At 38.1% G+C, this 71,402-nt stretch overlaps 5 protein-coding genes and 4 non-coding genes across 9 annotated transcripts in view; 3 read left to right on the forward strand and 6 right to left on the reverse strand.

Moving 5' to 3' along the window:
• LOC132117351 (beta-galactoside alpha-2,6-sialyltransferase 1-like) overlaps positions 1–13,901 on the forward strand; it is a 32,991-nt gene extending 19,090 nt beyond the window's left edge. The window contains exons 7-8 of the mRNA XM_059526595.1: positions 13,215–13,389; positions 13,467–13,901. Coding sequence (XP_059382578.1) covers positions 13,215–13,389; positions 13,467–13,744 — 453 coding nt within the window. The 3' untranslated portion in view covers positions 13,745–13,901. The remainder of the gene's footprint in view (positions 1–13,214; positions 13,390–13,466) is intronic.
• A 1,894-nt stretch (positions 13,902–15,795) lies between these two features.
• Positions 15,796–15,867, reverse strand: trnad-guc (transfer RNA aspartic acid (anticodon GUC)). The gene has a single exon. It is a non-coding gene; the product is annotated as a tRNA-Asp (tRNA).
• Positions 15,868–16,683: 816 nt separating this feature from the next.
• trnad-guc (transfer RNA aspartic acid (anticodon GUC)) lies at positions 16,684–16,755 on the reverse strand. Its single transcript has one exon. It is a non-coding gene; the product is annotated as a tRNA-Asp (tRNA).
• A 9,015-nt stretch (positions 16,756–25,770) lies between these two features.
• Positions 25,771–36,659, reverse strand: LOC132117352 (polyunsaturated fatty acid lipoxygenase ALOX15B-like). Its single transcript, XM_059526596.1, has 15 exons — positions 36,538–36,659; positions 35,506–35,681; positions 34,259–34,472; positions 34,068–34,149; positions 29,425–29,514; positions 29,211–29,326; positions 28,885–29,057; positions 28,647–28,790; positions 28,303–28,506; positions 27,598–27,684; positions 27,308–27,477; positions 27,109–27,230; positions 26,687–26,787; positions 26,406–26,576; positions 25,771–26,300 (listed from the first exon to the last, which is right to left on the reverse strand). Exons 2-15 carry the CDS (start codon positions 35,641–35,643, stop codon positions 26,121–26,123), a joined length of 1,992 nt encoding a protein of 663 aa, XP_059382579.1. The 5' UTR covers positions 35,644–35,681; positions 36,538–36,659; the 3' UTR covers positions 25,771–26,120.
• A 289-nt stretch (positions 36,660–36,948) lies between these two features.
• Positions 36,949–37,020, reverse strand: trnae-cuc (transfer RNA glutamic acid (anticodon CUC)). Its single transcript has one exon. It is a non-coding gene; the product is annotated as a tRNA-Glu (tRNA).
• Positions 37,021–37,430: 410 nt separating this feature from the next.
• Positions 37,431–37,502, forward strand: trnaw-cca (transfer RNA tryptophan (anticodon CCA)). Its single transcript has one exon. It is a non-coding gene; the product is annotated as a tRNA-Trp (tRNA).
• Positions 37,503–38,150: 648 nt separating this feature from the next.
• On the reverse strand, positions 38,151–47,747 carry LOC132117353 (protein-tyrosine sulfotransferase 1-like). Its single transcript, XM_059526597.1, has 3 exons — positions 47,468–47,747; positions 43,401–44,536; positions 38,151–38,584 (listed from the first exon to the last, which is right to left on the reverse strand). Exons 2-3 carry the CDS (start codon positions 44,234–44,236, stop codon positions 38,386–38,388), a joined length of 1,035 nt encoding a protein of 344 aa, XP_059382580.1. The 5' UTR covers positions 44,237–44,536; positions 47,468–47,747; the 3' UTR covers positions 38,151–38,385.
• An 848-nt stretch (positions 47,748–48,595) lies between these two features.
• On the reverse strand, positions 48,596–53,101 carry LOC132116750 (DNA-directed RNA polymerase III subunit RPC9-like). The gene is made up of 6 exons (XM_059525622.1): positions 53,023–53,101; positions 51,713–51,749; positions 51,480–51,578; positions 51,253–51,347; positions 50,887–50,944; positions 48,596–48,804 (listed from the first exon to the last, which is right to left on the reverse strand). Exons 1-6 carry the CDS (start codon positions 53,028–53,030, stop codon positions 48,667–48,669), a joined length of 435 nt encoding a protein of 144 aa, XP_059381605.1. The 5' UTR covers positions 53,031–53,101; the 3' UTR covers positions 48,596–48,666.
• Positions 53,102–64,884: 11,783 nt separating this feature from the next.
• LOC132117354 (argininosuccinate lyase-like) overlaps positions 64,885–71,402 on the forward strand; it is a 7,229-nt gene continuing 711 nt past the window's right edge. Inside the window, exons 1-13 of the mRNA XM_059526598.1 lie at positions 64,885–65,119; positions 65,256–65,450; positions 66,626–66,709; positions 66,867–66,923; positions 67,002–67,099; positions 67,190–67,267; positions 67,384–67,461; positions 68,015–68,067; positions 68,204–68,266; positions 68,728–68,842; positions 69,920–70,004; positions 70,963–71,022; positions 71,095–71,178. Coding sequence (XP_059382581.1) covers positions 65,105–65,119; positions 65,256–65,450; positions 66,626–66,709; positions 66,867–66,923; positions 67,002–67,099; positions 67,190–67,267; positions 67,384–67,461; positions 68,015–68,067; positions 68,204–68,266; positions 68,728–68,842; positions 69,920–70,004; positions 70,963–71,022; positions 71,095–71,178 — 1,065 coding nt within the window. The 5' untranslated portion in view covers positions 64,885–65,104. The remainder of the gene's footprint in view (positions 65,120–65,255; positions 65,451–66,625; positions 66,710–66,866; positions 66,924–67,001; positions 67,100–67,189; positions 67,268–67,383; positions 67,462–68,014; positions 68,068–68,203; positions 68,267–68,727; positions 68,843–69,919; positions 70,005–70,962; positions 71,023–71,094; positions 71,179–71,402) is intronic.

Consider the following 71,402-nt stretch of genomic DNA (forward strand, 5'->3'; position numbering starts at 1 on the left):
GTTAGTTCCTGTTGGCCTTCCAGAATCGAGTCAGGTTCCAGTGAACTCTCCAGAGTCGAGTCAGGTTCCAGTGAACTCTCCAGAGTCGAGTCAGGTTCCAGTGAACTCTCCAGAGTCGAGTCAGGTTCCAGTGAACTCTCCAGAGTCGAGTCAGGTTCCAGTGAACTCTCCAGAGTCGAGTCAGGTTCCAGTGAACTCTCCAGAGTCGAGTCAGGTTCCAGTGAACTCTCCAGAGCCGAGTCAGGTTCCAGTGAACTCTCCAGAGCCGAGTCAGGTTCCAGTGAACTCTCCAGAGCCGAGTCAGGTTCCAGTGAACTCACCAGAGCCAGGGCAAGTCACCGTTGATCTTCATGAGCCAGGGCAAGTCACCGTTGATCTTCATGAGCCAGGGCAAGTCACCGTTGATCTTCATGAGCAAAGTCAAGTCACAGTTGATCCTCAGGAACCAAGTCAAGTCACCAACGATCTTCATGAGCAAAGTCAAGTCATCAACGATCCTCATGAGCAAAGTCAAGTCACCATTAACCTCCGTGAACTAAGTCAAGTCACAGTTGATCCTCAGGAACCAAGTCAAGTCACCAACGATCTTAATGGGCACAGTCAAGTCACCAACGATCTTCATGAGCAAAGTCAAGTCACAGTTGATCTTCATGAGCAAAGTCAAGTCACAGTTGATCCTCAGGAACCAAGTCAAGTCACCAACGATCTTCATGAGCAAAGTCAAGTCACCAACGATCTTCATGAGCAAAGTCAAGTCACAGTTGATCCTCAAGAACCAAGTCAAGTCACCAACGATCTTCATGAGCAAAGTCAAGTCACCAACGATCTTCATGAGCAAAGTCAAGTCACCAACGATCTTCATGAGCAAAGTCAAGTCATCAACGATCTTCATGAGCAAAGTCAAGTCACCATTAACCTCCGTGAACTAAGTCAAGTCACAGTTGATCCTCAGGAACCAAGTCAAGTCACCAACGATCTTCATGAGCAAAGTCAAGTCACCAACGATCTTCATGAGCAAAGTCAAGTCACCAACGATCTTCATGAACTAACTCAAATCACCAACGATCTTCATGAGCAAAGTCAAGTCACCAACGATCTTCATGAGCAAAGTCAAGTCACAGTTGATCCTCAGGAACCAAGTCAAGTCACCAACGATCTTCATGAGCAAAGTCAAGTCACCAACGATCTTCATGAGCAAAGTCAAGTCATCAACGATCTTCATGAGCAAAGTCAAGTCATCAACGATCTTCATGAGCAAAGTCAAGTCACAGTTGATCCTCAGGAACCAAGTCAAGTCACCAACGATCTTCATGGGCACAGTCAAGTCACAGCTGATCTTCATGAACCCAATCAAATCACCACAGATCTACCAGAGCCTCGTCACATCTCAGCCGAACTCCCAGAGCCTCGTCACATCTCAGAGCTCTCGTCCTATCCTGTCACGGCCAGGGAGGCCGTCAATGAGCTCTCATTCATTCCGGTCTGGGCTATGGAGACCATCCACCAACTCTCTGTCTGTCCTGTCATGGTCACGGAGGTCCTCCATGAACTAACCGCCTGCCCTGTAATGGCCAAGGAGGCCAGCTACCATCTCATCACGGCCACGGAGGCCGCTATTAACCTGTCAATGTTCTCTGTTTCAGTCCCACCTGAGCAGACTTGCGGTCCGGTGTCATCGACTCCACCGTGGTGGTCCTCTGCTTCGCCCTGGTGGGCTTCTGTCCCGTCTGCTCGGCTGTGGTGGTCCTCTGCTCCGCCCTGGTGGGCTTCTGTCCTGTCTGCTCGGCTGTGGTGGTCCTCTGCTCCGCCCTGGTGGGCTTCTATCCCGTCTGCTCGGCTGTGGTGGTCCTCTGCACCGCCCTGGTGGGCTTCTGTCCCGTCTGCTCTGCTGTGGTGGTCCTCTGCACCGCCCTGGTGGGCTTCTGTCCCGTCTTCTCAGCTCTGGTGGTCCTCTACTCTTCCCTGGTGGGCTCCAGCTCCACCTGCTCCACTCTGGTGGGCTGCCACGCCACCTGCTCTGCCTTGGTGGACCCTTGTTCCAGATTTAGGCCCAAGGCGGGCTCCCGTTCCCGAGTTAAGCCCATGGCGGGCCCCTGTTTCCTATGCCAGGCCCAGGAGGGGCTCCTGTTTTCCTGAGTTAGGCCCAGGAAGGGCTCCAGTTCCACCTGCTCTGCCCCAGTCCACTGCACTTCCTCATGGACCTGGCCCTCCATCCCTCCCCCTGTTCCGCCTCCGCTCCACCGCCCTCCTAGATTGTTTTGAGCGTCTGGAAGCCGCTCCTTTGGGGGTGGGCTATGTCACGATTATTAGATGGAGTGCCCATGAACTTCATTAGAGGGCACTCCACTCAGGACCATTCCTGAGTCATTCATACTGTTGCACCACACCCAAACTACATTACCCATGAGTCACTGCATCACAATCACCCTGCCACACCTGCACCTCATTCATCAGCCAATTTCCTTGCCACACCTGCACCTCATTTACACACACACATAAAAGCAGCACATTCACTCTCACTCACTGCGAAGTCTTGTTTAGCCAGTCTGACATTTCCGAGCGTTTTCCCTGTGTTTATTATTCCTGTGTTTTGACCTTTGGACTGTTTATTCCGACTCTGATTCTCCGCTGCCTGTCTCGATCCCTGCTTGTTTCTGATTACGATTCTGGTTATCCCTAACACACCTGACGCCATTCCTGATCTCTGCCTGTATGACCATTCTGTTTAATAAATGCTGCATATGGATCCGAACGCCTCCGACTCCTTGTTACAACCACACAGTGACATCATTTATACGGTATAATAATAAATTTATAAAAAATATTGTACTTGTTTTTTGTTTAAATGAATTTATAAATTAATTAAAAAAGGGAAGAAAAATTTAAATACACATCTAAATTAAATGATTGAACAAAAAAAAATCATAAAATGAGTAATGTGGGAAATATGCTTAAAAGACTGGGCAAAATAGGGATGAAACTAGCTATTTATTGGGCATTTCTTGTCCTTCCAGATGTTTTGTTTTTCCTTATTTCTATGGTGTCTTTTACATCTATTAAAAATAACATCTTTATTTGCCTCTATATTTTTGAAAGGTTTCTTTTCTTGTGTTTTTGTTCAGCCATTTTGTCAGTGCTTTATTATAGACTTCTAGGATTTCTAATTCACAACAGAAGACGATTATTAGGTTGAACGTTCAGAATACGATTCCATAGGTTATATTTCAGCACGAATTTCGCGAATGGACAGCGACTCTTAAGTAGCACGTAGAATCGCGTTCATGTCAAGTAAAGTTTTTGGGAAAAGCGCGTGGAATTGCGGCGAGCGTTTATAACCTTGCACGTTGAGAGCGCTCTTCAGAGATACATTGTTATCGGGAAACTCGACCCAGATCAGATTTAAGCATTCATTAAAGTGAATCGGTTCAAAGGAGTCATTAGTTCGCAAATCGGACGAGTCATTAGTGGACAGATATGCTCATAAACTCCGCGCATATAACGTTACTCCCAAAAATATTTTTAGGTCGCACAGATTAAATTTCAGGAGCATATGCAACAAAAATGTTGGCAATTTCGAGCCTTGTAGAAGCTGCTAAACTTTCTAGCTAGAAGTAAGCAATAACCAACATGGCGTTACTTTGCTAAGTTAGCCCAGAATCGTTTAACATTAATGTTATGGAATCATGACAAAAGTGATCAATTGATTGGTCAAATTTTACTAGACCTGCATATAAAAATGAAAGACAATATATTGGATTTGCTTACATGAATCACCCGTGTTCATGGTCTTCGTCAGTCAACTGAAGCTGTTCACGTGAGTGGATGGTTGGGTGTGTGCGCATTCAGAACGGTGCGCGTACACTTTGAACTTCAATCATGACAAATTATTGGAATACTTGCGGAGTGACATGATGACATGATTCAAAGGCACAAAAAACGTTGACAGCGGTGAGTGATCATTATGTTTACCAATACCCGACCCATCGCAACCGTCTACTTTTTTTTTTTTGCTTGATTTACGAGAGCATCATTTTCAGGTCGGAAAAGCCGGATTTCCGGATTTTTCCGGAAGAATCACACCCCTGTGCATTGCTAACAAGTCTTCACTAGCATTCATGCTTGTGGTTGCCAGATGTGTAAGCTCCAAAACAGAGGTTTTTAAGGATACACTTTCTGCCCGGAGTTTTATTCAATTTGTGCAATCTGGCAACGCTTTGCATGCTCACTGATGCCGGAACAAGCGCTGATGATGATATGAAAACATACTTAGTTTAGTGTTTATTTTGAGCGCATAGTTTAGCGATCTCTCCACAGCGATATTCTGCTTACATGAAAGTGTCATATAGACAATGTGTGTTTTTTTCACAAGACATTTGTACTGTTTGTGTTACCAAATGTGCCATGATCAAACTTTCACTGAGTTTCAATAATTGTATCTATTATGTTTGAGGAATAAATGCGCTTTTCCTACCTGTGACAATCAGAGCATGTGAGTGGAGGGGAGCGGGGAGCAGAGTTCCTTAAGAGCGCAGAGCACCTTTTTGAAGATTCCGCTCTGCTCGCTCAATACGCTCAGCGCGCTCAACCCAGAAAGCCCTTTGATGATTTGCTTGTTAGAGAGCGAGAATCTGTAGAGGTTGAGAATAGAAGAGCAGTTATGGAGTTCAGATATTGTTTCAACTAAGTTGCAAGCCTTATGCATATATGTAAAGTAAAAATCAAAGTTAAGAATGAGCAGGGAGAAGAAACTGAGAGGGAATGCGGGAAGACTGTTAAAGTTAGTAAAGATTCATATTGGAATCTGAAGTGGCACACTGCCAGAAAGCACGAGGATGTGCTACGCAAACATGGTGCAGCAAAACGTGAGCTAGTTACATACCATAAAAAAACGAATAAACAGGTAGGCTAAGATTAGCTATATTCGGTTGTACGGAGCCCCGATCATAACACGCAGACAAAATCACGGTCACGAATTTAGAATAGGCTATTCTGTTTTATGCTAGGACTAGCCTACATTAAAGCAACAAATTAAGAATTTTTTTTGTTTAGTCTTAATTGTGGCCACGAATTAAGTATTTATTTTATTTTATTTTTATTTATTTGTTCTGCACGGATATCACATGGATACAGTACAAGGAGGGGAACGAAACCCAATTGGGTTTATACAGAGTTCCACTCCACTTGCATGAATAAACAAAAAAAAAGCACGCAGACAAATAAGTTGAATAATAAAAAGAGGGGGAAAACATATTTTCAGAAGCATGATTATCCTAATGGAAGTAACTTAAAGTTATAGATGTTAAAGGGTAATAGTAAAGGAAGATCAAAAGTAAAGAGCAGCATATGAGGGTCAGTAAGACTATAGTATACTGCAGGGTACTATAACTAAAGCTGTCATTGTAAAATCAAAAGATCTTTCAACTGTTTTAAAGACAAGCAAAGAAGACATGGATCTTTAGGGACAAACTTAATTTACTCCATAGTTGAGGACCCCTAAAGCTGAGGTCAGTTTTATGACCTGAAGTTCTAGAGAACGGTAAGACAAGATTTATTTCTCTATGCCTTGTTTGATGGATATGAGTATCTGAAATAAAAGTAAAGAGTTTCGCTGTTTCGCTGATGAAGTTTTCAATGGTCACACAGTGTTGCTGTCCTGTGAACATCTTAAAGGACACCACACAGCTGAGAGTATTTTTCAGAAATATGAAGATGTTTTACAACGCTGGAATTTACAAAGACGCGTTGTCAGGGTGGTCACCGACAGTGCCAGTAACATGATAAAGGCTTTCAACCTCCCAGGGTTTGAGGAAAGTGCAGTAAAAGAGGAGGGAGAGGAAGAGGACCCAGAAGAAGGTGACACAGTGGATAATCATCCTTCCCCATTCCAGCCAAACATTTTGCAGATCATCGAGAACGTGACCGCTACATATACCACCGAAAACAATCTCCATATGCAATGCCCTACCCATTTACTGCAGCTCGCCCTAAAGGATGCAATAAACAGCCATGCCGATGTGGGCAATCTCATCACATGTACAGCAAAACTTGTAAAAGCTGTCAGGAAGAGCACCCTAAACACAGAGGAAGCTGATAAACTGGATGTGTGTCCCACTCAAGCATACCACCAGATTGAGCAATCAGCTGCGCATGATTGAATCTGTAATTAAAATATTTGAAAGAGACTTACAATTTCAAAATAAGCTGATTATTCCTGAGAACAGTAAGCTGACCATAAATTACGTACTTCAGCTCCAAGCCCTCACTGAGGTGCTATCACCTCTGTCAGAACTTACTAATGCTATGCAAAAAGAGCTTGGAAACCTTGGCATGATTCTTCCAGCTGTTATGGAAATTAAACCGCTTTTGTCCAGTATGCCTGAGACCATCCCTACATATATACAATTAATAAAATTAAGAAGAATGTAAGAATTTCGTTTTGCAACATGATAATTGCTATTTATCAGCAACTCAGCATGAATAATTTTATACAATTATCCAAGAATTTCGGTACAAACACTAAACAATTATATCTTCTAGAGCAATTTTATGTCAGAGCGGGATCTGAGCGAGAATTGGTTTGCGGTGAGCGTGAGCGGAATATTAACGGAGCGCTTGCTTGGGCGATTAAGCGACTGAGTGGAGTGCACGTCCATAGAGCGGAAAACGTACAACGCTTCGCTCACATGCTCTGGTGAAAATACAAAGGGGAAAAATTAACATAAATTGCAATTGTTGGAATTTATATTAAGAATTTAAGTTTTTATCAGTTTTCGTGTTGAAAATGGCATGGCAATGTTAGTTTTCAGTGTGTATTTACGTTCTTTGAGCAAATTTACTGTGCGACCTGAGTGGCTTTTTCCCATTTGCGAACAAACGGTCACTTAGAAAATGTAATGTAAATACAAATGACAAAACACTAACCAAAACCATGAGTTTTGTATTATCATAGTTGGTTTAATGAAGTAAGTGTATAGTCAGTGGAGGCTGGTTAAAGGACACATGAAATGTTATTGCATTTCCCTTCTGAATAAAAAAAATAAAAAATAAATAAAAAATGCTAAAACCAGCCTAAGCTGGTTGACTGATTTTAGTTGCCATCTAGCCCTGTCTTTGCTGGTCAAAGCTTGTCAGAAGGCTGGTTTTAGAGGGGTTTTGACCACTTCCTTGGCTGGTCAGGCTGGGAGACCAGCTGGAACAACCAGCTAAAACCAGCTTGACCAAGGTGGGAGATCAGCTTAAACCAGCTAAGTTTAGGCTGGTTTTAGCAGTTTTTTTCCCAGCAGGACAGAATAACATTATTAATAATCGTGATTATAATTTTAATCAAAATAATCGTGATTATCAGTTTAACCATTATCATGCAGCCCTAGATGAAGCTATCCTTCAGTCTTCTGGTCTTGGCCTGGAGACTCTGCAGTCTCCTCCTTGATGGCAGCATATAGAAAAAGCTGTGTGTCAAGTGGGATCACCTGCAATGCAGAGAGCTTTGCGGGTGGGACGGGTCCTGGAGGGGAAAGGGAGGGGAGAGAGACACCAACGATCTTCTCAGCTGCTCTCACTATGCATTGAAGAGACTTGCAGCAGGACTCATTGCAGGCACCATACCACACAGTCATGCAGCTCGTCAGAATGCTCTCAATGGTGCCTCTGCAGAAGGTGCACATGATGGGGGCCGGGGCTCTGGCTCTTCTCAGTTTGCGGAGATTGTAGAGATGCTGCTGTGCTTTCTTGGCTAGTGCTGCGGTGTTGTCAGTCCAGGCGAGGTCCTCTTTGATGTGCACACCCAGGAACTTGGTGCTGCTCACTCTCTCCACAGTCGCCCCTTGATGGTCAGAGGAGCATGCTCAGTGTGCACTCTCCTGAAGTCTACCACAATCTCCTTCATCTTCTCCACAGAGAGAGATTGTTGTCACTGCACCACCCGGCTAGGCAGCTCACCTTGATCCTGTAGTTTGTCTCATCTCTGTTGCTAATGAGACTCATGTTCCTAATGAGTTGTGTCATCCACAAACTTAATGAAGAGGTTGGAGTTGTAGATAGATTTACATTTAGCAGACAATTTTATCCAAAGCGACTTACAGTACATTCATGCTATAAATTGTTTTTATTTAACCAACTATGTATGTTAGCTGGGAATTGAACCCATGATCTTTTGCGCTGCTAAAACAATGCTCTACCACTGAGCTATTGGAACACTTTGTTCCTGTGGGACGGTGAGTTGTATGACGGTGTGCATTCGTGGGTCATTAGAGTGAAGAGGTGGGGGCTCAGTACACATCCTTGGGGGCCCCAGTGTTCAGTGTGATCGTGCTGAATATGTTGCTGCCGACCCGTACTGCCTAAGGTCTTCCAGGCAGAAAGTCTATTGACCAATTGCCAAGCGAAGTGTTGAGCTGGGCCAGTTTGTAAATGAGCTGTTGAGGGATTATCGTGTTGAATGCTGAACTGAAATTTATGAACAGCATTCTGACATATGAGTCCTTTTTGTCCAGATGTGTGAGTGCCGAGTGGACGGCAGTGGCGATGGCATCATTGGTCGACCGGTTGGACTGATATGCAAACTGGAAGGGGTTCAGGGAGGGCAGACTTGATGTGGTGCATGACTAGCCGTTCAAAGCACTTCATGAGGATGGGGGTAAGTGCAACAGAACAGTAGTGATTGAGGCAGGATGGAGACGGGCTTCTTCGGAACTGGAATGATGGTGGTAGTTTTGAAACATGTGGGAACAACTGCCTGACTTAGTGAGATGTTGAAAATGTCTGTGAAGACATCAGTGAGTTCTGCTGCACAGTCTCTCAGTACACACCCAGGGATGTTGTCAGGACCCAAAACTTTGCATGCATTGTCTGTGGTCAGCGACATCACCTGGTCGCCGGGAGGAGGTGGAGTCTTCTGTGCAGTGGTGCTGTTTTGTTGCTCAAAGCGAGCGAAGAAGGTGTTCAGCTCGTGAGATGCTGTTGTCACAGGTCCGTGGTGGGGGCTTGTAGTCCGTAATGGTCTGTATCCCCTGCCACAGGTTCCTAGTGTCTCTGCTGTCGCTGAATTGATGAGCTGTCCTCCTGGAGTGCTGTCTCTTAGCCTCTCTGATGCCGCGGGACAGGTTGGCCCTGGCTGTTCTCAGGCCCACCTCATCTCCAGCTCTGAAGGCAGCGTTCCGTGTCTTCAGGAGTCTGTAGACCTCCCCTGTCATCCATGGCTTCTGGTTTGCCCGGACAGTGATGGTTTTTGTGACCGTTACATCATCAATACACTTGTTGATGTAGGCAGTGACAGTTTCTGAGTACTCCTGGAGGTCAGTGGTGTTATTGCATGTGGCAATTACTTTGTGCGCATGACTTTAAACCATTTAAGCACAAGACTGTTTTCTGTACTGCACACAGAGGCATAGCCATCATTTCAGAAATGAGAAAAAAGACAATTTTGTCTAATTGACAGGCTTTATTTTTTTTATGTATTTTAATACACTGCAGGATGATAAGCAATAATTTGTATTACATAATATTTCTCTGTATTTTTCTTATGACAATTTTAGGATTGGTTTATACAAACACAAAGGCAGAATAGATTCTATACCGTATTAAAATGTTATGTCAATAAGCACTGCATTATTCATATACTATATTACCTCGAAAATTACCCTTTTTAGCTCCTTTGCCTCCGGAACAAGTGGAGGCAAAGGAGACCCAGGAGATTATGGGGAGCTGGACAGGACCAGCAGAGACAAAGGAGACTCAGGAGAGCTTTTGAGAACATATTTTGGGGTGAGGATTGGACCGTGAACTTCATGGGCAGCACCATATCTAGAAGCGTTGAGTCAGAGGTGGTCGGCGGGCCCGAAGTCAGAAGCGACTGCCGGTTGGCTTGACGGTGAGCTGCTTCTGGATTGGGGCTGGGCTGGGCACTCTCCAGACACCAGAGATTCTTTCCCTCCAGCCCAATCCTGTGGTGTCTGGGAGGTCCACGGGGCGACAGTAATTGGATAGAATTTTTAATCCAGAACAGAGAGTTGAGCGTCGCATCATCTAGCACCGTAAACAAACCCCACAGAACTCCCGTGCACACTCCACAAACGGGAGGTTTCTGCAGGCTAGGGACGAAAACAATGCAATTTCATTGTTGAAGGGAGAAAAACAACAACAACAACAAAAAAATATAATAATAAATGGAAAAAAAAATGGAAAAGAAACTCAAGGAGGACCCTGGATTCTGTCAGGCAGACGTGGTTTTTGTAAAACCGCACAAAGGAGTGGAGATAAAGGAATCTTTTAATAAACATAAACCACTAAAACCACTCAAAAATAACATCAAACAAAGACGATAAAGAAACTGAGGTATTATAAAGTGCAGGCAACTAAGGAGCAAACAAGATGATTAATACAACACAGGTGGAAAACTAATGAATGATAATTAACTAAATGAGCAGGAAATTAACCACAACGAGGACAGATGGGAACAAACAGAACAAACACGTGACAGTTACCATAGTTTTTTTTAAGTAAATAGCTCGTTCCTTTTTTTACAGTGTTGTATTAACTTCAGAGTTTGAAAATACAACTTCCAACAGATATTCATCATTTTTTTTATTAATTTGACAAAAAACACTTAAACCCTCTGCTCTCAGACACTAGAATATGGAAAGACAGTATATTTTACTGTACGTTCAGATCATTCTGCAACAAAGTTATGTTCTTCCTCCGTATTTTTGTCTTGTTTTTTTCAGTGCAAATGCCTAAAGATTCTTAAATAAAGATACATTTATACAAAATGACATGAAATAAGAAGTATTGTTTGAAGTGATTTTGTGATTAAAACAAGAACTAATATCTGCCATTTGGTAAAAGAATCACCTTAATGTAATTAACAAATTAATAAAAGGGAAGTTTTGATAACTCTTTGACAAATACTTGTTATTGTTTTAAGTATAAACTCATTTAAAGGGTTAGTTCATCGAAAAATCATAATTATGTAATAAATAACTTACCCTCATGTCGTTCCAAACCCGTGAGACCTCTGTTTATCTTTGGAACGCAGTTTAAGATATTTTAGATTTAGTCCAAGAGCTCTCAGTCCCTCCATTGAAGCTGTGTGTACGGTATACTGTCCATGTCCAGAAAAGTAATAAAAACATCATCAAAGTAGTCCATGTGACATCAGAGGGTCAGTTAGAATTTTTTGAAGCATCGAAAATACATTTTGGTCCAAAAATAGCAACAACTACGACTTTATTCAGCATTGTCTTCTCTTCCGTGTCTGTTGTGAGAGAGTTCAAAACAAAGCAGTTTGTGTTCCAAAGATAAACGGAGGTCTCACGGGTTTGGAACGGCATGAGGGTGAGTTATTAATAACATAATTATGATTTTTCAATGAACTAACCCTTTAATATTATTACATTTTACAAGACTTCATTTTACATTTGCATCATAAATAAACATATCTTGATTGAAAGATGTTTGATATTTGTATTGGAAAATGACAAAACAGAGGAAGATATTAATTTACTTTTTTTGCTATGCATCCAACATTTAAAGCTTTGTGCTCTAATTTAAAACTTAAGGCATCAATTTGTATAAAAGTAAATGAAGAAATTTGTAAGACTTTAAAACCTGCAGAAACCCTTTTGTGTATGGTGTTGTTAATGTGTCAAATATTTACCTGTATCTGACTGAGGATCTGCTTGGGTACCAGGACAAGATGATAGCAAGGGCACAGACAGTGTAGAAACAGTGGTCTCTACAAGAACAACAAAATAGCAAATATTACATAAAACAATAATTCTATTACACAAGTCAACACACATGCATATATATAACAACTATGATGTTCCTATTGTAAAACTGTAGTAATCTTGCTGTTCTTGGCAGATTGATATTAATTTATATAATGATATTCGTTCCCAATACTGTAACAATGGTTATTTAATTTTTGTGACTCTACAACTAACATACAGTGGCTAAATTATGTTACTATACACAGTAAATTACAGCTATGTTCATTCACAATTTGGCATGCAAACAAATCAGTCTACGATGAATTACAGCAAATAAAACCTGACAGAGTATAGCTTGGAAACTATCAACGTTTACTGATGTGCTGGGAATGAGTTGAATTTAACAACCGAGGCAGATCGCAGCTGTGTTTTCTTTTTTAATTATTAATAAAAATTAAAAGGGGGGGGAATAAAAATAGTGAATTCAAACGTGCCGAAACACAGAAGAGTGCCACGAGGGCATTAGTGGCCAAAATAATATTGCATCCATAGTGGTTTAGCGCTAACATTGAGAATGAATGGGAAACGGTTTAGGGCCGTTTAACTGGGGTTTGATTTCCCGGAGATGCAATGTTTTTTTCAATGTGTTTTTCTTTGTTTTACCAGCATCTCATTCCAGTACACAGCCATTTATTTAGAAAGTACAAATGTTGTAGCTGGACAAAATAAATATTAAAACATCACTTTGAAACAGTTAATTTCATAAAAATATATTTAAAGAAATAATTATAATAAATACCTATAATTTATAAGACTGTATAAAACTTTTTAATATCGACTCTAAATTAGAATTCAAATGTAAAATTATAAAATACACACTTTTATAATTTATTTTTATATTCTAAAATACTGTTAAAAATGTTGGCTTAAAGAAATACATTTATTTAAATAAAATTGATTATCGAACTATTGTGTACATGTGATTGATCACTGAGATACTATTATAGTTTTTGTTTTTTTAATAGATTTGGTTTAGATTTATTTTTTTCTGCTTTATGTCAATTTTAATTAAAGTTTTTTGTAATTTTATGACTTTTTGTTGTTTTTAAATATAATTTATATGACTTTTTTTTTACTAAAGTTTTAGTTATTTTACTACATCAATGTAAACTAAATTAAAATTAAATGTTGTCTCATTAAGCAGCTAAAATAAAATACGTTTTATATTTTATTTACTTCAAGTAATAAAAATGTTTTAAATGGTTTTAGTTTTAGTTGAACATGATAACCCTGATTGTAATATACAATAACCATAATTTAATTTCTTCAACTTTATTCAAAACTATTTCATGTTGACCCTAATATAACATTTTAAATTGTGAAATGTGAAAAAAAGAAATTATATTTAAAAGAATAATTACATTATACACAATAACTGAAGTTTTGTAAACATTCCAGATTTGATCATTTTGATTTATGTATTTGTCCTTTTATTTTTCCTTTCAGTGGTTCAACAAAACAGATTACCCTATATTTAAACAGTATCAGCGATATCGACGCTTACACCCTCAACAGCCATTTTATATTCTGCACCCACGAATGGAATGGCAGCTGTGGCAGCGAATACAAGACAATATGGTAGAGACGATACAAAAAAACCCACCCTCATCAGGCTTGTTGGGTAAGTTATACTGAGTTAGAAAAAACAAACACGGAAAATTTAACAACAACAAAAAGTTTAAAATCCTATCTCTGTAGGCACAGTTTTAATGATGTCCCTGTGTGAAGTGGTACATGTGTACGAGTTTCTGCCTTCGCGAAGGAAAACCGAGCTGTGCCACTACTACCAGCGCTTCAGTGATGCAGCCTGCACCCTAGGTGCCTACCACCCTTTACTCTACGAGAAGAATCTGGTAAAGAGGATGAACAAGGGGTCTGACCATGACATTTACACTCATGGCAAGGTCACTCTCCCTGGGTTCATGACCTTTGACTGCACCAACAGTTCCAATTCCAGCTCTCTGTCAAAGAAATAACCTGAGGGTAAACTGTTTTACTTGGTACACTTTCAGAACGTAACAGTGAAGTGCATAACTTAGTCTACAACTGTAACAAGTACAGTCTGGTTTTTGAGTGAGATCAAGAGTTGGTTCACTGGTGGAAAATAACAACCTAACAGACTAATGATTGCTTCTGAAAATAGTGGCAAGTTCTGTATATGTGTAAACTACTGTCCATTATTCGTTAACTTATCCCATAGTGGTAAATTCACACTGTTTGCTGTTAACTTACAGAAAAAGATCTCAATGCCACTTATCTGCCTCTCATTTGAGATGCAACCACTGAAAATGACTTTCAAGCACTGGCTGACACATTACAGCACTGATGTCAAAAGAACTGGAATTTACAATCTAACAAACATACAGATTATTAGACAAGAACGTAGCCAATATTCTGTCCATAAACGTGTAGCGTGCAAAACTCTTATGTCCAAAGCTGGCCTGCTGCTTCCATAATGTGCAGGTTTTCAATTTATGCAACGCAATCGTAACACATCATTCATGCAATATTGTTAATGATTTGCCAGCAGACACATGCCATTAGCAAAATAATGCTTTAAATGTATCTATTTTATGAAAGCTGTATTTCAAGGCCTGGAGATCTGTATGCATTCAGTATTTACACTGTGACGCCTTTCCTCTCACAGCACTCTGTAACCAGTTGTAGGGCCGTGGAGAATGTCCTCGCATGCTTTACTGAAATTGCACTATATCATACCTTTGGTAAACCTGTATTTAGTTGTATTTATGAACTTGCCGAGAAGAAAACACAGAATGTGCATGTTTTATACAGATCTGAATTCAGTTTAGGTTCTTAAAACATGAAAGCTAACACCCTTATGCATTTCGAAGAGAAAAAGGTGTTTATTTTTCATAGTATTATTTGATTATTTGATTCTGTTCAGATGAATCCTGAATGATGCGAAACAGGGTCTTTTAAAATTCATATATTAATTCGTCTAAAGGTTAACATGAAATTGCTTGTAAAATCATACCTTTGTACACTTCTAAAACAACTTTTTGGTCAACACAAATGGTTTGATGTTGGCTTTACAGTAGAATTGTGAATCTTAAATGTGAATTGAGTAAAAACGTATTATTTTACATTTCAACATTTTAAAGCTTATATTCTCTTTCATGTAAATGGGTAATTTGTAGCATACAGCAGATTAATATTATGAATAAATATATATATATATATATATATAAAGAGTTAGCAACTTAGCATAGAATGTATTTTTGCTCTGACTACAAATAACTGTTTGTAATTTATAAAACTATGCTATTGTCTGCAAACTGGACTGCTTCAAGTATAATTCATCATGTAAATGAACTTTTGTCATGTCTTACATGGGTAAACCAATTCAGACTGATCAAACTAATCTGGGCTATGCACATGTAAACAAATGTCATATGTATAGATGTTTTAAATGTTTCTCTGATGCAATGGTTTTTCCCTTTAAGCATTCTGATTTACTCTCTGTTGAAATTTAAATGCCAAAGTTATTGTGTACACATACTAATGATTCAAATGAACTTTTGGACTCGATAGACTGTGATAAGATTGTAAAATGAAGCATAACTTCATGAAGCATATCTACGCAGTTCTGCACAGTAGCATCTTCAAGGTGTAATGTGATCAATTCTATAAGCTGGCAAAGACAAATTTGTTTCCCAAAACAATAATTAATTTATAAAATAGGCACTTCTGCAACTGGTATCATGAATATACAATGTCAATTATTGTACTGCTTTAACCTTAATTATATTAAATTTGTAAATTAATTTGAAGTATTATTACAATTCAACATGTACATATTCTTAAGCAACATTATATGGCTCTTGGCAAACTTACTCTAATAACCCTGCTTGTCATATTGGCACTTCACTGATACAATTAAAAGACTTGTAAACCAACTACTGCTTACACTGTAGATTTTTCTCTTTCTTCCAAGGGTTTCAATATGGTGTAATATGACAAAATTCATGGCTACTTTACAGATAGAAAATGAAAAAAACTATTTGGTCTCCCCGTCGGGGAATCGAACCCCGGTCTCCCGCGTGACAGGCGGGGATACTTACCACTATACTAACGAGGAGCACCATAACACTTCACAGCTGATAAAGTCTGAAATACATAGTAATAACATAGTAATAAGCATTGTAACATGTTTTTGTTTATAAAATACAATACATGCATTGATTCTAACTTTAGTTGTTAAACTTTAATATTTGATCTATGTTATTTTACTTAATCTTACGGACCTGGAACTCGCAAAAGGTCAAGAAAGACTTGTTCATCTGGCATTGTTCAGGAGTTCGCTGTGTAACAGAAACAACAGCTAAATTATTTTTCTAACAGCCAGTAGGTTTTATAAAACCAACACACGCACACAGACACATGCAGACTCCTCCCCCACACACATTGATTGTCTTAACTTAAATGGGGAAAAAAAATCCAAGAATAATGGGAATATTATAATTATAATATAATAATCCTTGATTACTTTTTTTTTTACTGTTTGATAGATTTAACAAAGAATATACAAATTTGTATAGAAACATTACATATAAATACTTGGTATATCATTGTGCCATGTATTGTAACCTACTGCTTTATAATCACTGTGTTTTTTTTCTGTATGCATTTACATATACATTTTTGTGTTGGGTTTGAATTTCCACTTATTATTGTACATTTTATGCATACATATTTAAGTAGATCTCTGAGGCAACTCATGGAGTCAATTTTCTTGTAAATGAATGTGTATTTGGCCATAATATTTGGATGATAATTAAAAAAGTAAGAAAACAAAGAAGTGTATTGATAGTCTATGCTGTAATACTATTATTACAGTGTTATTACATGTTAATAACATAATATTAAGAAGGACAAACTGGCAAAAGCTATGCTTCTCCCCGTCGGGGAATTGAACCCCGGTCTCCCGCGTGACAGGCGGGGATACTTACCACTATACTAACGAGGAGTGGCTTAGTGGTCACATGGTCCAGGTCCTACAAGACCCATAGGTAAGACAACTGTATTATATTTGTGAATGTATAATGTTTCCGTAGTGAACTATAAGAAGGATGATAATTACCTTTCCTACACCATACAAAGAACTGAAGAGGAAATGGTGGCCTTCTGATGTCATTTCCTGTAAAATAATCATGACATTTTGTTACTGCTTGTCATTACTAGCAATTCTTCCAGTCAAAATATTTCATTTGGTTTACTAACGGCACAAAAATAGGGCTGAACAAACTATTCATGATCACTTATTAATGTAATACTGTAAATTGTTGCAAGTTTTAATTTACTAATTTAAAGTGCAGTCAGTTTAGCAATATTTCAGCATAATTTTACAGGGGATAAGGGTCCAATGTCAACAGTTTCTTGATGTAAGAAGCAAAGCTCACACAGAAGTCCCTTTCAAAGCAAGCAGCTTTCTACAACTAGAAGATGAGGGAAATCTATCTGTTTGAGGTAGGGTTGCCACCTGTCCCGGTTTTACCGGGATTGTCCTTCTTTTTAATAACCTGTCCCGGGAAATTTATCCACTCTCCCGGGACACTGAATGTCCCGGTTTTCGAAAGGCAACGTGAATATGTATGTTCTATTTACTATTTTCTCACTTTAAAAAGCCTGTGCATTGTGCACAGAGTGGTCGGTGTCTCTCATAGGGTGTCTCTTGTGTGTAGAATGCGCTATCATTGGCTCTGGGACGGGCGTTTCGTGTGACTTGACGTAAACTACGTCATCTAGCGCGTCTGTCATGGCAGCTAGGCAGTTACAGGCGGCAGTGAAGAAGATTGTACGTGGCTGGCTAAGATGGCGGCCGAGACAGTTGGCAATATTCAAGGCTAAAGAAAAATAAATGATTTTCTCACCTTAAAAGTTAAATTCGATCAGTGCAAACAATTGGAAATATATATTTATATTGCTGTCTTAACAAGAGGACGATTTGGACACTTTTTCAGCGTGAGTTTGATTTAAGCAGACTATTTAGCACAGTTGCTAAGGGGTAAAAAGGAAACAAACTCAAAGATGACAGACAAAAGAGCAAGAGATCAAGGTAAAAAAACAAACAAGACGCTTTCATTCACCAATGAGAACAGAGATGTGACGGAGGATGTTATGGAAGTTGTTAAAGCAGGTGATATACATTCCTACACTAACTCTGACGGAGGAGTTGTCTCTCTTCCCGAGTCAGCTCCCTGCACTCCGGTAGCAAAGAGAGGGAAAGTTGAACCTACACTCTCTGAGCTGCAAGATAACATCGTGAGGCTTGTGGCTGAAAAAATAAAAGAGAACGCGGACAATCTTTCAGGCCAGATAAAGAAAAATGCGGACTCCATCGAAGCCTTAAAGGAGTCTTGGGAGTTTCTCTTCAAAGAAGTTCAAGACATGAAAACAGAAATAACAACGGTTAAAAGTGCAAGTGATGACCATCAGAAGTAAATAACAGGCCTGGATGACAGATTGAATGAAATGGAACGCTATCACAGAAGATGGAACCTGAGGCTGTACGGCTTACCAGAGCGGGAAGGTGAAGACGTAAAACAGCGTGTGATTGACATCTGTAAGGCAGTCATTCAAGACCCCGAAGAAGATCTTCGCACCCAAATTGATGTAAGCCATAGGATCGGGAGGAGAGAGGATGGTAAAACTCGACCGGTGATAACAAGATTTACATCTAGATCGACCAAAGAAAAAGTATGGAAATGCGCAAAGAATTCGGAATTCCTCAAGATAAAGAAGTTAAAATTCGGAGAAGACTTAACTACAAATGACAAAGAGACACGCACTAAACTGTGGCCACAGATTGAAGAGGCACGGAAGCAAGGGAGAAAAGCCTTCTTCGTCGGAGCCAAAGCCATCATTGAGGGTAAAGAAATAAAAATGTAATGAATGATAGTTCTGACGTGATCTAAAAGTGAAGTTTCCTATTTATTTTTGTTGAGAAGTTCAGTTAGCCTATCCTTAATAGGCTACGTTTAGAGATATGCTGTTATAGCATATTTGTTTGACAGTTAAAAAGTCAGATTTATAAACCCAAGTTTGCTTGTTCTAATTAGGAAAAAAAGGTGAAGAAAATCATTTTCTTTCTTTGTTATATTTAAAGCTCAGGCTTTTTCTTTTTCTTTTGGAGTTAACTTGTTCTACTTTTCAAGTTGTCTTTGTCATTTTATTCACTTAACGTGAGAGGTATACGAGAACAGATTAAGAGGAAAGCTGTATTTTTATTTTGTAAATCTTTCAAGGCAGATTTTTACTTTCTACAAGAAACGCATGCCTTAGCTTCAGATTTTAATTTCTGGAAAAATCAGTGGGGTGACAATATCTGGATGGCTTATGGAAACAGCAAATCTGCTGGCGTTGCCATATTAAAGGGCTCCTTTCAGGGGAAAATCCTTAAAAATGTTGTTCATGATTCAGGAAGATGGGTCATTTTAGTTATTGAATATATGGAGAATATTTTCATTATGGGCAATATATATGGTCATAATAATAGTAATAGAAACACACACCTTTTTGCGAAATTGGATGAACTAATAAACGAGTTATTGAATTCTTTCATCAACGCTAAACTAATTTTGGGGGGCGATTGGAACTGCATAAGTGACCCCATAAAAGACTGTCAACCTCAAAGATCCTTAAGAGGCACTTATGGAGAGTTTAATAATCTATGCATGCATCTAAACTGTTGTGACATATGGAGACTTAAAAATCCACAGCAAATCCAGTTCACTTGGAACAATAAAGATTTATCTAAGAGATCCAGGATTGACTTTTGGCTTATTTCAAATGAGTTACTAGACAATGTGGAAGAAACCAAAATAGAACCCTCAGTGTACTAGATTTTTTTGGTTTTGGTCAATATTTTAAAAGGGCAATACAAACTTTATATAGTGACTGCAATAGCTCAGTTAAACTTCCTTGGGGAACTACTCGTAGATTTAGCATCTCCCGGGGCATAAAACAAGGAGATCCAGCGGCTCCGTTCCTATTTCTTCTGGTCATGCAAACAATGGCTCTATATATACATAATGATTCTTTTCAAGGCATCAAAATTATGGAAAAAGTAATTAAATGCTGTCAGCTTGCTGATGATACAGCTATTTTTTTAAAAGATATATCACAGGTAAAAAAGGTTATATATTGTCTCAATATCTTTTCCAAAGCTTCAGGTTTATCTTTAAATGTAAAAAAATGTACTCTTTTTCCACTTAAAGAGAATGATACTCATTTAACCGAATTTGAAGGTATTCCAATTAGGGAGCAAGTTACATATCTTGGTATCAATATATGTAAAAATCCATCGGACAGAGTGCAATCCAATTTCCAACCCCTTATGGGAAAAATTAATAAGAAATTTGATATGTGGCTCATGAGGGATTTGTCACTCAAAGGTAGAGTTCTTTTGTCCAAAACTGAGGGGTTGTCTCGTTTAGTCTATCCTGCAAAAGTATTAGATGTACCAAAATCTTAAAAAAAAATTGATTCCACTTTATTTAACTTCATATGGAAAAACAAGTCACACTATTTAAATAAAAATATTTTATGTAATTCTTATAATCAAGGAGGTTTGAATGTGCTTGATTTTGGTACTTCTAATACAATTTTCAAGTTGAATTGGATAAAAAATTATATTAAGAATACAGACAAACTATGGTACATAATTCCTAATCTTATTTTTGAAAAAGTTGGTGGTATAGAGTTCCTTTTAAAATGTGACTTTGAGGTTAACAAGCTCCCAATACAGCTATCCAATTTTCATAGACAGGCTCTTTTATGTTGGCTTCTTATATACAAACACAACATTTCCCCCCACAAACAGTTAATTTGGAATAATAAAACAGTTAAATATAAGAATAAATCAATCTTCTATGACAATTGGGTTAAAAATGATATTCTAATGGTCTCACAACTGATAAATAAAGAGGGCTACTTATTTACATATACTGAATTTTTAAAGACATTTGGGATTCCAATATCTCCACGAGAATATAGCATTGTTTTTGATGCAATACCAGCAGGTTTTTTAAGACTTTTGCGAGGTAGTAGTGAACCTTTTAGGCAATCAATGTTTAAAAAACAGGTTTTGCTAAATGGTGTTGATATTAAAGATAGGAAATGTAATAATACATTTTTCAGATGCCTAATTCATTGCCCTGCAATGAATTTCTTTGAATGTATCTATGTTAAATTCTTTTGGATTGATGTGGAATTTTTATTTAATAGGTTAAGTGGATTTAAAATTCCCATAGAGAAAAGAGATGTTATTTTTTATTATGACAAAAAGGATATAGAAAAGAGTTACATTTTTATGTTAAATCTTATTATATTACTTGGTAAGTTCTATATACACAAATGTAAATGGTCTGAAAGGATACCCAACATCTTCCATTTTAAGGCTGACATGAAGATTTACTTTGAAACACTGCAAGGACTTTCCAACCGAAAAGCAACCAGAACTATGGACATCTACAAAGATTTAAACTCCTCCTCTGTATTTTGATTATACAAGTAGGCTATACCTCTTTCTGTTTCTATTTTGTTTTATTTTTTTCCCTTTCTTTTAAGTAATACATAATGAGTATTATATGTGAGTGTGAAATATTTGTTTATATTGTATTATTACATGTACAATGTTGGAAATAATAATAATAATAATAAAAAAAAAAAAGAACTAGGCTACTTTCAGGAGTCTTTTTTTTATTATTATTATTATTTTTATATATATAAATATATATATATATATATATATATATATATATATATATATATATAGGCCTATTCCATAGAGAAAATTAGTTGTTTCTAATACTGAAATAATGAACAATTTTGTAATTCTTTTTTTTTTAGTTTTTAAAAGTTTTAATAATTAAATTTTGGTCAAGAGTGGGTTACAACAAATTGTTAAATAATTTTTTTCTGTATGTCAATAAACCGTACACATGAGTAAAAAAAAAAAAAAAAAAAAAAAAAAAGAAGTTTGTACGTCATCAACATCGTTTGTTAGTTTAAACATGGGTGGCGAGACGGAGGACGAAGATGACAGTGTGTCAACAAAGACTGAAAGGCCAGTAAAAAAAGAAAATGAAACGTTCGACCTACCTTACTAATGCCTGGATGAAAAATTACAATTACTCCACATGGCTAAAGCAAACACCAGGTGATCCACTATATGCTATTTGCTCTGTATGCTCAGTTAAAAGTTTAGCAGGGCAACTGAATCCACCGAGCTGTTGAAAGTACGTTAGTTTAGGGGCGCTGGACTGGGGGTAAAACCAGTACTGATTACCAGGGCCCGAAAGGAAGAAAGGGCCCTTGAAAAGTCTGGAAGTCTGGCATAGGGCCCTATGCATAGGGCCCGGGATCTTGTGCAGCGCCTCTGGTTGCTTTTGTTTTTTCCATACCAGTCAGTGATGCCTATGCATAGAGTGTTCAGTCATATAGAGGATGTTTGGTCCGATAAAAGAAACAGACTGTCAGTTGCAATGGTAAAGTCTGAGCTTCAGGTCAGTTTCAATTTCAAATTGTCATGCACTGAATTCAAGACATTCATTGAAAAACAGAAACCACTGATAGCTGCAGCAAAGGAAAACGCCAAGTATAGATAGAAGACTAGGTAAACTAAGGCCTATTTATGTATGATTTTGTTATTCCAATGTCTGATTGAGACATACTAAATAAAAGTGGCTAAAGATGTGGTTTAGGTATAGTAAATGCAAATCTAATCATGCCATCACTCTATTTCTTTAGCAAAGAGGAAGCAAAAGCAAGCACAAGCACCAGTTTCTAAGCAATCAGGCAAACTACAATTTAAGGAAGATAAGTGAGAATACTTGAGACGTTTAAAATATTCACGAGTCTCGACTATGCACAATCTTACTGCACAAAGGCCAATTTTGTCTTGTGGGTCTAACGTTTAATATCTAATGTACATTTTCACTTGTGAGCAAAGCAGTCAGGTCATCGATACAGTATGTCCAGGTTTTTTATCAGACATAGGTGGCAACCCTAGTTTGAGGACATTTTTGCCCTCACGCTACACCCCCTAAACACATGGATTCGTATTTCATTTCAAGAAAAGAAAATGAAAGCACGTACAGTCAATGTTATTAAAATTATTTTTAAACAAACATTTTACAATTGTTTATTATATTTCAATGTAACTTAATCTAAAAGGCATTATCTCCAAGAAGATATTCTGTTGAATGATCATGTTCATGCCACACACACTTTATAAATGTTGTTCATCGACCTTTCACGAGTCTTATTGTTATTATTATTATCATTATAGATTACATATTTCTCACTAGAATGGTAATGAGTTTTGTTACATGGACTAGTGCGCCACCCAATGGTCAAACAGTGCTTTAAAAAAGCAGTAGTTTTTAACTTTTAAACTGGTCTGGAGATGACAAAATAATATTTTAATTTATGAAATAGCCTCCCTGCCACCTAATTGTGTGCTACATGTTTAAAATGTAATTTGAAAGCTTACCCTTTCGTTAAAAAAATTAAAAATAAACAAAACTACTAACGTTACCCACTGCAGATGCAACCGAGTCAATCTGTCGATGTTACATGCTACAATATAACTTGCACACGGTAAAAACCGACTTATATTGTAAATTCTAACAATATTAGCACTAAATTGGAATTTATTTACAACACGCGTAACAATATTTCAACATAAACTAGCTTGAGTGTCGAGACATTACTATAAATATGAATTATTCATAGAAATACTTTCTCCTGTCATAAACGTTATTAAGTGGTTAGATTAACTCATGCAATTAATATGTTTTTTTACACAAACTGACCTTAAAATGGTTTTAGATATACGAACAGGTGTCAACAGTTGGGTTGGATGACGGTTGGAAACAGGAGGACTGCATGATACTAAAGTACGCCACTAGCGCCTGCGCCACCAAGGCCCTGTCCCAAATCGCGCACTTCATGTGGACTTTCGGTCTCGTCAGTGTTGCCAGATTGGAAATGTCCAAGTATCGTACCAGAAGTTCAAAATTATCGTATTTGGAAGAAAATTATCGTACACGAGTCAAAAGTGTTATTTATCTATTCTAAACCAAGAACATTTTGACACGACCTGCAAATTACCAGAATAGATAACAAGGCGTATTGTTGGACAGAAGCAGTGAGAAAAAATACATACCATTATTTGCAGTGACTGTCTGCGTCGCATATTAAAACATATTAAAATGATTTTTAACCCTTGCTTTGTCGCGTCCAGTGAAGAAAGAATTTAGCTGTTGCTGCGTGGTGCAGTTAACTCCACATCTGAGCCGCTGTCATCGGAATCCTGCGTGTTGCCAGATGTTGATGTTCATGGACCGCAACTAGTTCTCATTGGCTTTAAAGCAGGGCACTCTCCTACATTCTTAACACACCCTCAGGTGCACATGAACGCATTTATAGTGTCTGTAATGAGCCGATTTCTTGTATGAGTAAAGAAGCCCTATGACTGCAACTACTATCATTACAATTTTCACAAAATTCTAAAATTATCGTACATTACGGGATTTAAGCAGGGCACTCTCCTACATTCTTAACACACCCTCAGGTGCACATGAACGCATTTATAGTGTCTGTAATGAGCCGATTTCTTGTATGAGTAAAGAAGCCCTATGACTGCAACTACTATCATTACAATTTTCACAAAATTCTAAAATTATCCGTCCCATTCAGTATTTTAACGCTCCGAAGTGTGCTCAGCAGCGCCCCCTTTGTACCCTTGAAGCGGTCTTCCGCGAAGCCCGCATAGAAGCAGGCTCCACGCACTTCAACTACCCAGGAATCCTTGCGAAAGACCAATCAGATAACAGATGGGAGGATATTTCGCTCACGGACTGTAAACATGGCTGAGAAGAGAATATTTAAGTGTAAAAGTATCAATGTTTTTTATGACATAGGCGTACATTTTACCAGTTGTTACTTACAGTTATACAAACATTATCGACCAGTTGATATCTCAAACATAATAATAGCGCGTTAAATAATACGATCGCATTATGATTCATTACATAAATAGAACCGAATGTCATGGCTTTATGAGTCATATAAACGTAGTATGAATATTGAAACCTATACATTTTTTTCAAACTCATTTTAATTTTGTGTTAAAATTTAACATTATGTATTATTATGTACAAATGTATTTATCATTTAAATAACCATGACATCTATTCTAATGCCCAGGTGGCATTTACAATTATAGAACTGTAAAAGCAGGCTGTGTATTTCACATGGACATATTATTTGGGAAATTAAAATTAATCCTGTTCTCTATGCTAAAGACTGTAATTTGTTTAATGATATTTGTGATATTTTTCTAATAAAGGGACTGATGAGATGACCTTTAAGTTTATTCAGCTCCGTATGGAGAGGGATAAGTCAACCAGACCTTCTTCCTGTTTCCGGCGTGACGATCGAGTCTGTCCCAAAATACCTCTCAATGCACCCTCGCGGACTCGCGCTAAGGGCCCTATAGGTCTGCACTACATGACGTCACCGAAGTGTGGACTCTGAGGAAGTCCACAAGTCCGGAGTGTGCCATTTGGGGAAGGGCCTTGGGCATGCTGCATGGCATGCTGACTGTTTCCACACAGGTCTCCTGAACACTACCGCCCCTTGTGGCCTGGACGACTTTCAGACAGTTGTATATATAGAATTTGTTTTTATTATTATTCAAATAGAATTCTTTATTTTTTTGACGGTCTAATAAAACGATTTGAACATAACTTCATTAATAATTTATTTAGTTATATATAAAAAAGAAGGATTTTATACACTGATTTTTCCCCCCACACTTGTCCCATCCCCTAGTTTCAACCTATGGTTTCGACAAAGAACTGGCTTGAGATGAAATGTGATGAAAACAAAGAAAAATCAAGGTAAATCTCTCTTGTGAACAGAATATTTTTTATTGTGCCTCATTTCCAAAAACATTTGGTAAATTCAGGATAAACAGGTTAAAACCTTCTTTTGCCATTGTCATTTTGAGTTAAACTGAGTGATGCAGTTATTCATTATATGAACCTGTAAAAAAGAAAAAAAAAGTCAAGCTGATTCTTAATCAACAGTATAGCCTGCTGTAAAATCAAGCAATGAATATCAAACTTGAAACGCTTAAAGATGTAAATGTATTTATAGTTAAAACTGAGACAAAAGAACTAACTAACTTAAGATGCATACATGTTTAATGCAGGCTCAAGTGTAATGCAAGTTATACAAAATAAAAGCAAATTAACACCAAGTTGTAGTTCTGCAAATAAGTGGCTTTACAGATACAATAAATGACTTAATTTGACACTGAACTCAAATAGTCACACTGTTCTCAATACGGTCTGGAGACAGGTAAGGATAGGGCAACTCAAGCTGGCTGTTCCTGTCTGCGATGTCTTTTGCTATCATTTTCAGCTCTCTCTGGACCTCCTCCACAAGCTTGGCAATTGCACCACTGCTGAAGTACCACTCATTATAATGGCACAAGGGCACCTACAGAGAAATGAATGGCTTGATGAACATCATGTCTGCATCCTATAGTAAATATTCAGTGTAAATTCCATGCAGCGTTACTCTGGAAATTGTGTTATCACTTACAAAGTCAATGGCAGGTTGTGACAGTAGAGACAGGATACTAAGGACATTGCAAGAGGAGTTCACTTCAGGCAGGAAGGACAAAATATCCTCCTCAGACACTGAGCCTTTGGTCTGAGAAGGTGGACGTGACATGGCCGATGGACTGTTTGGTATCCAAATGTTATAATCCAGCTAAATGTGTAGATGAGGGTTGAGATGAGTTTAGTGAATTTGAATGAGCTAAGGAGACATAATAAGCTGTTCCTGAGCACCTCCGTCATATTAATAATAACTGAACATACCTGAGAGAAGTTCACAGCTGCATGAAGTGCTGAGCAGGAAAAGATCACCATGGTAACAAACTTGCACATCTCAGCCGCAGTCTGAAATGACTGTGGAGCTCCTGGAGAACATGTGAAGGGAAAGCAAAGATCAATTTAAGCATTTTTGTTTCTCTATGAAGAAGAAAGTAAGTAGATGAGACAAAAATTGTATGGGTCAATGACATGTTATTATGTTATTGATTCATAATGTTTATTCACCACATGGCATTTATAACCTGAACTAACCTTTCCTTGTCATAAAAAAAAATTCACAATTATTTTAATTCAGAAATTTTAAAACAGGTGTGTTTTTTAATTAATTAAAAGACATGACAAAATTGTGTACATGTGGTTGACCCTTATGCATGAGAACAAAATTCGTAACAGTTCTCTTCTTGAACCTATGTGACTGAGGCCGAGGAATCCCTCTGTGAAAATCTCCCAAATCCAGTTCTGTAGTTCACAGTCATTCTGGATGTCCTCATCATTGCAGTAATACAAACGAGTCCAACCTGCAACAAACCTGCATGGAAAATGCAAATCATGTGCTTACTTCAAACCTAAAGAAGACTCTGATTCAGATAATGCTGAAGTACATACCTATGTAGAGCTTCCCAGACCCTGAGTGCATCTTGTGCATAATAGCAGATAGGTAGGGCATCCAGTCCTCGTGCTTTTATGTCTTCTGGCACACACATTGAGCTGTAGCGGAGACGTTGAGTTTCTCGTGCAATCAGCATTGATATTGCCTCCAGACCACAGGCAATTGACTATAGAGAACAGAAATAAAAAACATAAAAAATGAGGTTAGATAACAATGAAAAATAAAACAGATTCTGTCTTTCACTTCCTTTATTACAGAGTATACAGACAAGAATAAACAAACCAACCTTGTCAAAAACCCCTTTAGTGGTCAGAAGAGTGAATCTAGCCTGAATGTTAATCTGAAGAGTGCTCCGTAAATGAGGCATCAGAAGCTGAAAAACAGAAGCACAATTCATAAGTTTAGCAGCTAAAGCATTTAACCATCTAATAAATGAGACTCAACTCCTTAAAAATATCAAAATGATCAAAATCATGGAAGCCCTTAAAGCAAACTAAATAAAAATGACTGTGACATTTTTTTTAAACTGTAGTGCCTTTCTAATATTTTATGTTGCACGTCTAGAACGACAAAAAAAAAGAAAATGTAATTGTTTTATTAACATTATTAACATATACTACACTGTTTATTATTACTTATAAAGCACCTATTCTGAGCGACCATATTCTACATCTCTAATCATACCCAATACCTAAACTTAACGACTACCTTAATATTATTAATCCACAGCAAATTAGGAGTTATTGAAGCAAAATTCATAGTTAATAGTTTGTTAATGGTGAGAGTCAGATCTTAAAATAAAGTGTGACCATAATTACTATTTACCAAAGCAAGATATTTTGGGGGGCTTCCATATTTTCATTCTCAAATAATTAAGAAATCACCCTTGTCCTTCAGGACCGCTTGCACAGGAAAAACAACAACAAGTAAATGGTGTCCCCTAATGGTCAAAGTCATGACTGCTTGGTTCTGTGTCTGAGCTGCTTTGTACCTGGTGAAGAGGATGAATCTCGGGAAGCTGTCTGAACGTTGCAGTACAGCACACCTCACCAAAAAGATGAGTGCGCAAGAAATGGGTAAGTAGCTGATGGACCTGGAAATCTGAATTACGAACCCACATCTTCGCTAACAACCAATCCGGTGCAGAATCAGAGGGCAAGAAAACAGGATTCTGTGGACCAGGAGCCTGTTGAAGCTAAAATATTAAGATCAGGGTCTTGAATTCAGCATTCAGTTGGTCAATAAAATTCAGACAAAAGATATTTTTGAGAAGACATCACATAACTACTCAGAGATTGGTGACAATTATAATTACAAAGTGGTTAAAATTTTTACTTGTATGGCAATGGGCTTTAGTTCTCCTTGTCGGGTGTAATGCAGCAGGCATAAAGGAGCAGCCAAGAAGGTCTGTTTGTCATTGACAGTATTAGCAGGCAGCTGATCCAGTACTTCATAATCCAAAAGAAACACATGTCCTCTCTGTGCAAAATGCATCATGTAGTTACATAACTATAATGTTCTGTTAAAAATGTCAAAATGCTCTGTAATCTTACACTTGGACTCTTGTTCGCACCTCCATCTCCTGTCCCAGTGATGAGTCCTCTGGTAAAAAAGGTCTGACCATCTCTGAAGTAACAGACAGGTTAGGTGGCAGGTTATGGATCTGTCTGATCAACAGAGGATTGCAACCATTGAGGAACTGATATCCGAAGAATGCATCGTCTTTCCAATGAGCCTGAACATATTCTATGGTATAAAAAAAAATTCAATTTAAATATTACAAATAATAATCAAATATTCCTACTACTACTACTACTACTACAATGTCATCATCATCATCATCATCATCATTTATTTATTTTAATTCATTGTAAAATAAATTCTATTTGTTTAGCATACTGGCAATTGTGTTCTCCCTTCCATTGAAAAGGAAGAATGTCTCAAGTTCCTGTAGGCTGCTCCAAGATGTTCTTCTTTCAGTTAAACTCTTTAAGTAGTGCACATTGTTAACTGGGCTAAAAGACAAGCAGAACATTTCATTGTCAAATTCAGTTCATATTACATAAGAATAAATGAATATCAGTCTAGCTTGTAATGAGAGCTAAAGCCCTACCGTTGACGGACGTAACTCAAGTTTGGTCCTAGAGCTGTAACACTGGTCATATCTACACAGTGAGGACCACCTTCAACAAATGTGCCCCACCTACAGAAAAAAAAATTACATCTTTGTTAACTGTGAAAAAAGATGGGAGGACAAAAACAATAAACTACACTGGACAAAATTATAAACGCAACACTTTTGGTTTTGACCCAATTCTTAATGAGCTAAACTAAGATCTAAGACTTTTTCTATGTACATAAAAAGCCAATTTCTCTCATTGTTTACAAATCTGTCTAAATCTATGTTAGTGAGCACTTCTCCTTTGCCGAGATAATCCATCCACCTCACAAGTGTGGCATATCAAGATGCTGATTAGACAGCATGATTATTGCACAGGTGTGTCTTAGGCTGGCCACAATAAAAGGCCTCTCTAAAATGTGCAGTTTTATCCCACAGCACAATGCCACAGATATCAATTAACAAGATAGTGAATTGTTGGGGTTTTGTTAAATGTGAGCTAAAATCATCAAATGATGATTGGATGACAGGGGAGGTCGGCAGACTCCTGAAGACATGGAATGCTGCCTTCAGAGCTGGAGATGAGGTGGGCCTGAGAACAGCCAGGGTCAACCTGTCCCGCGGCATCAGAGAGGCTAAGAGACAGCCCTCCAGGAGGATAGCTCATCAATTCAGTGACAGCAGAGACACTAGGAGCCTGTGCCAGGGTTACAGACCATTATGGACTACAGGCCCCCACCTGTGACAACAACATCTCTCTGCAGAACGAGCTGAACACCTTCTTCGCTCGCTTTGAGCAACAAAACAGCACCACTGCACAGAAGACTCCACCTCCTCCCGGCGACCAGGTGATGACGCTGACCCCAGACAGCGTGAGGAGATCCTTCAGCAGGATCAATGGACGCAAAGCTCCAGGTCCTGACAACATTCCTGGGCTTGTACTGAGAGACTGTGCAGCAGAACTCACTGATGTCTTCACAGACATTTTCAACATCTCACTTAGTCAGGCAGTTGTTCCCACATGTTTCAAAACTAACACCATCATTCCAGTTCCGAAGAAGCCATCTCCATCCTGCTTCAATGACTACCGTCCTGTTGCACTTACCCCCATCCTCATGAAGTGCTTTAAACGGCTAGTCATGCACCACATCAAGTCTGCCCTCCCCCCCTCCCTGGACCCTTTCCAGTTTGCATATCAGTCCAACCGTTCGACCAATGATGCCATCGCCACTGCTGTCCACTCAGCACTCACACATCTGGACAAAAAGGACTTATACGTCAGAATGCTGTTCATAGACTTCAGTTCAGCATTCAACACAATCATCCCTCAACAGCTCATTAACAAACTGGCCCAGCTGGGGCTCAACACTTCGCTGTGCAACTGGCTATTGGACTTTCTGACTGGAAGACCTCAGGTAGTACGGGTCGGCAGCAACACATCCAGCACCATCACACTGAACACTGGGGCCCCTCAAGGATGTGTGCTGAGCCCCCTCCTCTTCACTCTGCTGACGCACGACTGCACACCGTCACACATCTCCAACCTCTTCATTAAGTTTGCGGATGACACGACTGTGGTGGGTCTCATTAGCAACAGAGATGAGACAAACTACAGGAGCGAGGTGAGCCACCTGGCCGGGTGGTGCAGTGACAACAATCTCTCTCTGAACGTGGAGAAGACGAAGGAGATTGTTGTTGACTTCAGGAGAGTGCACACTGAGCATGCTCCTCTGACCATCAACGGTGCAACTGTGGAGAGAGTGAGCAGCACCAAGTTCCTAGGTGTGGACATCACAGAGTACCTCTCCTGGACTGAAAACACAGCAGCACTGGCCAAGAAAGCACAGCAGCGTCTTTACTTCCTCCGCAAACTGAGGAGAGCCAGAGCCCCACCCCCCATCATGTGCACCTTCTGCAGAGGCACCATCGAGAGCATTCTGACGAGCTGCATGACTGTGTGGTATGGTGCCTGCAATGAGTCCTGCCGGAAGACTTTGCAAAGCATAGTGAGAGCTGCTGAGAAGATCACTGGTGTCTCTCTCCCCTCCATCCAGGACATTTATGGAACCCGTCTCACCCGCAAAGCCCTCTGCATCGCAGGTAATCCCACCCACCTGTTACACAGCTACTTCAGTCTGCTGCCATCAGGGAGGAGACTGCGGAGTCTCCAGGCCAGGACCAGCAGATTGAAGGACAGCTTGATCCCTCAGGATGTTCTGTTAGGAAGCTGAACTCGCTCCCGAACTTGCCCCCCGTCCCTCCTCTGCCCCAGGCACCACTGAACTATGACCCCCCCCCCCCCCCCCCCCAGGATCCCACATCCCCAGGTCCATCCACCCCCCCCCCACTTATATATGATGGCATGCACCAGTCACTTTGTGCAGCATTGGTCTGCTCACTACCTCATTCAGCACGGAACTGACATCATTCTACTACCTCTTCAGTCAGTTAAATAAAATAACTGCTCTTTAGCCCTTTGTCAATTTATCAGACTGAATAAGCTTCCTTTTTGCACTAAAGACCTTTTATCTGCACTGTTTGTTCACTTCACAGATTTGCACTCTATCTGCCATGTGCCTTGCACTGCTTTATTTAACTTTATTTGTAATTTTATTATGTCTTTTTTACATTCCCTTATTGTATAGTTGTTTCTTATATTTTATATTTGATCTAGATTTTAGGCTCTACTGTTAGTGTTATCTGTATGCACCGGGGGTCTGAGAGTAAAGCAGTTTCGATTCTCTGTATGTATGTACTGTTCATGTGGAAGAATTGACAATAAAGCAGACTTGATTTGATTTGACAAGTTTCACAATTTGAGTTGAATTACTGAAATAAATGAACTTTTCCATGACATTCTAATTTATTGAGATGCACATGTATTTATAATTTTATTTTTTTGATAATAAAAATATATATAATTCACTTTCAAGTACTAAGATTTGTGTATATAAAATTTTCCCAGCTAACAAGGAGGTCATCTATGGTATTGTGTGTTCGGGGAAAGACATTATGGATCACATATAAGTGTTATCTTGCATTATTTCCTGAACACTTCTCGTTTAGTTGTTAAAAGTAGTCTGTGGTCCAGCCAGAGTCGTCACCAATTCTTCCTATTGTAAATTCTTGCAGTGTGAAACCTCCTGTCACTGATTCATCATACAATGTGAACACAGCAGCAACCGAATGCTACCCCAGATAGTCGTGCAGTGTGAAAACAATGGTGATCAGATGACTTTAAAAACATGCAGTGTGAACTTAGCCAGCATGTTAAAACTGTGTCATAAGAACTAGTTTGACAAACCAGCAGTTGCCAAGGGGTAATCAGTCTTACTTTTCCAATACAAATAAGAACAATCTACCTTTTCATAACTGAATTAAAAAAGTTATGACCAGTCTTGAAGAAAACAAAATTAGGAAACTAAATTTAGCCTAAACTTGTCTAAAGTTTATGTTAAAGTTAAAGTTTAATATCCTTTGACTAGAAGGTGGCTCTGTGCCGAAACTACTCATGTGTCCTCAGGTCATGCTTGTTACAACACATAGCAAGTTTGGTCAGAATCCACTTAGTCTTTGCAGAGATACAGCCTCATATCCAATTTTTGCACTAACTTTAAACTTGTTAACATGCTTTACAAAAGCAATTTGACATATCAAACAGCCTTTCATTACTTTTTTGCCCAAATGCGCTTTAGATGATCTGACCCAATTTTAGTGAAAACTGGACAAACTGTCTATGACAAGTTCGAATAAGTTTTTTTTGGAAAATTCAAAATTGCTAAAAATATTTTACTACAAAATTCTAAATGGTCCACGCTCAAAATGGCTGACATAAGAAATTCGGTATACCGCTCCAAATCTAACAAGATCAATCTCATGATTTTTGGTCAAACTGTTAAAAAAATTATAAACAAAAATGTCAATTATTTATATCTTTTGAACAGTAGGTGGCAGTGTGCCAAAACTACTCATGTGCCATCAACACTGATACTCTTGTGGGCAGTGTGCCGACATATTGTGCGGTTGTGCTTCAGGTGTCCTGACATCAAATCCCGCCTCGTGGACCTTTCCTGTTCCCACCCCCCATCTCTTTCTCCCACACACTTCCTGTCATATCTCTACTGTCCTGTAAAGGAAAAAATAAAAAATACGTATGTTCCTTCAGATCAGGTTTTTTAAAACTTGTACCAAGTTTGGACAGAATCCACTAAAAAAGTGCGAAGATATAGCCTCATGTCCATTTTTGTGCAAATTTCGTTAACGCGCTTTACAAGAACAGTTTGGTCTAACGGAAATCTTTTGATAATTTTTGCCAGCATTGCCTGAAGATTGCGTGAACCATTTTTGATGTAAATCAGACAAACTGTATATGATGATTTCGAATTTTTTTATTTTTTGCATAATTCAAAATCGAGATACCTCTTGACCCATGGGCAGTTTGAATAAGAGACTCTAAATTTGCTATGGTTAATATTGAGACTGTCCTCTTTATGTGAGCCAAATTTATAACATTGCCACACGCGGTTCTATGGGCTGCCATAGACTTCCAGAGTAAAAGAAAAAGAAGAACTAAGGGATTCAATAGGAGTAAAAATGAGTAAATAATTATTTTTAATAAGTAAAAAGTCAGGTTTTACCTCAGAAACTGTTGTTTTTGTTGGAGATCCTTCTCCCTGTGATTGATTAGGATATCTAATGTTTCCTTCTTTTTCAGACATGCTAGAGAAGGTAAACATCACAAAATTTGGATATGAAGTCAAGGAAATAAAAAGGATATTATTACCTAATTAACAAGTGTGAAAGAATTATGAATACAGAAGCAGCTCACCTTTCTCGTTCCGAAGCTCGATGTAACCATCTGCTGTCCGGATCCATTTATAACAAGGGAAAACCTCCACCTCGGGATCCTCAGGACTCCGTCTTACCTGCACATCATGACAGTGCCAATCCAGGTCCGGAAAGCCAGGCTGAGCCTCAAGACGGAGTCTTAACAGAACCACTATGCCAACTTCCTCTTTAGGATTGATAACAACTGTGTAGGCCTGTCCCAAAAAGAAAAACACCACATTTGCATGTGTACCTGTGAGATGGTGTCCCGGTCAATGCTGCCATGGTGAATGACTCTGTTTTTTCTCTTATCTAACAGTTATTTGCAATGTTATATCCTAGGCAGGTTTAGAATGGGTTAAAGTGCCTCAGCAGACACTGTAGTGTACTGTAGCTGTTAGAGTATGCTATATGCTGTTCTGATTATAGAAAGCAAAGTAGACAGGAAGTGAAATGCAGTGAATAAAATTAAGTTGTTTTCTCATCTCTTTAACTCTCTCTGTGTGCGTATAAGTGCATTGGTTGAAGGGTGTGATGTTGTTAAGTGCTTGCTGAACATTGTCACACATTGTCTTTGTAAAGTACACTACTGTTTTGGTAAATATGGTAAAACGCTTTTTTAAGGACTCGTTAAATTGGTCAAAAGTGATGGTGACATTTATAATGTTACAAAAAATTCTATTTCGAATAAATGCTGTTCTACTGAACTTTCTTTACACCAAAACAATTACAAAAAGAAACTAATGTATCATGATTACCACAAAAATATTAAGCAGCACAACTGTTTTGACTATTAATGATAATTAAAAATGTTTCTTGAGCGGCAGATTGGCTTCACGTGACACCGAAAACGGGAGTAATGATACTGAAAAATAAGCTTTTCCATCACAGGAATAAATAATTATTTTAAAATAAACATAAAATAAAAGATCTGTTTTTCTTATAAAACTACTGTGTTATGATATATTGTGCGCTATTTACAACTGCTTTTGTATTTATTATTTATGATTTATTCGTTTTTGACACAAAAAGGCACAACATTGCTTTTTTTTGATGTGGTGCAAAAAATATACCTTTATAAATTTAAAGTCAAATATCGTGCCTTAATAAAAAGTTAATTTTTACAACTGTATGGGCTTCTGTTCTTACAATTGCATTTTATTTGGAAACTTTAAAACATTTAATGAAACTAATTTCATCTGTGCACAGAGTCATGTGATGTCTTCTCAAAATAGGTGATTGTCTTACTGAGTCTGGCAAGAGAACGTGTTCCACTCTGACCGGAGGACTCTCACACAGAGTACCAATCAAAGAGATCCAAACCCTGCTATACGTTCCTGACAGCGGAGATGCCGAGGTTCGAATGGTCACATGAAAGCCATCCATTTCTCAAGCCAGAGTTCCCAAGCATTAAAAGAAGTGACCTATAAATGAAAATTGTATTGTGAACTGGAAACAGCCAGACCTTTACAATATACACACTCACAAAACTGCTGAAAAGAATACATGGCATGGCAGCCCATTTCAGCTAAAAACAGGGAAGGGACATGGAAAACAATTTGCAAATGAAGACACAAAAAACCCCCAAAATAAATGGAAAGCAAAGGCAGAGGCGTGAATATAAAACAACAGAAAAATTATTTTTTGTGGAGGTACTAGGAATATTCAAATGTTATCAACTGATAGCATGTAAACAGCAGGTTCAAATTTGCTCCATTGCTGTTCATGCAAGTGCATGAATCAAAAACCCAGAGTGTAGCATATTTACTATTTATTTGTGTAGGCCTATATGCTACATTAAATGAATGCATTAAATTTTCTCGTTTCTCTAAATGCTATATTTTTTGGAATGTTCTCCTTTCTTTTTAATCCCTAATTGTGTTCTTTAGAAACTGTTAACACTCTTATGTCGTAATTTGCAAATGTTTGCATATTGAAGTGACAAAAACGACATTCCATATTTGAATTGTAAATGCTATAGCCTATCATTTGCCAAAATACAAACTACTTTACATCTAAAAACTAAAGGAACATTTACACAACGAAATAATTCACACATTTTCTGTGTTTAAATGTTTAAACTTATTTGAAATGCTCTTAATATCTACGCGTAAGTTACTCACCAAAACAAGATCTCATTGGATTATTACAAATGTTTGTGCTTTTCTTCTCACCAGTGCATTATTTTTTCAAAATATATATGGAAGCGGTAAAATGATACGTTCGGTAAAAACAACAACGCAAAAGACAATTAAAGTGCAAGTACAAGTGCTTACTTACCTTCCCAGTTTTCACTGAAGACTTGAGTCTAGCGTACTTATGGCACGCGGTTTATCACTTTATCTCACTCGCCAATCGCGTGTGTGAGTGGGCTAGTCGCGCTGTCTTCCGGATATTTGGTGCTTATGGTTATTGGTATTTTTGGTGTATGTCTTTTCTGAAGTGGCGTGCGTAACCTATGTGCTGTAGTTATTCTGGCTTTTCATTTAACGTTAAATGCATTTTAAAGTGTGCAGTGGATCACCAAATAATTATGTACCAAATATTTTTGACAAATGTAAAAAAATAAATATTATATATTTTTAATATGTTTTTATAATATTTTTTTTTTACAGAAATCAGTGAATTGTAAATATAATCAGAATAAATTACATAATAAAATGATGTGAGGAGCGGGGATAAAAAACGTTGTTCCCTGACCGGGAATCGAACCCGGGCCGCGGCGGTGAGAGCGCCGAATCCTAACCACTAGACCACCAGGGACTCGCAGGGAAAGTATGTATGTTCAGAAGATAGCGTCTCGATTGCTATTTGATTCTTTTTGTCGCGCGAAAAAGCAGCAGGTTTTACCAACTAAAACCACATAGAAGTTACCCCTTTAAATTATATACTGTAATGTACATCAGGAAACGGTATGTGGTTTTTTTGTATTTTCTTTATTTCGAGATTAAGAAAGAATGTTTGCGATTACATTTCAATAACATTCAAACGCACACACTAATGTACGTGGCGCAAAGTTTAGCACGTTTTGTACATGTAATCCTGTTCTCCTAAACTATCAGTGAAATGCCACTGGCGAGCCTACTATGACCTCATTGTTTGAGTTGTGACACTAGACTTGCCAATAGTAAATGTGATCATATAAATAAATCATTCAAAACGGAATTTTACAAGACCTCGTGGCGCAACGGTAGCGCGTCTGACTCCAGATCAGAAGGTTGCGTGTTCAAATCACGTCGGGGTCAAAATCTTTTTAATCCCCCACTGTTCATGCAATTATAATTCAACGCAATCAAGGAAATCGAATAGCATTTTTTATTGTCCTCTAAATTTGTTTTGTTACACCATATAATAATCTGAGCATCCTCTAAGGTTTTTTTTTGTTTTGTTTTTAGAAATAACCAACATTTAATAAATGTTTTTTTTCCCTGTATCAAAACGTGTTGAAACAAGCTTTTCAATCTTATGCAGTGGGATAGATTGGTTTAATGTTACTGGACTTTAAGGTATGTGAAGGAAATCTTGAGGAATGAATTCATCCACAGCTGAGACCCTGTTCGAAGTCCTTCATATTTGCACCACATTTGACAAATATGCAATTCATAAACTCCCAATAAAAGGCCTACAATGAAATTAGATTGTCTTTAATAGCTGAACTTTTAAAAACACATCTAAACTTCCTTTATACTCTTGCAGTAAAGGAGAACGAAGCAAAAAGTGGTCATTCTGTGCAACTTCCTCTTTCAACATAGTTTCCTGTGTAATTTTCACTCATTATGACACATCTACGACAACACGCATGCATTTACACACATACACAAAAGTAAGCAAAAGACAATAAAGTACAGTTATTAGACTGACATTATAAGCAACACCAAAGAATACAAGTAACAAAACATTTAAATCCAATTTAATTGAAAAATGACTTCACAATACAACAAGAAAACTATCACTATATGAAACTGTTGCCACAAGCAACAATGGTCCTACATAAGATGCATTTCTTTTCCAACAAAACTGCTGAAGTTATAAATTCAAGTAAAGGCTATGTGCTAAAAAAATGCACATTGTTTATTGCTTCAAAGTTTTCACAGGTTGAGAGGACCTTTCAGTTTTGGATTGACCTTACTACTTTCTGTTGTTCAGAGATAAGAGATCAGGCTTGCTGTAGTTTGGCGGGTTGGCAAGAGGATCATAACCTAAGCGACTTAACATTGGAGCAAGGCTGGCCATATCATTCACCACATCAGCAGGGATCTTGCCCACCCATTTAGACAGAGCCTCGGTGTTCACTGGCTTGACTACTTGATCCGTTGACAGTTCCACCCTGCAGGAGAGACAATAAATAATCATACATCCATTTAGAAACACTGTAGTTAGGAATATGGCAGACAAGGCCTGAGTGCTTGTCTAATATATCACAAAATTAAATTAACCTGCCTTCTAGAGAGAAAGTCTGTAAAATGACCACATCACAAATTGCAGTAAGATCTGACAATTAAAATGTACTTATTGCAGCGGGAGATGTTTTAATGTCTAACACTGGTTCCATTATTATGCTTGTAGATCAAACAAACAAATTCTAATTTATTTGTCGTAACGCTCATATTACTGAGTAGTGAAATATTTACATAGAGAGCACTGAGCCAACTCTTGACAAGGAAATGCACGTACTATCCATTATCTGGAAAAGCTGTAGATGTAAAAGGAAATGGTGAATGAAAATTATTAACAGGGCTGGACTTGATGGGAACAAAGATGTTTTTCTTTTATATTTTTTTTAAGGCCGTATCGATATCGGCTTAAAAATGTATGGAATTACACATGACATGGTTGGTGTAGCAAGATATCATGGTCATAACTTAAAAATTTGTTTTCTTGTTTTAGGTAAATTGTTACTTCATGGCTCTAATTTGTTTTAAGACTGAAATTTACCAAATATTTACTATTATTATTATTATTATTATCTTATCTTTGTTACCCCCCCACCCCCTTTTAAAGATACTCTGAATGACCAAAATTATCTTAAGCACCAGTTCAGTTAAATAAAAGTTAAGTAAAATATTGCTTGACTGACTGATGTTAATAGCGTACTTTCTCACACTCACACACACACACAAACATATACACACACACACACACACACACACACACACACACACACACACACACACACACACACAGATAGATAGATAGAGATATATATATATATAGGAATGCATATTTGTAATTTTAACTGTAAGTAAAATATTGCTTGACTGACTGATGTTAATAGCATACTTTCTCTCTCTCTCTCTCTCACACACACACACACATATAGGAATGCATATTTGTAATTTTAAATGAACCTAGGACTGGTGGTGGTGCTTAAGATATTTTTGATCATTCAGGGTTTCTGTAAAAAAAGGGAGGGGGGGGCTAACAATAATACTGATAAGATAATAATAATAATAGTAAACATTAACTTATTTTATTATTTAAAAAAAAATGAATATAGACTTCCATTATGGATCCCTCCACATGACATACGAGTTAAAAATTAAGAAAACTTGCTTCAGCTTGTGCACAGCTTGTTACAGTACTAAGTTCTGATTGGCCAACTGCCATTATTTAGATATTGAATTATCATACAACGGCTAGAGAGTTTTAATACTTAATTTGAATGATAGCCTTTACATAATAAATTATTAATCTAAAGGGCATGGTGGTTTAACTGAGGGTAAGCTATTTGTATTTTTTTTTTTCAACCAGAGGGATGACATCCCACCACAGCCCCCCTCAATTCACACCCTGGCTTTAGCATTTGATCACTTCAGGTTTAAGAAGTGTTTGAACATTGCAACTACTGATGAACATATTCATTTTTATTTGAATTATCACTCAGTGGGTTATTTGAAGGGTAAGTTTACCCAAAAATGAAAATTAGCTTAATTTACTCATCCTCAAGTCATCCTAGGTGAGTCATCCTTCTTCTTTCAGACCAAACCAGTCATAGTTATATATATATATATATATATATATATATATATATATATAATTTATCTTTCAAGTTGTTTAATGCCACTCAAGGTGTTGCATGCATCAGTCCAAAAAAAGTTAAATAAAAAGTGGCCATCCATAAAAAAAAGTGTCTCACACGGCTCCGGGGGTGAACAAAGGCCTCCTGTAGTAAATCGATGCATTTTTGTTAGAGATGCACAGATTGCAATTTACTTGGTTAATTGCGATATCCGATTTTTTGTTAGTGTGATCTGCCGATATATACATATAGATGGATAGATAGATAGATATAATCGACAGCATATTAGCGCTGGACCAGAATATTCGATTATTTGAAAATTTCATTTGGTGGGCTGGCATTTGATTTTCGGTTTTAAGGTTCAAATCTATCTTTTTTTTTTTTAAACACCTGGCATCCCCATAAAATTGTCTTCATTCGCGCATGAATATAGCCGTTTTTTGACTATCGGGCCGAATTGTTCTAAGGGCTGTCAAGTACGGTTACAGTTGTATTTCCACGCGAGCATGGAACGGCGCGGCACGATTACAACCTGTTTTTGGCCCATAATTTTCGGCAAGGTTATACAACTGTGCTTAGCTCAGGCAACAACTGAATCATTTGTATTGCATTCCAAAGAGCTCCGTTATCAGCACCACAGTGGAAAATCCGTGCTGACTGGCTTGGATCAGCATGGAATGGAACAGTTAAGCAAAGAGAACCATTTGGCCCAATAATGGAAAAGCGGCTTATGAATCGCCCATGAGTCAACGTCATGAACGTCATTGGTTCAGTTCATCTGGAAGAGAAGACAAAAATGCCCAAGACCTCAGCTGTGTGGGAGGACTTTTAATTGAGTGAGGACTAGACCAAAGCAGTGTGCCAGATATGCAGTTTGAAACTGGTCTACCACAACAGCACATCAAGTTTGAAAAATCTCCTGAGTTCTGAAAGTAGTATGCCTATAGTATAGGCTATATTGTTTCCACCATGTTAATCGGTAATTTTACACATGATAAAAATGTGCTTAATTTGCTTGGAAAATACTTGTGAATATGGCAGCAATACTACAGAAATGAAAGTAATCAAATGTACTTATCAAAATGTAATTTCTGTAGTCTTCATTGTAAAAATTAAATACGAATTAATGCTCACCATTAAAGATATAAAACGTATTTAGTAAAGAGTAGAAACTGATTTTCTTTGTCTTTTGTTCTTTGATCAACATGACAGACATCAGCAGGAATATTTAACAGGCAGTCCCTTTAAGAGTTTATCTACAGACCCAATATACTGTTACACAACATGCGTTCTCTTTCGCAACTATTTAACATTCCAAAACTTACTGTGTTTAACTGGATACTCGCCAAGATGGGTATTTTGACATAATTTTGTATGTATTTGAATGGTTTAGCACAGTTATCCACTCATTTTGATATTCGTGGCTCACAAGCTGTTTAAGACTGAGTACGGCTTGTGCGCTCCACTAATATAGATCAGTGTTAGTGCACGCGCTTTTGGTGTAACCGCAAAACCTGCCATGATGTTATTACCTGTGCCGCTGTTAACAAAACGGATCAGCTCAGAACCAGAAAGAAGTCACAGATCCTGGCCAATCATGAGGAAAATCATCTGATTCTGATCCCTGGCCGACTGATCAGTGCATCTCTAGTTTTTTAAAGAAAAATATCCATATTTAAAACTAGCGGCCTATAAGTTTTTCTGCTTGGCCGATGTGTTTGAGGCGGGACTTTTATTTTGACAGCACTGAGGCTCACATATAATTAATATTTGTATTAAGTACTTATTTATTCGTGAAAAATATTGTCATCTAAAGTATAAGCATGTTTCTTTTACACATTTACTTTTTAACCCATTATCAAATTATTTCAAATTTCTTAAATATTAATAATAATTTAAAAAATCATATCGGCTTTATATCGGCCTCCCCTGCTTTTCAAGATATTGGAATCCATTATCCAAAAACACGTCGGTCAACCACTATTCAAAACTTAATAATCACTTTAATCTTCCTTGCACCAACAGTTGTACATGGAAGCAGTTCCAGCAGAATTAAGTATTGAAATCCTCTGACATTCTTCCTTACAAATCCTCATTTTTTGTACTTCTAATTAGTGACCATAGTTTTGTTTTGATCTCTCCCCTGAGTTTCCATGTTCATCACTATGAAGCGGCAGATGCATAAAACCAACCTCCATACATCAGCTGCCTGGAACTGCTTCCGTGTACAACAGTGAGCGCGAGCTACATTAAAGGGATTATTACGTTTAAAATATGAATATTTTCTTCTTTGTACAAAAATTAATTGATTTACTAAAGGAGGCCTTTGTTCACCTCCCGGAGCCGTGTGAGACATTTTTTTTTATGGATGGGCCCTTTTTATTTAACTACTTTTGATTGATGCATGCAACACCCGCTGAGTGTTGAAAGATCAAAGCCAATTTTTAATATAACCCTGACTGGATTTGTCTGAAGGAAGAAAGTCATATACACCTAGGATGACTTGAGGGTGAGTAATTTATAGGCTAATTTTCATTTTTGGGTGCACTAACCCTTTAAGTATACATCACAGTCTATTTTTTTTTTTTCAAACACTTAAAAACACACAAATCCACGTTACTTTTATTTACATGTAAAAGCAGAGACTTTTTTTCTCACATGAATCTCTTTCACCTAATATGTTTACTTGAAGTACGTCTGAGATTTTAAAATAAATATTTGAATAATTATTATCATATTTGCATGTTCACGGTTCTCTGACATTGATTTATGGTCACATGATATGCAAGTAAATCAATATGGTACAATATTATCCTATTCAAATCAATTTTATAAATGAATTAGGCCAAAAGTAATCCAAAAGTAGTCTACTTATATTGCATAATATATCAAATGGTATCAATTTGGTGGGTAAATAAAAAAAAATGTACTAGCCAATGGCAATTCTATGGCCAAGGTGTGCTTAGAAGGTTGCATTCAAAACTTATTTTAGCGTTTAATTTTCAATTTATTTAAACAAAAATTTAATAATTTTAATATTGACTTTATCCGATATCATCAAGGATTTTAATATATTACAAAAATTGTCACAAATAAAGCAAATAGCTGAAAGCATCAAACTCACTTTGACAGTGAAACTCCACCAGCTTTCCCAATAAGCTGTTCATGGTGAAGCACGGCAGTGTCCCACGGCAGATCCAGGAACTGAAGGAGCTTGCGCATCATCTGCTCAGGGTACAGGACCAGCTGTTCGTAATGCACAGGCAGACAGTTGCCATTCGCTGCAGCCAGGCACTGGTCATACATCACCTCCACTGCCCGGTTCCACTTCACCAAACAGTCCCGGTAACTCGTCAAGTCAAACCCGGTGATAGTCACCTTGCGGGAAATCATAGAGTGTACGGTGGCCCTGCCATCACGGAGCATAAGAACAAACTTCGCTTTTGGGAAGAGCTTGGAGAGGTAGGAAAGCGACTTCAGAGTGAAAGGGTCCTTATTGCAGAGCCTCGGAGCGGGCTCGCCATGCCCCACTATGATCTCCAACAGGAAGGCACGTACAGCTGAATCCAGGACCTCATCGGTGATGCCAGCCTCTTCCAGACGGACCCGTTCACGTGCGGAGTGACTCCACGTGGCCTGCATGGCTAACAGCCGGGGGATGACGCGGGTCTCTTCTCCACACCGAACGAGAGGGTGAGCATCCAACATAACCCGCATCAATGTGGTGCCACTACGAGGGACTCCCCCAATGAAAATGAGAGGGTTTTCCTCATTGTATTCCTCAGGGATTTGTAACGGGTCGCTTAGGTTTTGGCCAGCATGAAGATTAACCGCCCACCTGTGCTGTGCAGCACGAGAATGAGCATTTGGACATTCTATCGAGCTGAGGCCAAGATAAAATACTGTGACGAAGCTGATGACCCCACAGACCAGAAGAACATTGCACGTTTGTTTTCTCATGACTTACAGTTAGGGGAGTATGCGGTTTGTGGTTATAAAAAAGCAGAATGAGAAAACAAAATTGGTAAAACAGACTTAGCAGAAAGGTCAAGAGGGATTTTGGAAAAAAGACAGCGAATGCTTTCCAGAAAGGTTCAGGGTGAAAGAATGTTGAAAGGCTTCTTAGGTAAAGGTTTTTTGGGGGAGGGAAGGGAAGGGCAAATGTTTTCCAGCCAGCAGCTCTTCAGACCTTTGCTTGGACAGTCAATAAAATCAGACTTGGTAAGTAAAGTCTTATGTTCTCTGTCAGCACCATTGTGCCTGTAAAAAGGGGAAGGAAAAACACTTTCAAAAATTTTTTTTGTCAGTTCTGTTTCAGCATTGGCTACTAGGGTGCATCTCATGTTACATTAAATGTCAACATTACTGTAAAGCCCCTTTCACACTGCACGTCAGACCCGGCAAATTGCCGGAACATTGCCGGGTCGCCTTCTGTGTGAAACCAAACATGTCCCGGGATTGATTCCGGCACTGAACCCGGGGCGGGGACCTAGTAACATTGCCGGGTTCAGTCCTCAGCTTGAATTGCAAGCCCAAACACAAAGAAAAAAAATGTCCTGTAAAATGTAATTAGACAAACAATGTAATGCTGTGGAAATCATGTTGTATCTTGTAGGTGTCATATCTAGTTTAGGATTGTGTAGATTCTCAATTATACAGGTCAAAGTAGAAAAATCTAGTATAGTGTATCTCAATCTTTTAGAATCAATATCCAAGATGATATAATTAACAGAATGCATATTCTACAATGATGACAATGCAATTTATATTGTTTTTGATTAAATTAAAACAAGATGTTTACCTTGATTTTTAGCGGTTGGCCTACTAATCTACTAGAACATCTAGTTTCCCCTTAACACACAAACAGGTACATATTGGTTACACTGCTACCTCCATGTGTGCAGGTTACACTTCCTACCTCTGTCAACTTAAAACTTTGGCAAAACATGCACGTTAACAACAACTTTAAGCACTAAAGCATCCTGTTGTGGCAAGTATCTGTGGTTACTTTTGTTCTGAGATGCACATGAGGTGTTATTTGTGACACATGCAATGCATGAAAATTTAACACCTAATAATTTTGCACATATGTAAATTACTTAGCTTATTAAATGTATGCATTTAGCAGATGCTTTTATCCAAAGCGATTTACAGTGCATTCAGGCTAACAATTTTTACCTAACGTGTTCCCTGGGAATTGAAACCCACAACCTTGCGCCGCTTACGCAATGCTCTACCACTTGAGCCACAGGAATACTACAACTGTAGTAACATTAGAACTATGTTAAGATCAAATTAATGTCTGTATGTACGTGTTGTGAATTAGGTGGAAATTGTAATCAATGTATTAATGTGTGTATAAATAATCCCCCTGTTACAAATGAATGAGAACTAATGACTAGTGATGGGCACATTCGAAACTCTGCTTCACAAAGCTTTGAAACATTTGCAAATCTCCAAAACTCTGACTGTTTACGACTAGGGGTGTTGATCTTCAAAGTGTAACCATGAACTACTTCTGGTTGCCCAATTAATCATGCGACTTGAAATTACACTAAATTTTACTATAAAAAATAAAGAATTCAGGGCCAGATGTTGTTGTTAGTTTAACAAAAGATAACTTCCCTTTTACAAAGATTGCTATATAGTTTTAAAAACATTTAAAAACATTCAGTACTTTCAACCTACAAATGACATTGTACCTTAAAAATAACAAAATGAGCTTAAATTCACGTTCTTCTCCTTACTGGTAACACTACTCTTGCCTGTTGGTTTTTATAGACAGCTCTAATGGAAAAAATTAATTAATAAAATAATAACATTAATTATTTAATGAATTGATTTATTAGTTCATTGTGTGTTAAGAGTTTGATTATACTTGAATAGAACACAAGCACTAATATTTAATAGTATTTAAGTGTTTATTTACTTTAAATATATACATTTCTTAAAAAAAAAAAAAAACATTTCCATTTGTTTTATAAGTTTGGTCTGAGTTCTTGATGCTTTTACAATGTTTTCACGCAAAACTGTCCAGATCTTAAAAATGCCAAAGCCCAGTGCCCTTTTTGCCAAGATCGCGGTAGAGGTCATGGAAACCTTTGCAATGTAAGTTAAATACAAATAATAATAATAATAATAATAAAATATTACATATAATTTGGTAGTAAAACAAAGTGCTACACATTTTATTGCTGCAAAGATTAGTACATTTATTTTGAAAATAAAGTATTGAAAATAAAAATAAACTCTGTAAACATTTGCATTCAGGTAATGAAAAGTTCAACACACACTTGTGGTCTTCATGCTCACTTAAACACTTGGACCAAATACAGGAAATACGTCATAGAAGTAGTCAAGTGCAAAGACCGCAAGTGTGAATATTTGGACAAGGTAAATGACTGTTCCTAAACAGGTTTCCACTGAACATGTATCTGCCTTCAACTGGTCGAATAAAAATATAATCCCACCTCGACTCACGCCATTGGTTGAGGCAGGTAAAACTAATCAAATTACTGCTAATAATCTAGAAGTACCTTCTCTCTGCATATTAATCAGGAATAGAAGAAATTTGACATAAAAAGGATGTTTTCTTGCGACTTTGGACTTTGTTACTTACTGGTGGTTTCCCTTTTTTTTTTTTTTTTTTTTTTTTTTTAATATTTGTCTAAAAAATTAATCCTACCTAGACAGCTTATTTAATTGTGTTCAACATTGGACCACTATTTTTGGTGTCACAACAGAGAGTTTGAATTACCAAAATGCTCGTGCAGAAAGAATACGTTCTGTGACATCAGACCCCTGCCGTGTTTTTTGTGTGAAACGTGTACGTACTGCAATAATGCAACAAGTCGACAGATACGTTATTCTGTGTGGTCGGCTCAACGATCATCGCCGTGTATGGGTAAAACAAAGCTTGGACGCGTTTTTAGGTCATATGTATACGTTTGCGCATGAGTATATGTCTGATTTCACTGTGAAGCATTAGCTGCGTGGCACGAAGACACGTTTTAAATGGTTGTAGGCTAAATAGAGGACTGACTCTACCTGACATCAAAGTTATTCGCCAGCACGACTGGCGACCTGAGACAAGGAAACTATGTGAGTGAAACACGCTCACGACACGTACAAATCCCAAACAACTGATAGTTTGAATAGTTCAGCAAGAAAACCGAGTGTGTTGGCTCTTACCGTACAAAAAGAACAACTCCTCGAAATCCTACATTCTCCAGAATCACGTCTGTCTGGTGAAATGCAGACGTGAAGATCGTGTAAACGGAGCTATGAAGCTCTGACTTTGAGAACGAGAGTCTTACACCGCGAGCACATTTCTCGTGAACCTTCGGTGTGTACGCGAGGAATCGGTCATACAATTTCGATACCAGCGAAAAACTAAATTACGGGCAGAGGTCTTAAAATCATACCACAGTTACCACAGCGCTGAAGAGGAACGCTCAAATTTCATTGGCTACAGCAAACGTCTGTTGCCAATCAGATGGTTTTCATTGGTTTACTCTTTAATACATGGCATTGCTGGCATAAATCAAACTCGTGTTGAATAAATAATCCGTCTCTATTCTCATCAGAAAAACTGTCAACGAGAATACATTATTATTCAATATACCAATAAATATCTTATGAGATTTACTATAAAATTAAGAATTAAGTTTTGTGCAGGGCCGGAATGAGAAAAGCATATTTTTTATGATAAGATTAAGTGACACATTACTAATAAATTCACATTAAACTGCTTTATGGATAAGTCTCAGTAAACTTAGTTGTTACAAGAGCTCAGTGTTGCAGCCACGTACTGACATCTTATATACAGACTGTTTGACAAATGATAAATGGCCATAATTAACACTAAACGACCAGGTTTGCTTTGCTCAATCTCTCTCAAATCAAACCTTAAAACGGTCATTATTAAATTATGTGCTTAAATAAAGAGAATGATATACATATCTATCTATATATATATACAGGAAGGATGCCAGGGAGCAGGTGAGTTTGTCTTAACTCAGAAGAATAGACCCCCCCCCCCCCCCCCCCCAAAAAAAATAAAATAAAAAATAAAATAAACAAATAAATAAATAAAAAAAGATAAATTTAACTCCAACAAATGGGTTTAAAAAGCAGACAAAGTCATATGTGGTATTTCTTTATCATATGATTGTGCAATATATACACTATGAAAAATAAATACACATTAACACTTTGCTTACAGATCACTTTATATTAGCAAATATTAGCACTAGCACTGTTAACAAAACTGAGGAAAGGTTTTGTTTGAAAAGGAAGACACAAAAAAAAAAAAAAAAAAAAAAAAAAAATTATATATATATATATATATATATATATATATATATATAATTGAGTGTCCAGGGGTGATGCTACTGGTCTGTCTCCATCTCGGGGTCCGCAGATGCATCACCTTCCTTCTGAGGGTCACCAGGCAGGACATCAGTGACTTTCTGTATAAGTTCATCAATCTGTTCTTCTGTCAGTCTTTCTTCGCTCTCCTCTACCATCTGTAAGGTTAGGTCATATATAGGTTATACACCTATTATCCAGTGCTGGCCATTCAAAAACTATCCTTTTCTTTTGTGAATCCCTTCCACGAACTTAAACATGTGCACAGAAGTTTTTTCTTGTAATAATATTGTTAAAATTATATAAAATCAGGTAATAAGATCAGGCCCTTTCTTTCGGAACATGCTGCACAACTCCTTGTTCAAGCTCTTGTTCTGTCCAGGCTGGACTATTGCAATGCTCTCTTGGCAGGTCTTCCAGCCAGTTCTATCAAACCTTTACAATTAATTCAGAACGCGGCAGGAAGATTAATTTATTAATGAGCCGAAAAGAATACACGTCACACCTCTGTTTATCAATTTGCACTGGCTACCAATAGCTGCTTGCATAAAACTCAAGGCATTGATGTTTGCCTACAAAACCACCACTGGCTCTGCACTCCTTTACCTAAATGTATTACTTCAAACTAATGTGCCCTCTAGAAGCTTGTGTTCTGCAAGTGAACGTCGCTTGATTGTGCCATCCCAAAGAAGCACAAAGTCACTTTTACAGACTTTTTAAAATTAAATGTTCCCTCCTGGTGGAATGACCTGCCCAACTAAATCCGATCAGTTGAGTCTATAGCCATCTTCAAGAATCATCTTAAAACCCATCTCTTCCATCTTTATTTGAACCTCTAACTCTAGCACTCTCTATTCTAATTCTAGTCTTTAAAGAAGTTTTTTTTTCATTTATTATACAAAGAAAGACCTCTAACACTAGCTTGCTCTATTCTTTTTCTATTCTATCTCTTTTCTTTTTTGTTTATTATATTATTCTTATTATGCATTTAAGCTAACTGTTATATTATACATATTATGCATTTAAGCTAACTGAAACCTGTTATAGCACTTATATATCATTGCTCTTTTGTTGATTTTTGATTGCTTCCATTGTCCATCATATATATATATAGAGAGAGAGAGAGGGGAGGGGGGGGGGCAAAAGTGTAGTGTGACGCAATGTAGTGCATATATAGAACTATCAATGAAAAATATTTTTAAAGCATTTATTAATATGTGTTAATGTACCTTCAAGTCTAATTTCTAAACAACAATCTGAATATGCCTTTTGCCATTTAGGGTGTATTTTTATTTTTCAAGTATAACATTGCAAAGTTACTGTAAGCCCAAATTGGGCTGTAGGCCAAAGCAGAATGTTGTAAGACCACTATTGCTCAATGTTTATACATGTAACATTCCGTCAGATTGCACAAAGATATAACAAAATTTTTCCTGAGAACATTATTATTATAATTTTTATTTAAATAAGTGTTCCTGTGGCTCAGTGGTAGAGTCTGCTAAATGCATAAATGTAAATAAGCTGACTGGCAGGATGCCACTATTACAAATAAGATAGAAGATAATATTAGATATATATGGATAAGATTATCCATAATAACTAAGATTATTGGTTGTGTGAGCTACAAATGAGATGGCCAGATGTTCGGCCAGCATCTCAGCTTTGTTGTCTAGACCAATAAAGTCTGAATTTGGCTTCTTCTTGACTCAGATTTCTTAAGAGAGAAAGAGAAGACTTTCTACAACATTTTACACTACCATTAATAATGTAGGGGTTTAAGATTTTCTTCATGATTTTTAAATTAGTCTCTTATGCTCTCTGCATTAAAACAGAAATAGTGTTATACTTTTACAATTTTAAATAACCGTTTTCTATTTGAATATCTCAAAATGTAATTTATTATTGTAATGGCAAAGCTGAATTCTCAGAAGCAATTAGTCCAGTCTTCAGATATCATTCTAATTTGCTACTCAAGGAACAATATTATCAGTGCAGCTTTATTTATTTTGAGGAATCAGTAAAATAGTTTCAGTTTTCTCCCAAAGATCAAATGAACATTTTAAATAGAAACGGATACATCATACATGTCTTTACAGTCACTTTTCATCAATTTAATGCATCATTGCTGGGTGTGTGTGTGTGTGGGGGGGGGGTATGTACTGACCCCAAACTTAGTGTGCATTATATCTTATTACTCTCTAAGAAATAGGCAAATATGTATAGAAGAAGAAAGGTCTCACCAGCTGGATTTCAACAGCAGTCTGAGGTCTGTGGTTAAGGAGCTGCAACTTCTCAGCTCTTCAAAGAGGAACAGTAAAAAAGAACCATCAGTTTGTCAACTTCTGTAACAGTCTAAAAAAACAGGTGCATTGATACTAGACTCACTATTAAATGCAAAACATCAATTGCAAAACTGCACTGTAGTCTCAAACATCACATGACACAAATTTTCATAATGCTACATTTCAAACTTAGAATTATAAAGTGGTTGTAATACACTGTAATTAGTGTGACACAGAGTGTTTGTGACAAGTTTTCCCATGCTTGTGTTTTCCACAATAAAACAAGGCATTTCAGTGAAAAAAAAGGATGTTTCTGTAACTCACTTAGTGAGCTTGTGAGGCAGCATAGCAGTGAGGAACTCCTTCACAGTGTCTGGATTCTGATGAGCACACGGCGTCTTGGAGAGGTACTTCAGGGTCTACTGAGGCAGACACATCAAATGTTAAAGGGCATGAGTGATCAACCCTGTCTGAAGATCATGAAGAAAACAACCACTCCTAGACAGAAAATCTGTTTACGAAATGCTTCAAAGCACATCAAAAACAGGCACCTCATACATGATGGTGTTGAGATTCTGCTGTCCAGTGCTGTGCTTATTTTTAACCATCTCCTTTCTTTTTTCTTTCAGGTCTGTCAGCAACTGATAGACCTGGAGGAATAGAGTGCATTTGTACAGTCACAAATAAACTTATCCACAGATGCATTTCTGATAACAAACCCATTGAATTGTACAACATACAAACAAACCAAATTTATCTAAAGAGGTTTCAAATGCATACTGACCTCATAATTGCTTAGCATAGCAGCATTGGCGTCCTTTCTGCAAAACAAAATGTTACTTTGATTTTATTTGAGATTAATGTGCAAGAGTAACCACGTGAGCCACATATCCTCTTCATTTCAGTGTAACTTAAATTATTCGGGGGTTTTTTTACCACAGCGCCATATACTCGGTATTTTCAAATACAACAAAAAATATTATTGCTGTTGTTGTTGTTCTTCTGTTGTTTTAATAACGGTTGGCAAACCAACTAAACGTGCATTTTCCACCACCTACTAAATAAATAAATAATAATAATTAATAATATTAATTTATAGATTTTATTTTACCAGTTCTGTATCTTTCAAAATTTTCAATAATTTCTCGTGTATTATATAATTTGTTCCTTCTCCTAATATTTCCTTAAGTGAATAATTTCCTACACCCCATCCTTTAGTGCCTGAACTAGTTCAAGTCTTTCTCTATTGTATGCTTTATATTCTAGTAATATATGATTTACTGTTTCTGGATATCCACATTTTTCGCAATTACCAGTTTCATGTTTTCCCTATTTTATATAAACTTTGATTTAGTGTTGTATTCCCAATACGTAATCTTGTCATTATCACATCCCTTTTCCTGTTATTTACAGTTGTTCTTTCCTATACAGATATTATATATATACTATAAAGATATCTTCATCTTATTTCATTGTCCCATATCCTCTGCCACCTCCTTTTCACTTCAGTCCCAATCAGCCCCTTAATTTCAGCTTTACTCATCTGTACTCTTATATTGATCTCAGGATCTTTCAACAACTCCTTTGTTAGTTTGTCAGCTTCCTCATTCCCCACATGGGCTGGAACCCACAAAAAAAAACTCACCTTTACGCCTAAGTGCTTTATGCTATATAACATCTGTAAAGTTTTATTTAAAATATCTTGTCTTGCTAAAGATGTTCCACTTTCTAAACTTTGCTGATGATGAGTCTGTACATATTATACTACTGTTAGGCTGCTTTTCTTCTATCCATTGTAAGGCCAATGATATAGCTATCAGTTCTGTTGTAAAAACAAATATATGATCTGTTGCTCTTTTTAGTATTTGAATATTGTACTGAGGAATATACACTGCAGCAGCTGCTCTACCTGTTTTTGGATCTTTTGATCCATCTGGGAATATTTGAGTCATGTCACTGTATGCAAATCTAATTCGTTCTTATGTATCTCCTTATGTATGAATGTGTCTATTTCTGGCATTGGCTATAGATGGTATTATTATTGTATTATTTAAGTTTGACTTTAAACGAATAAAAGTAAATTAAATCGCTTACACTTCCATCCCGCTTGCCTTGTTGGTTCGCCGACGAACAACGACCCGGTGAGAAAACGAAGCCTTCTGTTAAACGTTCCCACCCAGTTGTCTTCTTCTTTGGCTGCTTAACGGCGGATGCGGACTAACTTAGCGCACTACCGCCACCCTCCAGATAAATTGTGCTTAATCACCACTATGGTTTACATCTTTGAAAATAATGTAGCCTGCAAGCTAAAAAAAAAAAAAATTTTTATATATATATATATATATATATATATATATATATATATATATATATATATATATATATATATATAATATATTCCCTATATTCTATCAATGAGTCCGGTGTTCTTTAAAAATTCAAACATATATTTTATTACTCTATGATCGGAAGCCTTAGACAAAATATCTCTAAAGTTAAAACTTTCCCCACTGTCCTCTATTTTCCTTTTAATTAAAGTCCTTTCTCTATTAAATTTCCTACACATAATAAGGACATGTTCCACTGTTTCTGGCACATTACAGATCCCACAATTTCCTGAATTATGTTTTCCTATCAGCTGCAATGTTTTGTTCAGTCCAGTGTGTCCTATTCTCATTCTTGTAAAAATTGCCTCTTCTCTTCGACATCTTATTATCAAACGGCCCTGACCAACCTCAGGGTTTACAATGTAAAAGCCCCTCCCTTTATCTCCCCTATCCCATTTATCTTGCCACAACTTTTTAACATGTTTTTTAATCATTGACTTAGCCTCTGATTTTGATATTTTACACTGAATAGACACATTTGTCGCTTTCAAAGCCTGTTTAGCAAACCTTTCTGCCAACTCATTACCAACCATACCTAGACGAGCCGGAACCCAAACAAACTTTACATCCATCCCCACATTTTGAATACTATGATTTAAAGTCAATATCTCACACACAATATCATACCTTTCACTTGAGTTACCAGATTTAAAATCTTCTAAGGCTGACAGCGAATCTGAACATACAACTGCTCTTAGTGGTTTAATTTGCTCTACCCACTGCAACACCATTACAATTGCTATTAGCTCTGCTGTGTACACTGATAGGTGATCCGAAACTCTTGCAGAAAACTTAATATCAAACTCTGGTATCACATATGCGATTGCCACTTTCCCTGTATCTGGTTGCTTTGATCCATCAGTAAAGATTTGCACGTACCCATAATAGTTATCCACATACCTCATAGCCATTTGTCCACTATCCCCCTTATAATTTTTTATCTTTTAATGCAAGGTTATATCAGCGTCCGGTACCAGTAGCATCCACGGTGGGTGCGGTTGATAGACTACAGATGGACTAAATTCATAATTTTCTACAGCAGCTTGCTTTACCTTTTCATGTACACTTGAACCAAACGACTCTCTTTTACTTTTTTCCTGCTCCCATGTTGAAATGAGGACACTTTTAGTGGGATGCTCTTCCATATGCCCTTTTAAATGAACATAATATGACAATGACATTTGCAGTCGCCTCAACTCAAATGGCAGTTCAACTACTTCAACCTGAAGCGCTGATATAGGGGAGGTTCTCATTGCTCCTGAACATATCCTGAGGGCCGAACCCTGAATAACATCAAGCTTCTTTAATTCAGACTTTGCAGCAGACCCATAAGCCATGCACCCGTAGTCGACAATAGACCTAATTAATCCAACATATAATCTTTTCATTGAAGTCATATCTGCTCCCCACTCCTTATTGCATAAGCACCTAATTATGTTAATGACTTTTTTACATTTGTCAACAACCTTTTCAATATGATTATGCCATGTAAGCTTAGAATCAAAATGCATACCTGTCACAATGATAAATGAAGGATCCAAAAGCAGAGATGAAAAAATAAACAGTCTTTAATGGAATAATCTTAACAAAGGCAGTCTGTCATATAAGCACACAGAACTGGATCTTGAAATTATGAGCAGACTCCTGTCTGAGGATTAACAAAGCAAGGCTTCCTTGAAGCAGGCAGTAGCAGCACAGGAGTTGAACTCAGTCAGGTGAGCACCGCAGGTTCTCTCACTCATCGGTACAGAAGGAAACAGAGACTATAGGAAAACTCGACTGTTCCAGACAAACAAGACAGAATAAACGTGAGTACAATTCTTAATTCAAGCTAGCAGCAATACGAACGTGTGACATACAACAATAATCCGACAGAGAAACTACTAAAACCAACACCAGATAAAGGGTGAACACTCAGAGCAAAGTAGGAACAGGTGTCAAAGCAAATCAGCGCGAGCGCTAATAGTAATGACTACCAGGTGAATAATGAGATGTGTGTGTGTGTGTGTGTGTGCGTGTATGTGTGTGAGCGCGAGAGTATTCGTGAGAGAGAAGAGACAACCTGACTCATGACAGTACCCCTCCCAAAGGGGCCTGGCGGGACCGATAAAAGTCATCAATCAGCGAGCGGTCCAGGACGTCCCGGGCTGGAATCCACCGCCTCTCCTCCGGACCGTACCCCTCCCAATCCACCAGAAACTGGTGGCCACGCCCCCGAGGGCGAACATCGAGGAGCTTGCGGACTCTGTAAATAGAGTCCCCCTCATCAATAGGAGAAGGGGGAAGGACGGGACGAGCGGGAGCACGAATAACGGGCTTAATACAGGACACATGAAAGACCGGTGAACACGACGCAACTGACCGGTCAATCTAAGCTTAACCGCGACTGGACGGATGACCTTAACAATAGAAAAAGGTCCAACGAAACGAGGCATGAGCTTGCGAGACGTCTCCTGAATAGGGAGATTGCGGGTGGACAACCACACCCTCTGACCGCAAATATATCTGGGAGATCTAATTCTGCGGCGATTAGCGGCCCTACGAGTTCGCTCCTTGGTCTGACATAAAGCAGCTCTCACCCTCCTCCAGGTACGCTTGCACCTCTGAATGAAAGCCTCGACGGACGGAACTGAAACCAGCGACTCTTGTGCTGAAAAAACAGGCGGCTGGTAACCGAGACAACTCTCAAACGGGGATAACCCAGTGGCAGACGAAGGAAGAGAATTATGGGCATATTCAGCCCAGGGCAATTGCTCGCACCAAGACGCGGAATTCTGAGCGGTGAGACTACGCAACATGCGACCAAGAATCTGATTGGTCCTCTCGGCTTGCCCATTGGTCTGTGGGTGGAACCCTGATGACAGACTGGGGGAAGCCCCAATCTGACGACAGAATTCCCTCCAGAACTGAGAGGTGAATTGAGAACCTCTGTCAGACACAATGTCCAAGTGAAGACCATGGATCTTAAAAACGTGATTCACCATAACCTGCGCAGTCTCCTGAGCCGACGGTAATTTAGGAAGCGGAATAAAGCGCGCAGCTTTAGAGAAACGATCCACGACGGTGAGGATGACCGTATTACCAGCCCACGGGGGAAGCCCCGTGACGAAATCCAACGCAATATGAGACCAGGGACGCGAGGGAATGAGAAGTGGTCTGAGGAGACCCGCCGGAGGACTGTTATTAGACTTGGTCTGGGCGCAAATGGGACAAGCCGCAACAAACCGACGAATATCGCGCTCACGAGTGGGCCACCAAAACCTCCAACGAATAGCAGCAAGCGTACCTCTAACCCCGGGGTGGGCGACTAATTTAGAAGAGTGACCCCAGCGAAGCACCGTCGAACGCGCAACTTCAGGGACATACAATGATCCCTCCGGAGCGCGGGGTGGCCTCGAGATGCGCGAAAGTGCACGCTTTACCGCTTGTTCCACTCCCCAGACAGCTGTCCTGACCACACAGTGCCGAGGCAAAATCACCTCATCGGTCGAGGAGCCCTCTGAGGAGTCGAACTGCCGAGATAGAGCGTCAGGTTTGAGATTCTTGGAGCCGGGTCTAAATGAAATAGAGAAATCAAAGCGATCAAAAAATAAAGCCCAGCGGGCCTGACGGGAGTTCAAACGTTTTGCAGAGCGAATGTACTCCAGATTGCGATGATCCGTCCAGACGATGAATGGAACACTCGCTCCCTCTAGCCAGTGTCGCCATTCACCGAGCGCCAGACAGATCACCAAGAGCTCCCGGTTACCAATGTCGTAGTTGCGCTCCGCGGGCGACAGACGGTGGGAGTAAAAAGCGCACGGATGAACCTTGTCATCCTGGGAAGAGCGTTGCGACAAGACAGCTCCTATCCCAATGTCAGAGGCGTCGACCTCAACAATAAATTGACGTTCAGGATCAGGAGTGATCAGGATGGGTGCGGAGGAAAAAAGCCTCTTAAGGTGATCAAACGCATCCTGAGCAGCCTCTGACCAAGCAAATCGAATCTTGGACGAGGTGAGAGCGGTAAGAGGAGCGGCAACCTGACTAAAATTACGAATAAAGCGCCGGTAAAAATTTGCAAATCCCAGAAACCTCTGGAGCGCGAGTCGAGACTCAGGAACCGCCCAATCGAGAACTGCCCAGACCTTATCAGGGTCCAAACTAATCCCCTCCGCAGACACGACCGAACCGAGAAACGTAACCGACTGCGCATGAAAGACGCACTTCTCAGCCTTAATATAAAGGCGATTCTCTAAAAGACGCTGCAAGACACGACGAACGTGTTGAACATGTACCTGGAGAGATGGAGAGAAAATTAAAATGTCATCCAGGTACACAAACACGAAAACATTTATCATGTCTCTCAAGACATCGTTCACTAACGCTTGAAACACAGAGGGGGCGTTGACCAACCCGAACGGAAGGACCCGATATTCAAAGTGACCGACAGGGGTGTTGAACGTGGTCTTCCACTCGTCCCCCTCTTTGATGCGCACTAAATGGTAGGCGTTGCGCAGATCAAGATAATTTCCATGTATTAATAGACCCCTTAACCCAATCTATCTGTGGATTATGAAGAATAAGCCAGGGATGTCCTAAAACAATGGGGGTGAAGGGAGATTGAAAAACATAAAAAGAAACAGTCTCCTGATGATTACCGGATACCGTCAAACTAACCGGACTGGTGACACGACGAACTGAGGTGAGCTCTCTACTATCCAGGGCAAAGACAGATGTTACATCAGTGAGATCGATCAGAGGAATCTTGTGTTCACGAGCCCACCTCTCATCTATAAAATTGCCCTCTGCCCCGGAGTCAATAAGCGCGAGTCCAGTAACAGAGTGACCAGCCCAACGAAGAATAGCAGAAACTGTGGTTCGAGACCTTGACGATGAGGAGATGACAGAAGCGCTCACCAGTACTCCTCCGTCTACTGGCGAGCCTTGGCTTTTAAACCGCAGGTGGAAGCAAAGTGGCCGGCCATACCACAGTAAAGGCACAAACGGTTCACTATACGGCGCTGACGCTCCTCCGGAGAAATGCGCACGCTCCCCAGCTGCATGGGCTCCGCGTCAGGCTGGTTTCGGACGGGAGTTGCAGCAGAAAAGGTCTCACCAGAAGTGGGGAAAGAGCGAACTCGCCGTCTTTCCTCAAAACATTTATCCAAACGGATGGCCTGGTCGATAAGCTGATCGAGGTCCGTAGGTGCCTCTCGCGCGTAAATCTCCTCCTTCAGGTCTAAATTCAGTCCCTCCAGGAAGCGAGCGATTAAAGCAGGTTCATTCCATTCACTAGTGGAGGCAAGGGTGCGAAACTCAATCGCAAAGTCAGCTACAGATCTTCTGCCCTGGCGAAGAACAGCAAGCAGACGAGAAGCCTCACTGCCGAAGACGGACCTGTCGAAGACCTTCAACATCTCCTCCTTAAAAAGACGGTACTTCTTGCAACATGCAGACTCAGCCTCACAGACCGACATTCCCCACTCGCGTGCTCGTCCCGTGAGGAGAGAGAGAACATAAGCAATGCAAGCCCGGTCCTCCGCGTACATCTGGGGCTGAAGTGAGAAGACAACCTCACATTGAATGAGAAACGCTCTACATTCCGTTGGCTCACCTGCATAACAGGACGGATTGTTGACCCGTGGTTCCGATGCCAGTTGACGACTCTGAGACGCGGCTGATTCCTCGTGAAGATGATGTAAACGAGCAGACAGATCGGAAACCTGGGCTGAAAGGCTCTTCATCACCTCATGAGCGGCGACCAGCTGCTCCTCATGTCTGCCAAGCAAGCTCCCCTGTATCTCGACCGCTGTTCGGACCTCCTCTGCTGGATCCATGCTTTGGGCGGATTATTCTGTCACAATGATAAATGAAGGATCCAAAAGCAGAGATGAAAAAATAAACAGTCTTTAATGGAATAATCTTAACAAAGGCAGTCTGTCGTATAAGCACACAGAACTGGATCTTGAAATTATGAGCAGACTCCTATCTGAGGATTAACAAAGCAAGGCTTCCTTGAAGCAGGCAGTAGCAGCACAGGAGTTGAACTCAGTCAGGTGAGCACCGCAGGTTCTCTCACTCATCGGTACAGCAGGAAACAGAGACTATAGGAAAACTCGACTGTTCCAGACAAACAAGACAGAATAAACGTGAGTACAATTCTTAATTCAAGCTAGCAGCAATACGAACGTGTGACATACAACAATAATCCGACAGAGAAACTACTAAAACCAACACCAGATAAAGGGTGAACACTCAGAGCAAAGTAGGAACAGGTGTCAAAGCAAATCAGCGTGAGCGCTAATAGTAATGACTACCAGGTGAATAATGAGATGTGTGTGTGTGTGTGTGTGTGTGTGTGTGTGTGTGTGCGTGTATGTGTGTGAGCGCGAGAGTATGCGTGAGAGAGAAGAGACAACCTGACTCATGACGATACCTAAAAATCTCATACAATTTACTCTTTCTAAATCTCTACCATACAATTGAAATTTAAACCTTTCTTACATTTTTTTAAATGAGAAGAATACTACCTTAGTTTTCTCAACAGAGAACCTGAATCCCCATTTCCCAGCCCATTCTTCAAGAGTCGATAGCTTTTTGCATATTTTTAACAGTGATTTGAACATTTTTACCCCTTTTCCAAAGAGTGCCGTCATCTGCAAACAATGATTTGCCTATGCTATAATCAAGTGTATCATATATATCATTTATCATAATAGAGAACAGAATTGGTGAAATAACACTTCCTTGGGGTACACCATTTTCCACAAATACACAATCAGAGAAGCTACTGTTTATCCTCACCTGAATTTGTCTGGTTTAAAAAGTCCTTAATCCAGTATTACATTTTCCCGTCTATTCCAAGCCTTCGTATTATAATTAACACACCATCCTTCCAAAGCATATCATAGGCCTTTTCCACATCAAAAAATATAGCAGCAACTACTTCACACTTGGGCCTTCCTTATATCACTCTCCATTTTAATAACTGGGTCCATCGTTGACCTTCCTTTCCTGAAGCCGCTTTGGAACGGCGTTATCAAATTCCGAGACTCAACATAAAAAGTCATTCTCTCCACAATCATTCTCTCCATTACCTTACCCAGGTGGGATGACAAAGCAATTGGCCTATAGCTTGAAGCCACAGTAGAATCTTTCCCCGGCTTTCTAGTTGGAATAATAACAGCCATCTTCCAGGTCTTTGGAATTTTCCCTTGATCCCACACCTTATTAAATAATTCCAACACAGTATTAAGAGCCTGGTTACTAAGATGTTTCAACATTGCATAACTTATTCTATCTTTTCCCGTAGCTGTTACCTTCACCTTGCTTATAGCCTTTTTTAGTTCACTTACTGAAAAACTTGCGTTCAAGCTATCATTTTGATCCTCTACATTTTCTAAAAGATATTGATACTGTCTTTTTGTCGCTGCTCTTTTGTCTTTCATTATCAGTTAAATTGAGACTACTATGAACATTAGCTATATCTTTGACCATTAATGCTGCTTTATCTTCATCCTTCACTGCCACAGTGTCACCATTCTTAAGGACTGCATAGCTCCAAGATTGCCGCACCCTACTCATTTTTTTAACAACTCTCCATACCTCATTTACGGAGGTTTGCCTTCCTATAGTGTTACAATACTTTGTCCAGTAATCCTTTTTAACTTTCCTAATTACTTTCCTTACCTTAGCCTGCTCTCTTTTATATTCCAGATACTTTTGAAAGCTTAAGCTATTTTTAAAATCTTTAAACGCTTTATTTCTACTGCTTATTATTTGTGTGCATTCATCTGTCCACCAGGGTCCCAATTTCTGCTTCTTACTTCCAGGCCTCGACTCAACAAGAGAAGCTTTTGCAGCCTCCACCATAGCAATACTAACTTTTTTTGTAAATTCATCCACATCATCTATCACCTCAACTTGACCCATATTCCTATCACTTATAAATGTAAACATTATCCAATCAGCTTTATTGAAATTCCATCTTTCAGAGAAACACTGGGTCACATTGAAGCTCCTGCTACCCAGCCTACACATAATCGGATAGTGGTCACTTCCAATCGTTGACTCACTATAGACTTCCCATATTATTTGACCTGCAAGAGACTGAGAAACTAAAGTCAGATCTAATACAGACTGCACCCTCATCCCAATACGAGTAGGTGACCCATCATTTAAACAAACCAACCCTTTCCTATCCATAAGCTCTTCTAAAACCAATCCATTGTGATCCGTTTTATCCCCTCCCCACAGAGAACTATGTGCGTTAAAATCTCCTAGCCATAATATTTTGCCACCTTCTTGCCCTTCAACCAACTCTAGTGCTTCAATATCAAGTCTTTTACAGGGATTATAAAAATTTACAACATTTAAACTATCATTATCACACCAAACCTCAGTAAATAAATACTCTAATCCTTCACCCTTGCCTAAAACTCTGTAGGGAACCCCCACCTTAACAAAAGTAGCACACCCACGCCCACTACTATCACTCCTATCATTTCGCTCACATACATACCCATTTAAAACAAAATTCAGATGAGGTATCAACCATGTCTCAACAACGCAAATAATCTCAGGTTTAGTCTCTAATTCGAAGATAAACCTCTTGAGCTCTTGCCCATTGGCCACCAAGCTTCTAGCATTCCACTGTAGAAAATATTTTTTATTTTTTATTCCCTTTTTTAAGTTTTACCTTGTAAACTCGACGCAGCCAACTGTGAAGACGGCTGTGATAAGGATGCTGGCTTCTCAGATTTATCTCTGTTCTGAAGTTCTTCATAAATACTTTCCCACGTAATATCTTTAATACCCAGATACCTATTGGCACTTTTAACCACTATGGCTGTCTTCTCAGATCTGTGTTTTGCTTGTGACGTGCAGTTTATAACTTCCGCAATAAAGCACATAAACTCTCTCTTTTTAATAACCAGGAATTCCTCATCATCAACTGAGGGTTTTCCAGCTCTTGCTGCCTGTCTCACTAAATTTGGTTCAACTTGACCTCTCTTAGCTGCCTCAGCATAAGACAACTTTCCGTCAGCCCTAACATGCTGGATTTCAACTGCTCTCTTTCTGGCTTCACACTCCCTATACCCAACACTATGCGCTCCTCCACAGTTGACACACTTTTCTTGCACCCCAGTTCCACATGCACCATAGACATGTTCTCCTTCACAGCGCCCACATGTTTGTGTGCCTTTACAGTAAGCAGCTATGTGACCATATTTCTGGCATTTGAAACATCGCAATGGAGGGGGCACATACATCCTTACATTGTAGTTCAGATATACCACAGTGACATATTTAGGCAACTTTTCCCCTTTAAAATTCACTAATACTGATAGACTATCAACCTTCTCGCCAAATCTCCATGCTAAGCCTCTTCATGCTAATCGCATGTCCTCCCTCAATGCTATCCTTCAGCTTTCCCAAATCCTTGTCTGTGGGAACACCATAGATGACTCCCCTACACACCTCTCCTGTCGCCATTCTTTCCTTCACCTCCAAAACTTCGTTTTTGCAAACACTCTTTAGCTTTAATGCTTTCAACTGCTGGCCCACGTCTTTACACACTATCATCAAATCACCGTCAGAATGCACTCTAGCACTGGTAACCTCACCCACCTTCTCGCGCAAAAACTTCGTGAGAGCAACAGGCCCTACTGACTTAATATCATGACCCTCTTTGAACTTTACCAGCACTTTCAATTCTTCCTGATCTATTTTCCGCCTCACCACTCGTTCACTCGCGTCTTCTGACTCGCTGTCATGACTTAGCCCCCTCTTCCTTTGGGAGTTAACCTCACTACGTTCGTCCTCGTCCACACTATCCTCACTCAACACCAGCCTCCGCAACCTACGAATCTTACGTCTAACCAAACTACACGACCACCGTCGAGAAAACCCCCGTCACCTCCCGACACGCCAAAGACTGTCGGCTGAGTGTCTCTCTCTCTCATCACAGTCCACCCAGTTGTCGCGTTCACATAAATATTTTGTATAGTCGTTTTTTTTTAATAAAGATCTGAATATAACGTTTCGCGCAACAAAATGAATCTGCAACCTAATCAATAAATCAGCTTGAAATATTGTGGAAGCGACACTGTAAAAAAACTAGCCATAATATTTTGCCACCTTCTTGCCCTTCAACCAACTCTAGTGCTTCAATATCAAGTCTTTTACAGGGATTATAAAAATTTACAACATTTAAACTATCATTATCACACCAAACCTCAGTAACTAAATACTCTAATCCTTCACCCTTGCCTAAAACTCTGTAGGGAACCCCCACCTTAACAAAAGTAGCACACCCACGCCCACTACTATCACTCCTATCATTTCGCTCACATACATACCCATTTAAAACAAAATTCAGATGAGGTATCAACCATGTCTCAACAACGCAAATAATCTCAGGTTTAGTCTCTAATTCGAAGATAAACCTCTTGAGCTCTTGCCCATTTGCCACCAAGCTTCTAGCATTCCACTGTAGAAAATATTTTTTATTTTTTATTCCCTTTTTTAAGTTTTACCTTGTAAACTCGACGCAGCCAACTGTGAAGACGGCTGTGATAAGGATGCTGGCTTCTCAGATTTATCTCTGTTCTGAAGTTCTTCATAAATACTTTCCCACGTAATATCTTTAATACCCAGATACCTATTGGCACTTTTAACCACTATGGCTGTCTTCTCAGATCTGTGTTTTGCTTGTGACGTGCAGTTTATAACTTCCGCAATAAAGCACATAAACTCTCTCTTTTTAATAACCAGGAATTCCTCATCATCAACTGAGGGTTTTCCAGCTCTTGCTGCCTGTCTCACTAAATATTTTGTATAGTCGTTTTTTTTTAATAAAGATCTGAATTTAACGTTTCGCGCAACAAAATGAATCTGCACTCTAAAAATTATTAAATGTTATAGAAAGGTTAATATAAAAAAAATTATAATACATTACAATATATCTATATAAAATATATTATGTTATGTTTATATAACCTTACAGTATATACAAGTAATATTATGAAATAATATTACTTTTAAGTCTATAAGTGTACTTTTATGATTGCAGGAGGAATCAAAAGAATATCTGATAAGTAAAATGACCTAAATATGGAAAAGGGAGAAAGAGATGCAAGAGCGAACATACAAAACTCAATATTACGCAAGCAATTAAGGCGAAAAATAAATAACACAAGGTTGTAATGTATTATTGTTTTTCAAGTTGGGAAATATTCACTGCAGATTAGTACTTTCAGTGGTGTTAACCTCATGACAACCTTTCCCCTAAATACGCTGTTGATTTGATACATTTACACAGGTATATGATATAATCAAAAAAGACATAAAAGTGAAATACAATACATGAAAGTACAGCTAGATTAATTCTTTTTTTGTGGAATTTATCGGACACAGCGCCATCCACCATTTAAAACTGTAACTGCAAAATGTATTCTCTCTTCAGGGAGGCGGTTCTTTAGGCTTCAAAACAGTAAAGGTGATTTGTTCTCTAAAATGATTGACAGCTCCCGAAAAATGGCGCTTTAGATTTTGGTTGGTTCGCGAGCATGTAAGTAGCATTTTATGGGCGGGGCTTTCGCGTTCCCTAAACAAACGAGGAAGAAAAGCATGTCACAATCAACTGGATGTGCAGCTTTTATGAGTAATTCTCTCTCATGAATTGGTGAAAGCACACGGCACCGAATCGGTCCTTTTAATACCCGACATTTCCCGTTTCAATTTTAATCATAAGCTTTAGTTCTCGGTTTGTTCGTCGCACATAAAGACTACTTGAGACTGTTACAATGTCAAGTTCAGAGGTAAAGATCGCTCGTCTTTTGAAAGTCAGCCTGATTTACTGCATTGTTTGTGTGTGTCACATGCTTTCCAAACCTGTCAGACACAACGAGCTATGATTTACCGTAATGTTTATGTTTATTATTTTTTGTTAAACAGGGAAATAAACTATGGGGTGGTCGCTTTGTGGGAAACGCCGACCCTATATTGGAAAAGTTCAACGCGTCAATTTCGTTCGACCAGCGCTTGTGGGAAGCTGATATTAAAGGGAGTAAAGCATATGTCAAAGCTTTACAGAAAGCAGGTCTGGTCACGCAAAACGAGATGGAACAGATTCTTACAGGACTTGACAAGGTGATTGTATTATTTACTACATTTCCTGACTCATAAACCTGTCTGGTGGCGTCCAGGTTAAATGTTTGTTCATTTACAGTGTCATCTTTCTCATCAAACTTAATTTCTTTACCCGTGAACTGTGACGCTGGTTTGTAAATGCTTACCAGGATACTGTACCATAATCTATTCCCCCTTTGACAGCAAAACTTAATACATCACAGACAAATATATTCCCTGACACAGACCCCTCCATGTGCACAAACAATAGCCATGTGACAATGCTATTGTAAACTTCCCTGAAGCTACTGCCATTCAGCATGGCATTCTGACAACATAACTGGCCAAATAGAGGGCACCGGGGCTAGTTGTCACACTTTATTTCATTTCTTACAGTTATCGTCCAAGGAAAAAGATACAGTTCATTCACCAAACATTGGCCATGCAAAATGTCCCAATATTTAAATGATAAAACTGGTATGAAACTGCAGAAATGGTAATGTAAAAAAAAAAAATAATAACTTGTTAACTCAACAAATAGTTTATTGTATTGTGGAAAAAATACGAATGAAAAATGTAATCTAATGTGACACATTATATAACACATAATACGAATGTAAAATGTAATCTAATGCGAAACTGACACTTTCACCTTAAAAAAAAAAAGCTATCAATTTTTTTTTCTGAAGTTTGGAGTATAAAATTCACAAAATGTCCTTTTACTTATATATATTATTGTATTATTTTTGTTATAAATATCCTAATGATTCTAATTTAAGACAGCATTTGAAACCAACAGACATCTGCCAGAGAAACCCCAAATTTGGACTATTATAATAAAACCTTTATACTTTAAACATTTATATAACTACTCCAGTGTTAATTTATCAATGAGATAATATTATAGTTTTTCTAAATATTTCGATTTTTTTATTTGGTTATGTTTTTGTCTATATATCTGTATAGATTGTATTGATTTTATTTCAGTTTTAGTTGTTTTAGTACCATTTTAGTATCGAGTTAAACTAAATGAAAAATGTTTCCTTGGCAGCTAGCTGAAATAAACTACATTTTTATTTAATGAAATGTATTATTTAATTTTAATATGGCTGTAAATCTTGCACAAAAAATGATCAGACATTTTAATTCATTGTCACAATATAAATGACTGAGGTATTTTAAAATATCTTCATCAGGTCTTTGATGAATGGTCCAAAGGCGAGTTCAAGATCAAACCAGGAGATGAGGATATCCACACGGCCAATGAACGCAGGCTGAAGGTCAAAAGAAAACACTTTCCTCATTAGTTCTAACATTTACTTTTATTGAATAAGACAATATTTTATCAATACAAGTGCTATAGCTTATAGTTCCTTAAAATACAGAGTAATATTACAGGAACCAAAATTCAGTCAGTGTTCATGTCTTCTTTTAAAGGAATTTATTGGTGATCCGGCTGGAAAGCTTCACACAGGCAGGAGCAGGAATGATCAGGTTTAAATGTAATAATTTGTCACATGATATTTACAGGCATACACGCCTTTGACTGAACTCTTTCTATTTGTTGAATAGGTTGCAACAGATACGCGGCTCTGGCTACGGGACGCTATTACCACTCTGAAAGAACTAGCTTTGCAGCTCATCAGCACTATGGTGGAAAGAGCTGCAGTGTAAGAATGCTCAAATATCAAGATTCCTCTAGAGATCTGACTAATGTACAATTATCAGTCACACATCCAATCCATCCTTCGTCCATCCAGAGAGATTGAAATCCTGTGCCCTGGATACACTCACATGCAGAGGGCCCAACCAATCAGATGGAGTCACTGGATTCTCAGGTGCATTTCAGTAGAAGAATCCGGTCTTAATTATGTTTTATTCAAGTTCTTGTATATTTGGACTTGTTGGTGCATATGTGTGATCATAACTGTTCATTGTTCATGGTTTCTTGCAGTCATGCAGCGGCACTAAGCAGAGATGTTGAACGACTGGAGGACATCAGGAAACGTGTTAATGTGATGCCCCTAGGAAGGTGTACATTCAATACTGAAATCTCTGTAAAAGAATTCTCTTATTTCTTTTCATTCTCTAATTAAGGTTGAGTTTATTAGATTACAAATTCAGTAAAACAGTAATATTCTGAAATATTATTATAATAAAAAAATAACCATTTTCTATTTGAATATAGTTTAAAATGTAATTTATTCCTGTGATGCAAAGTTTAATTTTCAGCATCATTACTCCAGTCTTCCGCGTCACATGATCCTTCAGAAATCATTCTAATATGCTGATTTATTATTATTTTCAGTGTTGAGAAAACTTGTGCTGCTTAATAATTTTGTGAAAGCCATGATACATGTTTTATTGATTATTTAATAATAGAAAAAAAATTCATTTGAAATATAGATATTTGTTCATTTATCATTATAGATTTTACTGTCCTTTTCTAATGCATCCTGACTAAATAGCAGTTTTAGGTTTACGAAACAAATCTTACTGACCCAGAGCTTTTCGACACTCTTTAAATGTATTAAATGAATCTATTTGAGATTTGTTGATATGCTATTTATATATTTGCCTTGCAGTGGAGCCATTGCTGGGAATCCCTTCAACATTGATAGAGAACTTCTTCGTCAAGGTTGACGTCATTTGTATTCCCATTTAATTAATGATTCGTGAAGTGTGTTCGTGTGAAATATGTTTGTGTGTGCAGGTCAAACTGGTCACCTATTAGAATTTTTTTCATCTGATGTATTTTTTTTATCATTCTCCAGAACTAAACTTTGATAGAATCAGCATTAACAGCATGGATGCTACTGGACAGAGGGATTTTATTGGTATGTATATTCATGCTGCAGAAATCATCTCTCTCTCTCTCTCACTCTCTGTCTCTTTTGGCTTGATCAGGAGTCACCAAAGCGGAGTGATCCGCACAACTGATTTGGCACATGTTTGATGCAGAAATCATCTATGATAATTAAGCACACAGGTCATCAGTATCCTTTATATTAAAGGGACATTTCATACAAAAATGTAAATTCTGTCATTATTTACTTACCCTCAAGTTGTTCCAAACCTGTATGTCTTTAATTCTTCTGTGGGAAACAAAAGAACATCTTTTTTGTCACATTGCTGAACAGTTTAGTTTCCAACATTGTTTAAAATAACTTCCTTTATGTTTCACAGAATAAAGCTCAGATTTCGATCAACATGATGGAGAGTAATTGATCACAGAAATCTCATTTTTGGCCAATGTTCTGTTTAACTCTTTAATGTGTTTGTGTATGTTTTTGGACAGCTGAATTTCTCTTCTGGGGATCAATGTGTCTCACACACCTTAGCAAGATGGCAGAGGATCTGATTTTATACAGTACAAAGGAGTTCTCCTTCATCACTCTGACTGATGCATACAGGTGACGACAGCATATTATTCATAATAGGAATATCATTCAGAATTTCAAAATATGTGCCCATGACACGTCAAAGTTCTGGGTCTGGGTCATGTTCCAATCCCATTTCTATCATTGCTTTACTTATTTGCAAAAAGCACAGAAATAAAAGACATCAGAGAATCCTGAAACCAGCACAGCTGTTTTCAACATTGATACAAATAAAAAACATTACTTGAGCATGAGTTATGCATATGAGAGTGATTTCTTAAGGATCATGTGACACTGGAGTAAAATTCAGCTTTGCATCACAGGAATAAATTACATTTTTAAATATATTCAAATATAAAACATTTATTTTAAATTGTAATAATATTTCCCATTATTAGTGTTTTTACTGTATTTGTAATCAAATAAATTAAGCCTTGAACTTAAGAACATGTCTTGTGTGTAGGCCCTAAAATAAAGTCATAACAAAGTCAAAGCAGACAGAAATCATTCACTTAAAGCCCTTGGGTTAACAGGATTTTCCTTACATTACTACCATGTTCTGAATTATTTTCACCCCATCTGTCACGTATACACATTTCCATCATGAAACTAGGAGCTGCTGGCTTGAGCTTTAGGCAGAGTTGCAAATTAATTAGTTCAAATGACTTTTATGGTAGAGTTGACCAGAAATGTCAGTGAGTACACATGTACCTGCTCACGTCATAACACATTCTCCATCGTCAGAGCAAATACATTTTCTTCACATACTTGAATTTTTTATAGCCTGTGAAATGTTCGGCCCTGTTAACATTAACCGATTTATCTTTATTAACCACAAACTGATTGCTGCACAGCCGGTACTGACCTTAGTTAAATAGTAAATGTTCACTCAGAAATAATTATTGCCTGTTTATTAACATTATTGTGTTCGGAAAATCTGCCACGAAGTGCAGGATTCAGTGTGTTGTCTTAATTGGTGGATGATATTCAACACAGATACTGTGAACACAAGCTGGCTGATGTGTGAGGAATTCATTCCACTTCTGCTTTGTATGTGTGGCTAGTGTGTGTAGTTATTTAGAGCTGTTGTGTTTCTGTTTGTGAGAGCAGCACTGGGAGTAGTTTAATGCCTCAGAAGAAGAACGCAGACAGCCTGGAGCTCATCCGCAGCAAAGCAGGACGAGTGTTTGGCAGAGTAAGATACAGCACTGACTAATGAAGCCAACCTGAGACACCAGCCCTGGCCTACAGAGAGTCCCCTGTCATTTAAATAATTAGCATTATGATTAAGGTCAATCTATGGGAAATGTAGTAATTAGTATTAGGGCTGTTTAGTTGCTATTCATTTAAGGTTGCACAATATAATGTTACCTTATCAGTTATCAGATATTGGATGTTTAATAGCATGCTTATTTCTCCTATTTTTAAAATGAGATTACCTTCACTATCATCCAACTCTCACCTAAAATTAATCTTTGAAAACATTAATAAACTAATAATGCTTTAAAATATTTTTTTTTAGCAAATCTCCAAATAAGTATTTATTTTTCAGACTGTGCTTAATGTTATGATGTCTAAATTTACTTTTAAAATGACTGACTTCAGTTTTTGATGTTTAATTTTTTACGTGTTTTTAGACCAAATAGTGTAATATTTTAATATAGACTATTTATCGATTATCTGTAATAACACTGAAATAGTTATCAGAATATTTTAAATAAAAAGAATATTAAAAATATTAAAATAAAAAATACATAAAATATTATTTAAAAAAGAATACAAATTAACATACTTAACAGACAAAATATTATTATATTAAAATTTTGTCCTTATATCGGTTATAACATAAAATATTTATTTTAATTTTCATATGTATCAGGATTTTAAATATTATTTATTACAACAAAATGAACATAATTTGAATATTGCCATATCATGAAATTAATTGTTGACTTAACCATAAGCATACCTAGATTAATTATACAAAAATAATAATATTTAATATCAAAATATATATTTTTATATAATTAACTTACTTTTAAATAATTACCATACTTAATCATATTCCTTAAAGGTAAGGTAACAGTTTTTACAACAAAAAAACTTAAGGTTTTGTTAAGGCTTTATCTAATTTCAATTTCATTGTAATACAGTGTGCAGGGTTTCTGATGACTCTCAAGGGCTTACCCAGCACATACAACAAAGACCTACAGGTATGTCCATGAAAGACAGAAAATACAATCATTTTATTAAAAAAAAATTCTGAATATGTTTTGTCACTGCAGGAGGATAAGGAGGCCATGTTTGACACATACGATACAGTACACGCTGTGCTGCAGGTGGCAACAGGTGTCATTTCAACTCTAAAGGTGAGAGATGGTTAGAACACAATGTTGTTTTGTCATGAACAATGGCAACCAAAAACAAAACTGTTACTTCAGGTTAAATAGTAATTAGGTGAAATGCTGAATGAGATGCAGAAGTGTTTTGAGTATGTCGTAATCCATTGTCAGTCTAAAATGTGAGCGGTAAGAATTTTTTTTTGTTTCATTTCCTTTTTTATTCATTGTTGAGCAGTAGATCTTAAGCACTT

Source organism: Carassius carassius, chromosome 36 (assembly GCF_963082965.1).
Source record: "Carassius carassius chromosome 36, fCarCar2.1, whole genome shotgun sequence".
NCBI lineage: Eukaryota > Metazoa > Chordata > Actinopteri > Cypriniformes > Cyprinidae > Carassius > Carassius carassius.

Coding starts and splice junctions, on each gene's coding strand:
- LOC132117352 (XM_059526596.1), bottom strand. CDS start 35,643: ATGGATGGCTTTCATGTGACCATTCGAACCTCGGCATCTCCGCTGTCA. Junction 34,473..35,505: donor ACGTTCTCTTGCCAGACTCA/GTAAGACAATCA, acceptor TTTTTGGGACAG/GCCTACACAGTTGTTATCAA. Junction 26,301..26,405: donor CACAACCTGCCATTGACTTT/GTAAGTGATAAC, acceptor ATTTCTCTGTAG/GTGCCCTTGTGCCATTATAA.
- LOC132117353 (XM_059526597.1), bottom strand. CDS start 44,236: ATGAGAAAACAAACGTGCAATGTTCTTCTGGTCTGTGGGGTCATCAGC. Junction 38,585..43,400: donor GGTGGAGTTTCACTGTCAAA/GTGAGTTTGATG, acceptor TCTCTCCTGCAG/GGTGGAACTGTCAACGGATC.
- LOC132116750 (XM_059525622.1), bottom strand. Junction 51,348..51,479: donor TCAACACCATCATGTATGAG/GTGCCTGTTTTT, acceptor CTGCCTCAGTAG/ACCCTGAAGTACCTCTCCAA. Junction 50,945..51,252: donor CTGCCTCACAAGCTCACTAA/GTGAGTTACAGA, acceptor TCCTCTTTGAAG/AGCTGAGAAGTTGCAGCTCC.